The 72,089-nt window shown below is 33.9% G+C and overlaps 1 pseudogene across 1 annotated transcript; it reads right to left on the reverse strand.

Annotated features, from left to right (window-relative positions):
• Nucleotides 1-7,126: 7,126 nt before the first annotated feature.
• LOC309830541 (serine/threonine-protein phosphatase 2A 56 kDa regulatory subunit gamma isoform-like) lies at nt 7,127-29,305 on the reverse strand (annotated as a pseudogene). The gene is made up of 2 exons: nt 29,251-29,305; nt 7,127-7,771 (listed from the first exon to the last, which is right to left on the reverse strand). The product of its transcript is annotated as a serine/threonine-protein phosphatase 2A 56 kDa regulatory subunit gamma isoform-like (transcript).
• Between the last annotated feature and the right edge of the window lie 42,784 nt (nt 29,306-72,089).

A 72,089-nucleotide genomic window follows, 5' to 3' on the forward strand; every position in this document is an offset into this window, starting at 1 on the left:
ATTTTCTTAAAGTCTTATTTTATACACAGTGCTTACTTTTAAAAATTTAAGTCAATATTAGCCTATAAAATTTTAGAATGTTAATATGAAACATTCTCGGTATAGATATTGTGCTTCCTGACGGTGGTTCCTTAAATGTTATGGAGGTGATGAGCACTGCATTGACCTCACTGCTTATGGTTAGGGGTTTTACAGCCTCTAGCTCTGAGATGACAATATGGGTTATAGGTTCCTGTCCATTAAGTATATCTATCCAAGAATATAAAAGAAACCTGTTTCTCATTTGTGTAATCATTTCCCATGTCTGGAACCATGTACCATGTGGCAGACTGAAACCTGGAACTTCTGGCTCCAACATTTTGGTCTGAGGACAATTAAAGTGACTATACCAATAATCTGTTAACTACAAAGTTAAAGAAACTGTGAATTGTGAAAAAGATTGTGAAAATCCTTTTAGTGTCATTCCTGCTTCATTTGGCAAAGGCATGAACTTTCTGTAGCTCTTTGTACTCTAACTTCATGGGCTGCTAGGTGGCTGAATTAACAAGATGAAAAAACCTATGCTCTTAAGATCACTCCATTCTCCTTTCTGGGTTCTTATATTCATTCACAAATATTTAAGAAGCCAGTTTTGTGTCATATTCTGAGACTTTCATGGTTATCAAAAGCAGACAATATGACTGATTTCATGGAGCTTACCATCCAGTGGAGAAATCAAATATTAATCAGTTGATCACTGAAATAAATATAAAGTTGAAAAGACACTAGAGAGGACAGTACTATGAAAGCATATAATAGAACAAGCAGAAATCATCCAAGGCCAGGAAAAGCTTCCCTGAGAAAGTGATGTTTTAAACTGTGATGTGAGAGTAGGTAGGAATTAATATATTCAATGAAAATATAATAACAAAAGGAAAACATGTCTTGTGTGATGCTGATTTGTTTTCTTTTAAAAATTATTTGTATTAGAATAGTTTTAGATTCATAGGAAAGTGGTAAAGATAGTGCAGAGTTCTCAGATGCTCCACACCCCATTTCCTCTATTGTTAAGATATTACATCAGTGTAGTTCATTCCTCACAATTAATAAGCCTATATTGATACATGACTATAAACTAAACCCCATACTTTATTTGGATTTTATTAACATTCCCATAATGGCGATTCCTCTCCCAGATCCCTTCCAGGATATCAAATTGAATTTGGTCCCCATGTCTTCTTAGGCTGCTCTGGGCTCTGACAGTTAATCAGACTTTCCTTGTTTTTGATGACTTTGACAGTTTTTTTTTTGTTTGTTTTTTTTGTTTTTTTTTTTTTGCTGTACGCGGGCCTCTCACTGTTGTGGTCTCTCCCGTTGTGGAACACAGGCTGCAGACGCACAGGCTCATCAGCCATGGCTCACGGGCCCAGCCGCTCCGCGGCATGTGGGATCTTCCCGGACTGGGGCACGAACCCGTGTCCCCTGCATCGGCAGGCGGACTCTCAACCACTGCGCCACCAGGGAAGCCCTGATGACTTTGACAGTTTTGAGGAGTATTGCTCAGGTGTTTTGTAGAAGGTCATTCTACTGGGGTTTATCTAAGGTTTGTATCACGTTTAGACGGGGGTTATGGGTTTTGGGGAGGAAGATCACAGAGGTGAAATGCCATTGTATCCTCATCGCATCATATCAAGGGGCCGTGCTATCAACAATCCACGTGAATGTTCCCTGATGATATTCACCTTGATCACCTGGCAAAGGTAGTGTTTGCAAAGTGTCTCCACTGTAAATTTACTTTTCCTTTTTCATACTCTGCTCTTAAGAAGCAAGTTACCAAGTACAACTTACACTCACAGGATTTGGAGATAAACTCCATTTCCTTGACCAGGGAGTAGCTACTTAAATTTTTTGGAACTCTTCTGTGTGGTAGATTTGTTTTAACAAATTTTAAAATTTGTTAAATTTTAAATGGCTCACAATTTAACCATAAAAATATTGACTATACCTTTATCTGCGCAATGTGGTTTAAGGGGATTTTAAATACAGTATATTTGTCTGTACTTTTCTGTATTTCCAAAATGTGTACAATGAATGTGGTTTTATTATAAACAAATGTCATTTGAAATAAAAACCAAGATGTGAAATAGTCTAGCATATTTAAATTTGGAATCTACACATATACTACAATTAGATTTTTCTTTAAATTTTTGTATTTTGAAATATATTCTATGAAGAGTGTGTATAAATAACATTTACAGCTTAAAGAAATGAAATTTATGATAAACATCAGTGTACCCATCATCCAGCTTAAGATATAACAATACCTTAGAAGCTCCACATGCCCCTTTTGTGATTGTAGTTCTCTTTATTATAAATGGATTGTCATTCCTGATATTTGTGTCCCTCGGCCCTTTGTTTTGTTTTATAGTTTTAACAAATATTTATGTATGCTTAGACAGTTTTCATAACAATATAAATGGAAAAGTACTTGTGTCTTTTGCACAATATTATATTTGAAAGATTCAACCATAGTGTTGTATATAATTGTAGTTCATTTTCACTGCTGTATAGTGTTCCAATATATGAATTTATCAATAGTATATTTATTGTCTCTAATATCGATGGCCATTTGAATGATTTTAGGTTTATGAATATCATGAACAATGCTGCTACAAACATTCCTGTGTAATGTGTCTTGGTGCCTGTGTGTAAGAATTTCTATAAGGTATATATCTAACAGTTAAATGGATAGATTACAAAAAGCTACAGTACTAAAATATGCCAGATTATTTTCCAAATTTTTTTGCCCAATTTGTATCTCTGCCAACCGTGTATGAGTTATGATTGTGCCATAGTCTTGCCAATTCTCAATATTCTTAGAGTTTTAAAATATTGCCAGTGTTTTGTGTGTGAAATAAAAAGTGGTTTTAATTAAAAGCAGTTTTAATTTTACCTGATTAGTATTCAAAAAGAGCATGTATTTTCTTTTCTAATTGGCCATTTCTTTTCCCACTTTTGTGAAACACTTATTTTCACGCTGCTTATTTTTAATGCAGATTGCCTTATTTTCACACTGCTTATTTCACACTGAAAACACTGCTTATTTTTAATGCAGATTGCCTTTATTCATATTGATTTAGATTTCTGTGTGTATTCTGAAATCTTTTCACTGGTAAGTATTACAAATATCTCCCAATTTTGGGTTTGGCTTTACATATTTGTTATTCTATTTATCATGACTTTTAATAAACAGAGGTTTTTCTATTTATCAAATATCCCTTTTATGGTTTATATTCTTTGTTTAATCCTTTAAAAAGAGATTATCCCAACCACGTGATCCTAAAAGTGTTCTCTATACTTTCTTCTAAAAGTTTATTTTTCTTTTACGTTTATCTTTTTGTTTCATGCAGAATTGATTTTTGTTAATGATATGAAATAAGGATTTTTAAAAATAAATTTATTATAATTTATTTATTTTTGCCTGCATTGGGTCTTCGTTGCTGTGTGCCGACTTCCTCTAGTTGCGGCGAGTGGGGGCTACTCTTCCTTGCGGTGCGTGGGCTTCTCATTGCAGTGGCTTCTCTTGTTGCAGAGCACGGGCTCTACATGCACAGGCTTCAGTAGTTGTGGCTCGCGGTCTCAGTAGTTGTGGCTAATGGGCTCTAGAGCACAGGCTCAGTAGTTGTGGCGCACAGGCTTAGTTGCTCCACGGCTTGTGGGATCTTCCCGGACCAGGGCTGGAACCCATGTCCCCTGCATTGGCAGGCGGATTCTTAACCACTGCACCACCAGGGAAGCCCAGAAATAAGGATTTTTTTAAACTTGTTTTCTGTATAGTTAGTGCATTGTCCCAGCATTATTAAGTGGTCCGTAATTTATTCCCTATTCTTCAGTGTAAATTCTTTATATATTATACTTCAAGTTTATTTAGGTCTATTTCTGGGCTTTCCGTGCTGTTCTCTGGTTATTTATCTCTGCCAAGATCAGACAGATTTTCATCAGTTTGGCCTTATAATCAAGAAGAAGTTGTCTTGTATAATTGGAAGTGGTTTCATTATTCTCAGACCTTAGCCTCCTGATATCCACAGTATTGTCAACTTTCTATGTTCACAAAAACATCCCTCTTAATTGAAATTGCATTGATTTTTAAATCAATCTGAGTAGAAGTAACATTTTTAATACATTGTAACTTCCTATTTATAAAATACATATACATGGATATATAATATAATAATATAATATAAATAATATAAACAACAATAGTATATAATCATGTACATATTTGTATAGATCTCCTTTAATGTATTTAAAGTAATTTTATAGTACTTACTTAAAGGTCTTGATAACTTTTGGGAAACTTATTCCTGATAATTAATGTATATATATGTATAAAATTTATAATTAGTAATAATATTATACAACATATAATTATATTAATTATATAGTTTATTAATATATAATAATCAACATATATTATAGATAATATATAATAGAACGCTGACAATATAAATGTTAATTGTTATATATAACAGTATATATATTTATATAGGCTTCTTTTAATATATTTTAAAGTAGTTTTATAGTACTTACATAATAGCCTTGATAGCTTTTAGGAGACTTATTCCTGGTACTTCATATTATGCACTAATATTGTGACTGGTAGGTATTTTTAATAACACTTTCTAACTGTGGGTGGTATATAAAGTGTAATTAAAATTTTATATTGATCTTTTATTTAGCAACAGTGCTAAAACTCTTTGTAATCAAATAATCTTATGGATTATTTTTAATGTAAATAAGCTTATCAGCTGGGAAAAGTGGTGGTATTTTCCTTCCTTTCCAAATTTTGTACCTGATCTTTATTTTAGTTGTCTCATTTCAATTGCTGTGATGTCTAGTACAGTATTGAATAAACATTATTTTAGCTATCATTGTAATCTTGTTCTTGATTTTACATTGTTATTTTATATTATTAATATTTGTTTATAATTATATATCTAATGTATATCAAAATAATATAATTATACCAAAGTACTGGTGGCTGCAGTTTCTTTTATGTTTGATTTGTATATTAGATCAAGAAATGTCCTTTAGTGTAGCCAGAGTGAATCTGATTCAGATGGTAAGATATGTTCACATTAACTGTATTTGTTTTGTGAATATTTTTAAATATACTGTTAGTGCTAAAAATAAATACTAATATATGTATAAAAACTATATTTCCATATATATTGATTTAGTTCAATATTTAATCTAGATTAAACATACTAAGAATCTATGTTACATATATTGATTTCAAACTTTTCCTCTATGTAGAAGCTACACATTTAACTAAAGTCTGTGTTACTCAATTACTCAGTGTGTATTTGGTCCCTTGCAGATTCATGTGTATAGTGGGTAGTAGGACAGAGAAGAAAACTATTGGGGCAATGGATTCTGAAGAACATTAATATAGAGCCTAAGAATCACTAATCTTACCCACATAGGTGTCTAGGAAACTATTTCTCTCTAACTCACACATGTGGCCATCACCAAGTTCCAAAAGAAATCAACAATATTTCACTAATATACATGAGGTTGCAGATTCCTTAGGTCCTTCGCTGGGGAAAGGTCACCCATTATTGTTTCCCTTTGAAGGAGAGAATGAAAAGAGATACAGTGCAAACTAGGCTCTTTCAACCCTCCTCCTGACCTTTATCCCTGCATCCTACTTGTTTTAAAAATGTCTTTTTGATCACTCAATGGAAATTGAATTTGGAAGAAAATGTTTCCCTGTAAGTAACCATTGTTGACAGGAGTTCAAAGTGAAACCAGTGAAAGTGTTTTAAAAGGCGACATCCTATCCTATTGTCAGATTTTGCTTGGACTGTAAAATATTTGCAAGTTGAATGCAGAACAATCTTGGAATTGACAATAGTATTCATCCTGCTTTCTTTCCGCTTTATGTACAGAAAGTTATCTTGTTGTGTGTGCATGTACATGCATACGTTTGAGTGTGTATGCATGTGTGCTTTCGCCTAGCTTTTCCTTCCCTGGGGAGTGAACAGCCCTGGTAACCGCCACTGTTACTTTGTCTCTCTAGCTCCTCAATTTCTGTTGCATCACTTTCCAATCGTGTCCAGAGAGGATTGTGATATTGAAATAATAGTATTATGTAAGAATTCCCTGGCCACATTACCTACTCATTCTTATGTGAATTAAAATGACATTTTAAATGGCTGAATGTACAGACTGCACAGAATAGCTAAGAGTAGGCAAAGAAACATGTTTTTTTCAAATTCAGCTATTAAGTTGTAAGATAAAGAATTACGTGTATTTAAACAGTTTTTTCAATAAATGACCAGTGTTTATATATGTATGCCCCCCTCCATATTCTTTCCCATTCATTCAAGAAAAAACAAGATAGAACAAAACAAAAAGAGGTTGTTCTAATATTCCAAAAATATATTCTTTGAGATGTTTGTACCGCATCTATTCTGAGGAAGGACAGTGAACAAAATACTTTGTTGATCCATTCTATTCCAGTAGATTGGGACTAAAAGTAGGACAGAGTTTTGTTGAAATTCAGATTTATTTTGAGGCTAAGTCTATTTCTTTGTAAGGATAAAAATAAATCACCATAATTAAATGATTTTAATGATGAATTTTATGTTCTTTTTTGTGTCTGGGACATCCTTCTCTCTCTTTTATGGCTTAAATTCTTTCCCATTCTCATGAACCAACTTCTGCCCCATCACTTGTACAAAAACACCTCAATCAATCACCTAATAATGACTTTCTTTTCTTTAAAAATCCAGTGGCTTTCTTTCAGTGTTTGTCTACTATCTTAAAGCTCTTGGAGCCTAGGATTCCTAACTGTTTAAAAACTTAGTAGCCATTTTTAAAACAGTTTTAGTTTTATAGAAAAATCGAGGAGAAAGTACTGAGAATTCTCATATGCCCCCTCTTCCCTCCCATACATTTCCCCCATTATTATTATCTTACATTAGAGTGATATGTTTGTTCAATCAATATTTTTTAAAGTTGAAAAGTATTTTTATTGCAGATAGTTTCATACACAATGTTAGTGATATTGATTTCCATCCCCTCCCACGATGGAGCCACATTCCGATCTCATAAAAACATTCAAGTTACACGATAGACGTTTTCATGTTTCTCTCTTTTTTAGTACCTGGGGGTTTGCTTTTGCTAGGTTTTCTATTTTAACCCACGCTTCTTCTCATTCTTTCATTTTTAGCTTCTCTCTCAGTTTCTCTGCTTTAAACTGCTGGGTGCAGTCATCAAATAGTTTTTGGTTCATCTCCATGAAGAGTTTCAGCGTGTTGTATTGATATATCAAGCCACGCCTTGTCTTGTTCCAGTGGGTCTTTCAGTTGTGGTACAAGGATGGAAACATGATGGGCAGAATCTTTGCTGCATTGTCACTGATTAGACTCATGATGTACTCGTTATTCCAGCAATATGGCACTTACTCTGCCACCTGGAAGTGGGGGCTAGAGACACACTTGGCTAAACGCTTAATGATCTTCACAAACTCTTGACAGTTCAATGCCATCTAGAATCTCTTCTAATTCATTTAAGAACATTACTTCTTTTAGACTGTGAGTCTTTGGCCAGTGCTTGAGAAGTGCCATCACCACTGGTTCAGTGAGGGTGCTGTCCTTTTCTAAAAACTGAACGACACAGTGTGCCAGCTGAGGATGGTAAACGATCAGAGACTTCACTTTTTCCAAAGGTAATAACATCTTCAATAAGAAAATCTTGTGCTCTTCTTTCAGTGGTAAGGCAAATCCTTTTTTTAATATTTTATTGAAATATAGTTGATTTACAATGTTGTGTTAATTTCTGCTGTACAGCAAAGAGATTGTTATACACACACACACACACACACACACACACATATATTCTTTTTCATATTCTTTTCCATCATGGTTTATCACAGGATAATGAATATAGTATCCTGTGCTATACAGTAGGACCTTGTTGTTTGTCCATCCTATTTATACTAGTTTGTATCTGCTAATCTCAAATTCCCAGTCCTTCCTTACCCCACCCTCCATGCCCCTTGGCAACCACAAGTCGTCCTCTATGTCTGCGAGTTGTTTCTGTTTAATAGATATGTTCATTTGTTGTTTCTGTTTAATAGGTATGTCATTTGTGTTGTATTTTAGATTCCATGTATAACTGATATTATATGGTATTTGTCTTTCTCTTTCTGACTTACTTTGCTTAGTATGATAATCTCTAGGTCTACCCATGTTGATGCAAATGGCATTATTTCATTCTTTTTCATGGCTGAGTAATATTCCATTGGATATATGTGCCACATCTTTATCCATTCATCTGTTGGTGGACATTTAGGTTGTTCCATGTCTTGGCTGTTGTGAATAGTGCTGCTATGAACATAGAGGTGCATGTAACTTTTTGAATTATAGTTTTGTCTGGGTCTATGCCCAGGATTGGGATTGCTGGATTATATGGTAACTATTTTTAGTTTTACAAGGAGCCTCCATACTGTTCTCCATTGTGGCTGCACCAATTTACATTCTCACCAACAGTGTAAGAGGGTTCCCTTTTCTACACACCTTCTCCAACATTTATTACTTGTAGACTTTTTAATGGTGGCCATTCTGAGTGGTATGAGATGGTACCTCATTGTAGTTTGAGTTTGTGTTTCTCTAATAATTAGTGATGATGAGCATCTTTTCATGTGCCTATTGGCCATCTGTTTGTCTTCTTTGGAGGAATATGTATTTAGGTATTCTGCACATTTTTCAATTGGGTTGTTTCTTTTTGTTATTGAGTTGTATGAGCTTTTTGTATATTTTGAAAATTAAGCCTTTGTCAGTTTCATCATTTGCAAATATTTTCTCCCAGTTCATATGTTGTCTTTTTGTTTTGTTTTTTTTTCTTGCTGTGCAAAATCTTATGTTCAATATTGATGAACCAATATTAAAACATTATTATTAACTAAAGTCTGTGGTTTACTCTTTGTGTTCTACAGTTCTATGGGTTTTGATATATATATATAGTCATGTTTCTACCATTATAGTATTATACAGAATAGTTTGCCTAAAATATCCCTTCTATTCCACCTTTTCCTCCCTGCCCACTGTCTCTGATAACCACCATTTACTCTCTGTTGCTATGAGTTTGACTTTTTTATATTCCACACGTAAGTAAGGTCATGCAGTATTTGTCTTTCTGTGTCTGGCTTATTTCACTTAGCATAATGTCCTCAATCTCCATTCATGTTATTGCAAATGGCAGGATTTCCTTCTTTTTAAGACTGAATAATATTCCATTATAGGTATATACATATGTGTGTGTGTGTGTGTGTGTGTGTGTGTGTGTGTGTATACACATACCTCCCATTTTCTTTATCCATTCATCTGTCAAGGGACACTTAGGTTATTTCCACATCTTGGGTACTGTGAATGATGCTGCAATGAATATGTGAATGCACGTATTTCTTTGAGATAGTGATTTTATTTTTCCTTTGAATATACCCTGAGAAGTAGTATTGCTGAATCATATGGTAGTTATAGTTTTAATTTTTTGAGGAACTTCCGTACAGTTTGCCATAATGGCTGTACCAGTTTATAATCCCACCAGCAGTATATAAGGCTTCCCTTTTCTCCTCATCCTCAACATTTGCTATCTTCAACATTTTGATAAATATCCATCCCAAGAGATGTGAGGTGATATCTCGTTGTGGTTATAATTTGCATTTCCCTGATGATTAGTGATACTGAGCATCTTTTTATATACCTGTTGGCTGTCTGTATGCCCTCTTTAGAAAAATGTCTATTCAGGTCCTTTGCTCATTTTGTACTTGGGTTATTTGTTCTTTTGCCATTGAGTGTTATGAGTTCCTTTTATATCTTGGATATTAACCTCTTATTGTACATACAGTTTGTAAATATTTTCTCTCGTTCCTTTGGTTGCCTTTTCATTTTGTTGATTGTTTCCTGTGCAAAAACTTCTAGGTTTGATATAGTCCTACTTGTTTATTTTTGCTTCTGCTGCATGTGCTTTTATTGTCATTGAAAACAATCACTGCCAAGAACAATGTCAAGGAGATCTTGCCTCTTTTTTCTTCTAGGAGTTTTACAGTTTCAAGTCTTAGGCTTATATCGTGAATCCATTTTGAGTTGATTTTTTTTATATGTTATCCTTCTTTTCTTTGCTCGAAATATAAGCATTCTACTCTTTATGTATATTTTGGCAACAACTGTATTCTGTAAATTCCCCACTTGTATTTGTGGCCCTGGTTTCTATTCATTTAATACAAATTCAGTCATAATTTTTGTATATTTGTAACATTGACAATAAAATTAGGTTTAAATTAACATTGAGCCAGCTATGTTTTCACAAGGCACCACAGTGGCTGAAAGCTAATGTGTTTTCTTTTATTTCTTTTTCTGTATTAGGTAAAATGTTTTTGTGAGAAAGTGCTTTTCAGTTCATGGGTGTTTATACTACTTTCTGTTGCTCAACACACTTGTTTTAATCCTCTAGTCATGGTCTAAATGATATAATATGCCAGCCCACCGGGCACAACTAGACTTGAAAAAAACAGTTTCATGCTAGGTGTGGCTCATATGAGCCTTTACTGCTGGACCTTTACAAAATCATCCCAGAATATCTGCTTAGTCAGTAAAGATAATTTGTCCTAGCATCTCAAAATTTGAAAAGTTATCAGGAAGAAGAACATAGTGCATGAAAGTCATAATAATTTTGCCACCTGAAGGATACAGGTTAGAGGTAAACTTTATGATTTTAATAAGAACATGCAAGTTGTCCCATTTTTTCTTTTCATAGAGCAATCTCCAGCTTTCTACATTTAATTACACTTGGCTTTGGAAGACCTCATAGAACTTCCGAAATGCTGTGCATCACACCTCTGTGGAACTTGAGGAAATGATTTTATTTTCCCTTTCTAGTTTTATTCCATTGGGGTAATAAAATAAAGACTTTAAATTTGAGATTTATGACTGCCTCTTTAAGCAGTGCTGGGACTTCTGTTAATGGTCTGACTTACTAGATTGAAAACTTTATAAAGGGCTATATTTTTTAAATGCATGATTGTAAGACTGTGTTGTACAATTATGCACACATGAAAGAAAAATACAGAGCTAATAAGGATATCTGTGAAATGCATACTCCTAGAAACACCAATCCTCACAATATGGACAGAATTCTTTATTTTCCTCTAAACAGAGTTGATCACTGTTTTATAATCCTTATGGATAGCTGGCTTGTCCTAATTATCTTCTCAGTCCTGAAACATGTATTTCTCATATAGCAGGTATTCCATTTAATAACTACTGAAATAAATTTTATATAAATAGAATTTTCTCCAAATACCAGAAGACTTAGAAAAAATGGGAGAAATTATGCTGTTCCACAAAATATTTATGTAAAAGGAAACATTTGAAGGAAAGTATACTTAGTGCATTATCATGAAATGTAGAAATACAAAGTTGGAATGTTAAATTATTGCAAGGATTTGGAAGTAAGTCTGACATATTTTGTTTTAATTACGTGCCTCAATACTCACCACATAAGACCTCCCACTGTGTTGATCACATGATGGTCAACATTATTATCAAATATTTTTTATTGCTAGGCAAGATATGGAATAGAATCTTGAAATTATCTAAATAATTTAGTGTACATAGACTCTAAATTCAAATATGTCAGGCCAATCTAAATAATTCAGTGCACATAGACTCTAAATTCAAATATGTCAGGCCAAATAATACACTTTTGACATTTTATTCATTAAAGTATTTCTCAGTCTCAGCTGTACTCAATGATGAAATTAGCATAAATCATCACTTCTGACTTTTGTCTCAAGCCTTTTGAGAAAAGCAATTGAATAAAAAGGGAAATTGTTTTGCTAGATTCAAGTAAGTAATGTAAAATATTATTCTGATTCTCATACATTTTCAGACACTTATGAGAGCACGCAATGAAATAATAGATGTAAGATGCTTAGTCCTACACTGATGCAAGGCAAATATGCAATATTTGTTTGAAAACATTGTTGTCAGTTTTAAGTGGAGCTATCCTTCCTTTAGAATTCTAAATCATTCCATTAAAAATTAGAGACAATACATTGGAACACACATGAACTCCAACCTGTCTTTATAAAAACATCTCTATACTTGCCTTTTGATCTGCTGGAAAGGGTTTTCTGATATACTGTATATTGATTATACATAAAACATATTAAATATATTAATTTTCTCTTTTTAATAAAGAGGTTATTTTCTACAGTTGATTTTAAATTTTAAATTGACCAGTAAATATAAATTTAGTTAGGATTTCATCTTTGCATAGAGAAGACTAGTCTTAAAATCTTCACAACTTAAAGTATTTTACATTTGTATAGGTACCAACCAAGATATGTTGCTTTATTATTAGTAATTCAGCTTGAGATCTCATAAATTCATAATTTCAGTTGGTAGTGCCTAAGAAATATTTGTATTTTTTGTTAGTTTCAACTGATGATAGACTATAACAGAAATTAATAACATCACCAGAACTATTTACAAATATCAAAAATATTATTTAGGTATAAGAGAAATCATAGATATAGTCATGCTGCCAAATCATGTCACACAAATGCAAGGTAACGGTCAGCATATATATGTGAGGACATTCTTACAGCACTAATTCCATGTGTCTATGAGTGAAATCACTGCACACAAATATTCACATCAAAGGTATTGTTTTACTTTTGTAGCTGAGATACGTTAGTGCCGTTTTGTTTGGTGTGCTTTTCTATCTCACCTACCTGTATTATGGTTTTGGGGGAGGGAGGAGGAGATATAAATGTTTACATTTATTGTGTTGTATGATGGCATCTTGTTCTAAGTGTGCAGCTCCTCCTCTCTCTAACCCTTATGTTTGAAATGCATTGTTGAAAACAGCATTTTTCCTTCTCTTGCCTAAGAGGCTTGGGGACTAAAAACATGCAATTCCAAGTAAAGGATTAGGAGAGAAATGAAGTATTTTTGAGCTGAAGGGTATCATTAACTGAGGCACTGCTGAGATTGCAGCAGTTCAACACCACCATGTCAACCAAAAAAAAAAAAAAAGTTTAAGACACTGTAAAGGAATCAGCCATTAAAGGAAAGAGAAGCAATATCAGAAAAAATTCTGAAAAATGATATAACTATTCTGGTTGATAGTACAAATCGTGAATAAATCGTATACTGCAAGGGAAACATGAAAACAGGTTAGTATCTAGGACGTTGTATGCTGAATTCCTAGAGAAAAAAAAGGTGATAAACATATTGTCCCTTGCATTTCCTACAGCAGTAGAAAGAACTAATCTGTTGAAATTGTTGACTTCTATTGGACTCTAATAGGAATATGTTGTTTTCTGAAGGCTAGATTACTTATTTATGTTTTAGAAATGTATTCTCTGTGGGTTTAGTCAATGTCTTCTTTTTTTTTTAATCCCCAAATGATTGTACAGCAATGTCAAGCATGTCCACAGATTTGTTGGGTGACACTGAAACCAAAACTTGTTCTCAGTTAATGATTGAAGTTATTAATTACTAATTAATTATGAATTTCCAGTATTGATATTTTCAACTTTCTAAATTATCACATAACCAAAGGTATTAATTTCAACTCAGAAAGTTTGGAGAAAGAGTATAGAAAATTGATATTTTCCCTATTCAGGAAGGAGAAGGGGATAAGCAAGAGTCTCACAGGAAAGTGAGATGAAAATGCTGGAATAATTTCTATATCCAGCAATTAGTAAACACGGTTAGAATTCCCTAATTTTATTTGTAGTTGGATTAATTCCTATTATTTCATAAATGTCAGTACTTGTATGTACACCCATGTATAAAACTCAAATCCAAATGATGAACTTCCCACAGCATCTGCATAAGCATATTTTGTTGATTTCCCTCTCTTCTCCCCACCCTTAGACTCGAAACTCTTTGATGCTTCCTCTTTACCCTGTTCTTAAGCATTTGACACAGCCACCAAATGTCAATAGCTCATGTGTATATTTTGAATAAAATTAAAACAAGAGCTGAAAATGTTCCCATGACTGCCACAGCTCATTATGACAGAGTTGTGAAGATGTACCTTTTTGACATAAATAGATGAAAGTTGAGTATGTGCCAGGGCTTGGTTTGAAGCCATGCCTTCTTTCATTATTTCTTATTCTGGATAGGAAACTCCAAAAATTAAGCTTCTATAACGTGTCCTAAACTATTATCCTTCTCAAGTTATTCCAAAAATTTGAAGAGGAAGGAACACTTCGGAACTCCTTCTATGAGGCCAGCATCACCCTGATACTAAAACCAGACGAAAATATCACAAAAAGAAAGATTACAGGCCAATATCACTGATGAACATAGATGCAAAAATCCTCAACAAAATATTAGCAAACCAAGTCTAACAATACATCGAAAGAATCATATAACATGATCAAGTGGATTTAACCCAGGGATGCAAGCATGGTTCAATACCTGCAAATCAATCAGTGTAGAACATCACATTAACAAATTGAAGAATAAAAAATGTATGATCATCTCAATAGATGCAGAAAAAGCTTTTAACAAAATTCAACATTCATTTATGGTAGAAACTCTCCAGAGAGTGGGTGTAGAGGGAACATACCTCAACATAATAAAGACCACTTATAACAAACCCACAGGTAATGTCATACTCACTGGTGAAAACCTGAAAGCATCTCCTCTAAGATCAGGAACAAGATAAGGATGCCCACTCTTGCCCATCTTATTCAGTATAGTATTGGAAGTTCTAGCCACAGCAACCAGAGAAGAAAAAGAAATAAAAAGGAATCCAAATTAGAAAGGAAGAAGTAAAACTGTCACTGTTTGCAGATGACATGCTATACATAGAAAATCCTAAGACAGCATCAGGAAAATACTACAGCTCATCAATGAATTCAGTGATTTCAGGATAAAAAATTAATATACAGAAATCTGTTGAATTTCAATACACTAAAAAAAACTATCAGAAAGAGAAATTAAAGAAACAATCTCATTTATAATCACCCCAAAAAGAATAAAATGCCTAGGAATACACCTACCTAAGGAGATAAAATACCTGTACTCTGAAAACCATAAGATGCTAATGAAAGAAACTGAAGATGATATAAACTGATAGAAAGATACACCTTATTCATGGTTTGAAAGAATTAATATTGTTAAAATGACCATACTACCCAAGGCAATCTACAGATTCAATGCAATCCCTTTCAAAATACCAGTGACGTTTTTCACAGAACTAGAATAAATAATTTTAAAAGTTATACAATTTTAGAAGTTGTATAAACTAACACAACATTGTAAAGCAACTATACTCCAATAAAAATTAATTAAAAAATTTGTATAGAAACACAAAAATACCTGAATAGCCAAAACAATCTTAAGAAAGAACAGAGCTGGAGGTATCACACTTCTTACTTTCAAATGATTTAGCAAGATGATTGATAAATTAATGGCTGGATGGCTGGATGGCTGGATGGATGGAAGGAGAGAGCAAATATGGAAACATGCATTTAATTGTTGAATTTAGTGGTAGGTACTTAGATTATTGTATAATTCTTTCCAATTTTTGGCATGCTGGAAAACTTTCAAAATTGTAAAGCAAATACTAAAGGAAAACGCAAAAAGTGCTTTATATTGGCCTTATTAGTAGCAAATCCAAGACAGGGATTTTTGAGCAAGTGATATATATAAGGGAGTGCGCTTATGCAAAATCTTTGACAGAGCGAAGGAAAAATATATAGATTGATGCTAACAAACTTAAAGGTTAATGATTTTAAAGTGGCTATTTGTTTTTCCCATAGGTAATGAATTAATAAAATAAAAACTAAAATTTTCTGATGAAACGATGATTTTTATAATTCCAGTTTTTGCTTGTGAGTAATCATTCTATTCAAGAAATTGTAATTCTTCAAACTGACTCCTCCCCCCTTTTAAAGTGTTATTATATCCAAATAAGATTGGCATTAAATGTTGGCTGGAACACTCAAAGCTCACATATAGATAAAACAGTATGATTTGCCTGTTTGTAAAGCATCATATAGCACACACACATCATACAATTCAGAACTGCATGAAGTATGCCACTGTTTGAGTATAACATGGCATTTTTCGACTTGGGATTATTAGATCATCTAGTAATAGTGGTTCTTGAAAATGGAGGGTCTCAGAGGTTAAATGAATTGCATAAAACCAGTCATTAGTCGTTAAGTCAGAGTTCAAGTTCTGACTTTTGGACTACAGATCTCATCTAAATCTACTCTGCCACCCTTCATTCCCAAGTAGTTTGGATCTGGGTGGACCCTGAATTAATAAAATTCTCATTAGATCTTTCCCCCTCCCGGCTGCGAGAAATTAATTTGAGCTACTGGAATTGGCAGGGACAAATCTCTTTCCTTCCTATAAAAAGAAGATCAAGTTGATATTACATTTCTGGGCTTGAAATAAATCTAATAGTATAATAATAGTCAGATTGAAAACAAATAAATGTTATATTTAAATGATTGAATTTCACTAAGTTAGAAAGCTAAAACATAATCATTACTAAATAAATCCTACAGCTTCCCTAAGAATCTTGGATATTTAGATAAATATTAACTGTTCAGCTGGAGAGAATGTTCTTTTTTCTTCACCCATATGTATGAACTATTCAAGTTATTATCTGATAAGGTTACTTTTAAAAATCACTATACTTCTGAGGTGGTACACTTAATATTGAAAACCTAGAAAATTATTATTTGCAAAAAAATATAAAAGCTAAGTACATTTGCTGTGATTTAGGAAGTACTGTTAACTATCCCTGAATAAACTGCTTCTATAAATATGTTTTTATTTTTTGTTTGCTTATTTGTTTACAGGTTGATAAAATAAAGTTACACATGACACAAATCTGTTTATTTTGATAGCTGAATCACGACTTAACTACTTCTAAAATTATACTAACCAATGCTTGGCTATTAAGGTTGCTGTCTATTTCACAAAGTGCAGGTTTAATTCACTGTCAACAAGGTTGGTTCATTCATGTACGGCATTACATAAGATTCTAGGTTCTTTGTTAAAAAACATAAACGGGACTTACTGCCTTCTCCATTTTAGAAAATGCAACTATTTTCAACCTCCCTTTTTGAAGACTTGTTATCTTTATATTGTATTTATGTTATCAGTAGGGAAGATGTAGATAAACATTCGGCTTTGGGGTAGAATGGAAGGGGTAACAGGTGGTTCTAAAGGTTTTCTCTAGACTCAGGGATACCATAAGCTTTCAGTCTTGGTCCATTCACCTTGTAATGTGAATCCAAGAGATTATTAGGAGCACACCTATATACCAGATTCAAGATCAGTGAAACTCCAGTTAAGGAATACACACCTGACATTGCACCTGGTGGCCATGATTGTGTATTAAGTCCTGAGAACCAGCACTGATGAGACCCAGATACTTAAAGGGTGGAGAGTTGTCTGTATTTCACAGACTGTGTTAAGGGCCCATCGTGGACACCTGTTGGGCTACATGACTAAACAGGTTTAAACACTAAAGGGATTCCAGAGTCCTGTGTTGGATTTGTAAACACACACTCAACCCCATTTCTCATGTCCAAGCACATCCCAAATTCCGATTGACTTGAGCATCACGAAATGGGCTCAGGTTTCAGAAGACTCCTGTTGTGACATTTCAGGATGTGCCATGATGTTTTCTGTCTTCCATCCTGTCTTTTCAATAGCTGTCTTTGGTGCTGAGTACAGCCTATTGTGCCTTATCAATGCAATTATAAATCTGAATCCAGACCATCCTACTAAATCAAGCAGAGTTGGTGTTCAGGAGGGCTAAGATTTTTTTTCCCTATACATTAGAATTTCTTTTCCCCTATACTGATATTTTCTTACCTTAATGAACATTCTGTTCATACTATGACTCCATGTTGGATAAGCACCACTTACTCCCTTCCTCAAAACATACACATAAAATCACATACTTTTAAGCCCATGCTCTGGAGATCTGCTGTAACTTGGAGTGACTAAAGAAATAACGTACCTTGAACCACATTCAAATGCGTTTAGTCATCAAGCTATTGGAAAGAACAGTGGCTTTAAAAATTTAACAGTCCTTACAATCAGCGGAAGTGTTTTTTCGGCTACATGGCCGCATCCTACCAATTCTTATTATTTATAGGTGAGGGCAGTGAGGTGCTTTTCTAACAAGCACCTTCTGTGATTCTTATGAAGAACCTCAACATGCATGAAGTTGCTTGCTTATGTTTAGTTTTCTGGTTTACTCTTTTTGTGTGGAACACCTTAAGGATTTAGGGGGGGAAAAAAACAAGAGATGATTTCCATGTACATTCTTAATGTGACATAAGATGGCTTTTATAGATGTGAATTCAATACTCCTCTTTTAATCTTGGGATGAAATGTGGCTATGAACTGTGGTATATAAAGATAATTGCATGTACTAGAAATCTTGGAAAGAAGATCTAAGCTTCCTTTCTCATGGGAGATATTAAGGACTGTATTATCCTGTAAAATGGATAGGAAAGGGATCCCAATAATATGTTATACTTGCTCACAAAAGACGCAGCAAGATCCTCAGCATAACGTAACTGCGCAGAGACCCACAAACAGTACAGAGCAGGCCGCTGCAGTGGGCGTATAGATGCTATCCTAGAAATAAATAACAGTGGCCATTCTACTCTAGAATCTACTATCATGACTAAAATTATAAACTAGCAATGTTTAATCCAAATACTATTTAAAACTTAGAGGGAATCTTTTTCCTAAATTGTATATTTACAATGGGCAAAGTAATTCAGAATGGCTGAATATGAAGGACAAATATATTCAAATAGCATAACCAATTAATATTCAGTGTTTTTGAAATAGATTGTGGTTAACTCTTGCCTTTCTTCTTTTATAAGAGTGTTGATTTGATCATTTGCATTTAGAATCTTTTTGCATCATATCTGTATATCTCCATCTGAGAGTAAAGACATTTAGAGTGAAGAGGGTTGTTGGGAGGCAAAAGAACAATTGGTTGCCTAAAGAAAGGAAAAAGAGACTATCTAAATTCTTGGTCAAACATAAAGGGTACTCTATCCCTGACTATAGAAAATATTTGTGTTAAAATAAGTCATTTTTGAAGTTAAAGTATCCCACCTTTTCTGCATACGGTAATATATTATTTTCTATAAAATCTGTTGACTTACAGGAGATTCCCAAATACTCACAGTTGGGAATCACTAGGGAGAAAGATGTGTGGTCAGTGGCTATAATTTATTGAAAAATATATATCAATACACACACACACACTCCATATACATCCAGCCCTCCAAAGCACCCTGAGGAGTAGGCATTATTAATCTTCATTTTATAGATGAGAAATCGGGGCTCAGCATACTTAAGTAACTTGCTTGTGGTTACACAGCTAATAAATGCTAGTACTGAGTTAACAGAAAAACAGGTCTGCATGGTCCCACACTTATTCTTTTTTTCCCCGTATTTGTCATTTTATTTTACTTTATTTTCATTGAAATATAGTTGTGTTAGTTTGGGTGTACAGCAAAGTGATTCAGTTTTACATATATAAATATATATGTATTCTTTTTTTATATTCTCTTTCATTATAGGCTATTACAAGATATTGAGTAGAGTTCCCATGCTATACAGTAGGTCCTTGGTGGTTATCTATTTTATATATAGTAGTGTGTATATTTTAATCGCAAACTGCTAATTTATCTCCCCCCTCCCCACTACCCACTTGGTAACCATAAGTTTGTTTTCTATGTCTGTGAGTCTATTTCTATTTTGTAAATAAGTTAATTTGTATCATAAGTGATATCATATGATATTTGCCTTTCTCTGTCTGGCTTACTTCATACTTATTCTTCACCATTATATGCTGTTCCCAGAGACAGAAACAGATGCCAAGAGGTAGAAACAAAGGATCTGAGTCTCATTGTTGACCAAGAAATCCAGAAAACAATCCCAGGCAGTCATAGAACCGTATTACTGTTGAGGACCCAAATGATACCTTAAAATAAGACCCCTTTAAGTGGGATAACTTTAGTGAGTTTCTCTTCTTTGGAAAAAAAATAAGTAAATAAAATAATTAAAATGAGGCATGCAAGTGGGAAAAACACTTTTTCCATCAATGCCTTTCCATCAAAGATACATGTAAACAAATAATTTCAATGCAATACTTCACATAGCCGAAATCAGTATTTTGGGATACAGAGAAGAGGAAAAATCAAAAGGCTGTATGTGACTGTCAAGGAATATTTTGAAAGGAGGTACCATTTCAGATGGGTTTACAAGTAAAGGTTGGAACTTGTTATTTGTAGGAAGGGGGAAGTCATTTTCTTGCTAATGCAAGAAAAATGATGTGCTCTGTTGATATAATTAAGTACAAACGTTGTGCATAATTTGAGGACTCCTTCACCTTTACAAATCACTTAAGTGACCCTACATTTCTAGGGGCTTCCATAACTTCTGAACCATGAAACCTGAGTGATTAACAGTTTGAAAGAATTAATTTGCATTTCCAAAGCAAGACAGAGGTTTTTATTTTCAGTTGTCAACTTTCTCTATTAAAATGAACCCCAGGCTTTCAGAGATCACTTCATGGTTTTGCCCTTTTTCCTGCTGATCCATGTTGCCTTATACTGAATTTAAGGAGACTCAAGGTGGCTTAATTAAATTTGCTGAAGCTCTTTGCAAAGCCACATTGGGGGCAATTTAATTTTTTTTTCTGTTTAGCTGGTTAAGAAAAGAAATTCAGGCACAACTGTATAAAATACTGTTTTAATTAGATCCAAAGAGAAATGTGGCCTTGGATTCTTATTAAAGTTCCTTAATTATGAAAATTAATTTTAAAAGACATAGTAACTTTGTTTTACAAAAGTGAACATGTTTGTGAAGTTACTTTGCACTGTCCATGAGAAAAAAGGTAATGAGTCAAATTTTGTTCCTTTCATTATTTTTGTCAGTAAACAAAGTCTCAAATCAAGACAGGGTAATTTTCAGGAACTCCTGAAAAAAAATAAAGTAAAAAAATAAAAAAGAATCAGACATAAATTCACATCTCAAAGTGTTAAAATTTTCCAAAGCAAGAAAGGGGAGCCACCCACGATGTATCCAAATGAATTTCTGAAGAAATACTTGAGCATATTTTTAGGCAATTAATATATATAGTTTGGCCTCTCTTTTCTAAAATATATTTCTTTTTAATAAAGTAAAAATCTCAGTAACAAAAATCAACAATAAATAAATTCAGTGCTAAATATTATAAACATCTCTCACATCTCTTCAGATGTCTAAGTAAATTATCATTGAAATTGTCTTTTCTCAGTGAGATTGGTGAATGATTTCTGTGCTTTGGCAACTTGTACTTTCTCATCCCAACACACAGCAAAGAAATATAGATCCACATGCCTGATAAGTTGCAAAACTCTAACTAGTTTTATGGTTTCCATATATAAAATTGACTTAACATTAAAATAATGAATTTAGAACATCTTCACCATATCAGTGCACTGTGATGTAACCAAAATATTGCCTGTGATACTCCTGTGTGCACCATAGCCAGCTTAATTGTTTGAACAAAGTCAGTAACTTGTCATTGGTTTAAACATCCAATGTAATACAGTATACGATCAGTATATAATACAGTATTATATACTGTATTATATACTGATTGTATATAATACAATTGTATTATTGTATACAGTAATATACAGTATACAATCAGTATATTACAGATTGTATACAGTAATATACAGTATACAATCAGTATATTACAGAACTAGAAACACATTCAAATGGAGATAGAGAGAGGGATAGATTTCAGAAAAATGTTTACACACTTACTTATACTAACATATTGTCTCTCTGCTCTCTTTCACAGACATACATACATTACAAGTACATACATACCCTACTCTGTTTTCACTTTGCATACTCCAATTTGCATTATGTGAATAGTGCTACAGTTTGAAGATTAGTTATACTTATTAAATTCACTGGATAGATAGATATATAGATAGAGGTATAGATATAAGTATAGATAGAGATGTAGACATAGATGTAGATGTATACATAAATATTGATTTTTTTGATTAGCTACTTGAATTTATCCATATAGATACAGTTTGAGATAATGGATTTCTATATTATTTCTCAGATGTGAATTTTTCATACTTTCCAATAATTTTGTCCACTGTTTACTATTTATGGTTATAATAAAATCTTGTCAAAATAAAGCATAAATAAAATATGTTTCATTTCAAATTTCTATTAATTTTTCAAAATCAAGATTTGGCATTTAACAGACTACTTGGTGGAAAGAACATAGGCTTTGGAGCCATATCTAGACTGAATATATGCTTCGTCACTTAGAGCCCATGTAATGTAGAGAAAGTTGCTTAACAACTCTGGGATACAACATCCATATCTATAAAAAAGAGGATAACTCATACTTATCTCACACTCTATAAATATGTTATTGTTTGACTCAGAACCACTTATTCTCATGTTCTTATGTTTAATTCTTATGTTGAATATAAACATTTATTATTGTAGACATATATTTATATTTTTCTATCTCTCAAATTCTTTTTCAGTTCATTCAATGCTAAATTTCATTAGTGAATGATGAAGCCATCATATTAAAACAGAGAGAAATATAAAAACACTGAACTGTATGAGTTTTAAGTATTATTTTGATGTTTATATTTGTTTTACTGTTGGGGAGTGGGAAATTATCTAATGAATATAGTCTGAGGAGAGATTGATAGCACATCATGGTAACACACATTTAAGTTTCTACCTCATCTTGTTTTCAGTATTAAAAAGGAGCAATGACCAAAAACAATTCCTAAAAATGGTTTTCTTAATTGTTCACTGTTCATCATATCTATAAAATCTCCTCTAGGATTGAATTTGTTACTTTGCCTTTGTGGATTAAATTTGCTTTGCTATATCTCCAATTTTTCATCTTGTCTTTTAAACAGTTTGCTATCAAATTGTGGCCTAAGCTCACAGGGCATTATCTTCATGAGGAGAGTTCACCTCTGTAACACTGGAAAGTTGTGGAACTGAATTCAGGCAAGATGAGAAAGAGGCTTCAGGATTGTGTATTAAATTCTAATGTATTTTCATAAAATAACTTGCCAAGTGTTCATAATTAGGATATCCTCTCATTGTTATTGGGTACTTTATAAGAGACTATCTGGTATCAAGCTCAATGAAAACAATCATAACAATTTCTTTTCTGAAGTATATATATAGGTTAAAAATAATGTATTTTTTCTTATACATTAAAGTTGCATAAGTCACTTAATCCAAGAGTTCCTTTCACACATTTTATGTAATTTTCTTATACTCAGACTTTTCCACTCATGTCAAGTTAAAGTTTCAAGTTGAACATATACACTGTTGACCTGAAACAAATAGACTGCCAGTTATTTCTCCAGCAAAGATGAGTTTGTTTGGGATTAGCAGAGAGTCGCAATTCAGGGTCTGCAACCATGGTGAGCCACTTGTGTGTCCCTGCAGGGGAAGGGAAGGAGGTCATTTTACAGAGGGGAAAAGGAAGTTGGAGGGCTATGGTAAACAGAGTCCATAGCTTTTCATTGGCTGAATCCTTGCCAGGAAAAAAGGGTAGTCTTTCTTCATGTTGGGCTTGGCTGTTGTCACAGGATATGAGAGTTCCTCTTTCTGGTCTCCCAACACCATTTAATTGAGGTTTCTGTTTATTAATTTTTACAATACTTTCCATAAGCCAAAAGGACCATGTTTAAGTAATAGTTTTCTAAGAAATAAGAATAAACATCTTAAGCTAAGCTGGAAAAGTAATTAAAATTGAAACCAACACAACCTTTTTTCTCATTCTAAGAAATTTCCACTCAAAACTAGGCATGTCATTTTAAGGCAAAGCTATGTTGATATATATAGAATATTTTGAACAATAGTTTGTAGTCATTTTGCCAGAATGGCAGTAATGCCATTGATCTGGTGAAAGAATTTTGTCTCATTTTTATAAATTTTTATCATTTATTTGCTTAATGTAGTGATAATCTGATGATATGAATGTAGCCAATTAAAAATCATCCATTTTTTTTAGATTTACCTTCATAAAAAATGCAGAATATGTTTTGCCATTTGCAAAAACTTCACTAGTATTTTGTGAGTGAAGTTAGCAAGAGGCAGAATTCTTTTTTGCTGAGTTATAATTGCATATAAAATAAATATAAATATGAAAAAAGTAAGAGAATTCCAGAAATGCTGGAACTCTTGGAATATTCTTGGGTGTAAGCTTGTACAAACAATGCTGCTGTGTTTGAGGGGATAAGGATTGCTTTAAAGCCATTCCTTATTCAATTCCAGAAAGATAATATCTAGGGGAGTATATATGTTTTCACTTAATCTCCTTATGCTAAGTGTGTAAAAGAAGAAATAGTCAGTGTGGGCTGTTATGTGCTCAACACTCACAATGAATTAGTTTAAGATGCATTTTGAACTTTAAGAAATAAAAACGATAGCTACAACTCTATATTAATATACTTTTTAACCATTTAAGTGGCATGCATTTTCAGTGCTAAACAGAAGGCCGTAAAAATCAACACTAGTATATTATTTATGCTTAGGTATTAATTGCTTGGGGATATAAAATGTCATTATTATTTTTATACCAGCTAACTGAAGTGGAAAAATGAGATAATTCTCACAAGCAGAATTCACATTTGCTTCAATTATGTGGATACTTCGGATGAAAAAAACTTTTATGTTATAATTACTACATCTTTCAACTTTATTTCATGTCTTGTCACAACTTTAATATGTCAGTTCCGGTTCTACCAATGCTAGGTTTTTTTTTTTTTCTAAGCACAATATGTTGTACTTTGCCGAGTATGTTCTAAAATTAAGTATGGAAATCTTAGGTATCAAAAGGCATTGGAAGAAATAGGATAACAGTTTCAAAGTTATCACAAGAAGGTGTAAATCTGTGGTGACATATACAAATAAGCATCTTAAGGATAGTCTTTTTAAAATGGACTCTTTTAAAGGTCCTTGTTTTAAAGTATCTAATGCAACCAGATCGAATTTTGGAAGTAAGCATCATCAGTTACTTGGTAGAACATGTGGTTTAAAGATTTCTTACCCAAGGCACAATATTGCACAGCTTTACAAGGGCATAAATATAATTTAACACACAGTGATCTAAACCTTAACTTGATTTATGACTGCTGACAGCATCTAAGCACAAGTAATAAAGGCAACAAACTTTCCTCAGTCGTTGGAATGCTTAGTGTTAATTTTGTGTGCACGTAATTGGTTTTTTTTACCTTGTACCATAAAGGTTTTCCTCCATTATTTTCAGTTTTCTCTATATCACATTTCAAGGGCATTAGTATTTGAGGCACATTTTTGCTAATCCCCTTTTCCATGCTTGGCCCTATCTAGGACACAGGACACATTTTCTCCCAAATCTTGGGAGACTAGTTTACATTGAAGTCAAAGTGTTCTTATATAAACTAAGATAAACGAGTTAGCATTAACTGTTCTATTTTCACTTAGAACTTTAAAAATTGAGAGACTGGTTAAAAACAAAATTGTTATAAATGACTGTGATTTGGAGGAGAAAAATATATATATTAGAATGTTCAGTATTCATTCAATAAGTATGCCTCAATTAATGACTGCAGTACACAATAAATGTTAGTATATCAATCAGGTCACCAAAGAGAATTGCATTATTAACATTCATTAACTTTGTAACAGATAACTTAATTGTACAAATAACCCAAAGCTATGTAATTAGGATGTGATTATATTCACATTTCTTTATGACAAAATGAACTTATAGTTCAAGTAACTGGTGCAAGTAAAAAGGAAAATGTGAAATGAGGTTATAAATCAACTATTAAATACTTATTCTCCTTTGCTACTGACTAGGTACAAAAGGATGTTTTAATTCTCTGTGTTTTAATAACAATTTTCTATTAAGTAATTTTGTAGAATTGAGGTCAATAATAGTCCCTCTTTTCACATTATAGTCAAAATGTTCCCTCTTTTCTCATTATTTGGGAAAGGCGGGACTGTTTTCTTGTTGCTTTAATTATGTTTATATTATGTGTATATTCATGGGCTAAAATAAGGAAAATTTAAACATTAGGATGTACTGCCTTTTTTTCAATCTTATTATAAATCTTCATTTCTTGCAGGGAGGGAGAAGTAGTCATTTATGGGTTAATTAGTCCTAACTCCATCCTTGGACAAAGAGATGTTGAGAATGCAAGCATCTGATAAAGACTGATGAAAGCTTAACTCTTGGTTTCAGGTGAAGTACTCGTGCTCATCTAGTATTTATATCTGTACTTCAGCATTCTGGAACAGGACATCCATATCAAAAAAAAAATAGTTTACTGGAAATACAATAACTAGTACACTCCTTTTTATTGTGGCAGATAATTTTCTTTCCACTCAAAATTATGCACAATTTAGAATTTTCTATGCTTTAGATTGAATAAAGAACTAGTTTGACAAATAAATTGAAATCATATGAATATCTTAACCCCGATTTATTAACTATGGTACAATTGGAAGTAATGAATAAAACTCTCTGACTCCTAAATCATTGAATGAGAGAAGCAAAATTTAGTAGTACAGTCTATTCTAACATCATTTATTTTTGTGTTGTCCCCCATTACCTGTCTTTTTGTAATCCACAGCGTTGCTTGACATAGGTGAACTCACTCTCTTTCTGATATTTATTTGAGCATATTTTAAATTTCAAAGCCACCTGGCGAGTCAGCTCAACTTTCATGACTGTCCCCTTCCAGCAAGATCTCCCAGGTTCACCTTATTAAGAAGAGAGAACGTGTACCGCAGGTCTCCAATATGCCTGGCCCTAGGCTACCATTCATCAGTTCTGCTGCTTTTTAAACACAGTTTTCCATATTTGTGGTTTTTCCATGTCATGCTTATTAATTTTCAACAAAGAGATGAATGTTTGGAATGGCTACCAAGATACGTTTGTTTTAACACTCCCTGGTAGTTCTAGAGACAAAAATTCCAAAGGTTTGAAATCTAATTTTAGCCCTAATATTAGATTAGCAGTCTTAGGGTACTTTACTATTATAACAGCCCTAAAAACATTTTATTTTAGAATTTTAAATTTTTTAATGAAAAATGATATATGTATACAGAAAAATGCACATACTATAAGTATACAAATTAAATTTTTGCAAAATTAACACACCAATGCAACCAGATAGAAATAAGAATTAAATCATTACCAACACCCAGAAGTCCCCTTCCACTCACTGCTGACTCAAGGAGAGCTATTTTCATGACTTCCAGCAGCATAAATGTTTTTTACCTACTTTTTTAATATAAATTGTATCATAGATACTTTTCTCAGTGACTTCTTTTACTTCATGCTCTGTGATGCTCATCTAAATTTTTTCATGAAGTTGTAATCTTTCATTCTCTTTGCTAAATAGTATGTCATTTTGTGAGTAAACCATGATTTCTGTAGCACTGTATTTATCCAATTTTCAGATATTATGAATTATACATTTATAAGCATATACATTTCTCTTGGGTACATACCTAGGAATGGAATTGTATCATATGGTATTCATATATTTAGTTGTTTTTTTAAAATAGCTTTACAGTATTCCAAAAAGTGTGAGCATTATATGGAAGTTCTTGTTACTCCAGATGTGTGGCAACACTTAGTATTTTCTGTCCTATGACAAATGAAGTTGAGCACCTTTTCATTTTAGTGTCCCCTGAAATTTGAATAAATCAACATATATACACTACCGAAGGTAAAATAGTTGGCTGCTGGGAAGTGGCAGCATAGCACAGGGAGATCAGCTTTGTGCTTTGCAATGACCTAGAGGTGTCGGATAGGAAGGAGGGAAGGGAGGCTCAAGTGGGAGGGGATATGGGGACACGTACATGCATATGGCTGGTTCGCTTTGTTGTGCAACAGAAAGTAAAACAGTATTGTGAAGCAATTATACTCCAATAAAGATCCAGTTAAAAAAATCTTAAGTTATTTGGGTGCTTCAGAATGGAGAAATGGTATGAGTAGTCCATTAATTTCATAGTGATTATATTTGTTTCATTTTGGGATTTTCTGCTTCTAGTTTGTATTTGTTGAGGACAACAAATAACCCACCAGTTTTTCATTACGTTAAGCTCCTGGGAAAGGAAAACCATTATTGCTTCTTTTTCTTCTATTTCTTAATTTCCAAATTACTTTTTTTGCATTCATGGGAAATAGAGCCCAACTATATTCTGGATGAGTTTTATCATAACATACAATTTCACCTCAACCCATAACAAAAGAAACATGCACTGAGAGCTAAGTTACTGAATATGGCAGGGCTACTTATAGTAGCTTTTAAAAATACCTCTTCCATCATTCATATTTCTACAACCATTATCTGATCTCAGTTCCCATTAATTTTCATATTGTTTTAATAGAACACTTTACTACCTCAAACCTTCTTTCCAGTTTCTCCAGCTGCTAATCTGTTTGTTGCTTTGCTTCCAAATGGTTGTAGTGCTTTGTTGATTTAGTTTGCACCATTTGAGTCTGAGAGATGTGTTATAAGTATGTGCATGAACAAGTTTATGTGCGTGAACAAGTTAATCCTACTTTCCATGCACACTTTGTGGTTGCTTTGTTAGAAGTAGTTTGGGGATGGTGGAATTTGTGGGACTTGCTTTTTTATAGAAAGTATAAAAATCACCAGAATCAACCCCATTGGTTTTGACTAATTTCCCTTTACACAAGCTCCTGCTGTCCAACCCGACTATGAGTTTTGCCACTTCTGCCAGAAGTATGACTTCTTCTCTGTTTAGGAGCAATTCTTTCATACAAGGAGTAGTATTTTTTCAGGAGTAGTAGAAAGGGATTCATTCTAACTTGCTTTTGTTACTGAGAGACCATCTGTGACAATTGAGGACAGGGATAGAGGAAAACAGCACCCTCTCTTTGTCCCCCCATTCCCCACTTGCTTACAAATAGTTGAGACTATCTATATGCACCATCCTGACCCTGTCAGACTTTCATATTGGCTCATATGAGCAGCACAGGTTTGGCTTCCTGAAAAACAGTTCTGAACATGTTAGCGACCTCAGAAAACTTCAAGATTTATCTCGATTTCTCAGACTGCTTTAAAGAATACTCCCTCTTTAAAGTCCATTTCAATCTCACCTGCAGTTATTCCTTCTCTCATGCTAAGCTCCAGCCAGATAAACCCTCTCGCCATCCCTTGAGGATCCTTTCTGTTTCTGCATCTCCAAATCTTTGCCTCTAATCTGATTTTGGCTTTAAGTATCTTTCCCTCACCATCTTCACTTATCCAAATTCTATGTCTCTTTCAACTTCAGAGGAACTGACATCTTCCTGTTCAAGTGTGTGTTGGTCTCCCCTGCTTCAAAGCTTATCTTCTTTCAATTTGTTGAGTATATTTTTTTTCCACCCCACCATACTTTCTGTGTTCTCATAGAAGATTTGGTTATACAAGTCTTGACCACAAGCACATTCCTTCCATAATTTCTAACAGCATAGTTTCTTGCATGTTGTGGAATTCAACAAATATCACAGTATATTGTTTAAGATCTTCTTTTTTCACATTATGCTGTCTCTGAAATATGGATCATTATTTTTCAGCCAATGACATCTTGCAGTCACAGTGGCTAAGGAATAAGTGTGAGCCAGTTGTCCTTGCTTATGCGTGCGAGAACTCCATCAAAGCTGGTCATGTTTTTGTCACTTCAATCAAGTTGTGTGCATTGTTGTCACTTTAAGTGTTGATTTTAATTGCCATTTAAATCTTCCAAAGATTACAAATTGCTTTAGCACTGAAACAAGAAGTTATTGTGTTCAAAGAAAGGGAAAGAAAGAAAGCAGTGGGGCATCACATTGGTAATAGCGAAACAAATAGTCTTCACGGGGGAAAATGACAGCTATTCCATATTGTCCTGCAAAGCTACCTCCAGCTGCTTTATGGCCACTGAGAAAGGAAAATACCCACGAGCAGATAATGTTTAACTATCATACACATGGGAAATGATCACCAGTCCCATGCCAAGGAATGCAAACTGAATACAGTTAAAAATTACAAAGTTCCTTTGAATAGATGAAAGAAACCTTAATGTAATGAAAGGATTGTGTAACCAATTAATTTATTACATGGGCTTATTGTTAATGTATGCCAGATTTGAATTCACAAGGTTTTTTTTTCTTAATTAGTGATTCATAAAGTAATGGCATATCTTATAATTGATGGCTTATTAAAATCAAAGGTGAAGGAATGTATGCTAAAAGATTGAATGAAAACATGCAAGGATAAATGGTAAAATCTCATCTTGGTACTATAATTCTGAAATTATGTTCCTAATACTGCAAGTCTTCAGTCCAGGACATAATTTGGGCTATACTTTCTCTGATTAGAAAAAATATAGGAAAATCAACATTTATTCGGACTAAATAACTCTTTTTGAAATGTAGTTTGTTCAGTAACACACACATACCCGCTGTGTGTGTACATATACATGAAATATGATTGTGGGTATATTTTGTCAATAATTGGTTGTGCTATTACTTTACAACATGAAATAGAGATGAGCCATTTTTTTTCCTTAATGTGAACATTTAGAAATCAGGAGATGTTCCTCTATAGATGATATACCTATTTTCATAGTGGCCCAATACATATAAAACATACTGCCCGAACTCCCCAATTCAATGCACTCTACCTGATAACTACAAAACATGCTGATAACTCTATCACAACTAAAATACTCTTCATGAAGAGATGAATGATAGAAAATGAAACTTACAAGTACATGCCTAGTTGACATATTTATAATAAAAATATATTTGTCGAGGGGTATCTTTGTTTAAAAACTTGAACTAGACTTAGTTTTCCCCTAAAGCTGCAGCCCTACTGAGAGTTGCTTGAATGTTTTTCCACTCCCACTTGAATTTTAGAAATGTAACATTCTCCTTTCCCCCTGTTTAGTGCTAACATTTATCTGTTTTCCCTCTGAACTTAGTATTAACTCCAAACTTGTGGGGAGGGACGAATCATGTATCACTTTATACATACAACCAAAACCAAAATCACTCTTGAGATAACCTCTTTACAATTTATTAAAGTTATTTTAGTGACTGAGGTAAGAAAGAAAATGCTAAAATGTGAAGAGTTTCAAAAAAGAAAAACACAGTTAAATTCTCTGCATTTGAAATTTAAGAGAAATTTCAGGTAGGAGGCAGAGAGAGGAAAGAGAAAAGAGAGATTGACAGGACACTTGGTTTGTGCCTTAAAGACATTTAACAACAGAGGTGTCTAATAAAAAATTGGTTATGCTTCTGCAGAACATCCCTCTCACCATCAGTGTTCACTCTTCCTTCCCCAGGCTCCATTCTTCCTCCCCTCCCTTAAGCCACTCTCCATCTCAGCTACCTCAGTGATCCCCAGGAAATGCCATTTTCTACAGAGAAAGCTGAAGGGTTGTGTGTGTTTGGAAATGGAGGAACGTGGCTAGGATTCATATCTGGGTCTAAGGTGAAGAACTTTACATACGAGAGAACAGACAATCCATAAGCTAAACTGATTCCGTAGCAGTAGAAGAAAAGCTCCAGAATTCATCATGAGAATGTAAGCCTGTCTGCAGAAATCTTAGGGTAGGCGCTGAACTTCTGTTTTGTGTAGGATTCGAATGGTTCATGATGGTTGAGGTTAATAGATTGGAACTGAACTTACTTGAGTGTTAAAGGCAAAGAAAGAAAGCTCAAAAGACATCTTGGTTATATTTACATGACAGGGGCAAGAAATCAGGCTGAACTGGCGTAGCTGTACCACCGATTTGTCTTTGTCTGTATCAATTACCTTAGACAGAAGATTATCCGTGTAGAGATCAATTAAGCCAATCACATAAACTGACCAAAATTCTCATTACTTCTTTTGATAACTTGCAATACAAGATGGGTATTTTTCAATAACTGAAAATAGCTAAAATTATAACTCTTTGTCTGTTTCTGAAAATTTCGACCCCAACTGTCTCTGCCTTGCTTTTTAGCTGGCTTGGGTGGTACCTGGTTTAGGTTAATAAATATGCAATTTTCACATTAAAATTAGATACCAATTAAATCCAAACCTTCCCCATTTCTAATCATGAATTCTCTGTTTTCAATCCTGTCACTTCCTGCTTTGCTCAAAACTTCACATAATTAAGGAATAAAATTTATTTTATAATTTTTCTGTAGTCTTGAGTTTTAAGTATAGGGAAGAGAAAAAAACTTTACTTGGCCCTAATAAAACATGTGTCAATGTAAATGCATTTTTAGGGCACAGCGAAAAACATCCAATGAGATTGACATATTAAAATGAATGAATTCTCTCCAAGGTGGTAGTTTATTCAAAATATCTTAATTGACTTAAGATTGACTGACAGGATGGAGGAGCATCTGCTTGCTGGTGACTGAGGTTAATTTTAGAGTTCCATTATTCATGTAATCTCTCAGCATCATATAACTTTGTCATAATTCTTGTGTTTGACTTCATATATGAAATTAGTGTCCTTGTTGGTAGTGAAGCACAGATGATAAATTTTCTATTGTCCCCATAGTCCTTTGACTAATTTAGACTTAATATGCAGTAACTTATTTCCTAGTTTTTGAAAAATTGAATTAATTGCATGATTGGCCTTTTTCAGAATTCAGTGCTATTTTAAGTAACTTGTTTCTGATTTTAATACCAAATTCTTATTCAAAATTAAAAAGACCACTATTTAAAGGAAACTATTAATGTTATGTGGAATGAAATTTAGTGCCATAGGTTTCCTTAAGGAGCCAATTTACATATTCTGGTTTCTGTTAATACTACGCAGTCAGACTTAAATATGCTTGCATATTTCTTTCCAAAAATAATTCTGACTCCTGACAAGTGGCCATAAATTAACCTATTATCATTTACTCTTGTGTGTTTATTATACGTATATATGTATATATATACTGTGTGTGTTTATGATATGTGTGCATGTATGCGTACTCTGCAGTCATCCCTGTAAGCATGCTGAGGTTCTATGTTTTTCATTTTTTCTGCCGTGTGTAAGTTAGGATAATTATAGCTTTATCAAAGGGAGAATCATATGAGAACTAGCAATACAGTGACCACAATATGTAAATATGGTATGTGTTGGCATTTTATATTAGACCAGACTTTGAACTGAGCTATTCCTCCCAGGGAAACAAAAAAGCATAAAATAGTTTTTCCTTCTTTGGAGGACATAACAGGTAATTACTTAAATTAGCAGCAAATGCAATATTTTAATAGCTCTGATGTGTCTTCTTCATGATACCTTATCAGCATGTTGTTGCAATTTAGCCTTGAAAAATAAGTAGTAATGAAACTCGTGATTGGAAAGAGACAAGGTATTATTAAGAAGATACTGAAATGGGGTATGTAATTATGACCAGGTAATGTTACTGTGATGTGAATATAAGAGTAAAAAAAATAACAGTCTGGAAACTAAATACATACTAAGAAAACCACTCTGTGTTAGCATGTTGATTTAAAAGGTGATAATGTACATGTTTGCATATATAGTGCTAGAAAAAATAAGATAAAAACATAATACTTAGAAATAGTGCATTTAGTTTCACTTTTTAAATTAATTAATTTATTAATTAATTACTTTATTTTTGTTGTGTTGGGTCTTCGTTGCTGCACGCGGGCTTTCTTTCATTGAATCGAGGTGGGGCTACTCTTCGTTGCGGTGTGCTGGCTTCTCACTGCAGTGGCTTCTCTTGTTGAGATGCACGGGCTCTAGGCGCGCGCGGTCTCAGTAATTGTGGCTCGTGGGCTCTAGAGCACAGGCTCTGTAGTTGTGAGCACAGGCTTAGTTGCTGCGCCGCATGTGGGATCCCCCCGGACCGGGGCTCGATCCCATGTCCCCTGCATTGGCAGGCGGACTCCCAACCACTGCGCCACCAGGGAAGCCCCTAGTTTCCCTTTTAAATTTGAAAAATTGTCATCATTTTGATATAATTTGACAGAGAGAGTTTTAACTGCTCTTTAGTTTGTCTTCTTTAAATAATTACTATAATGGAGAAATATTATAAGGTGTATACACAAAAAATAAGATCATAAAGCCAATAAGGTAAAAATCATAATATTCTCATTTCTAATGTGTTTTATGTGTGCAGATTGGGTATACAGAATCTAAGATATATAAAGGAATATTGGCTCTTAGCATAACATGTAAAATATTTTACAGTAGTTTCACTTACACATGTAGACATCTTTAAAAACTAATTATTTAACTTTTGATTGATTTTAACTAAGAAACCAGGATTACCTCTTTTAAATATGTGAATATCCCCCTAAAAATATATGAATAAATTAATTAATTACCTTTAATAAAGATATTTCAGTATGTTTATTACAATTTAGAAACTTAAATGTATGGTACTCTAACTTATTAATAAATTAATCTTTCTGATCATTTTAATATTTCTTGATTAGCAATAATATATATTTTAATGTAATAAATTATAGCTAGGATTTAGATAATATACAAAACAGAAATCAGAAAATTGACATTTTCAGTAATATACATTGATAGAGAATGTTTTCATTGTTATTAAAGAAAAAGGAAAAACGTTTTCATTAACTCAAGCATATTAATGAGAGATTAAATTTATTTCTGTAATGCTGTCAGCAGTTACTAGGTTTTTAACATGTTTTTATTGAAGTAAAATACATATAACATAAAATTTAACATTCTAATGTGTACAATTCAATGGCATTTGTTATTTTCACAATACTGTGCAACTACCTCCTCTATCTGATTTCAAAACATTTTTATCATCCCCAGAGAAAATCCTACAGCCATTAAGAAGTTTTACCCCATTCCTCCCTCCCCATAGCAGACTGACAACTACCAATCTGTCTTCTGTCTCTGTGGATTTACCAATTATGAATATTTCATATAGCACTTTGGTGGTTCCTCAAAAAGTTAAATATAGAATCACCATATGACTCAGTAATTCCACTCCTAGTATATATTGAAAACAGATAGTCAAGCAAATACTTGCATAGACATGGTTCATAGCAGCACTTTTTACAGCAACTAAAAGGTGGAAACAACCTAAATGTTCATCAGTGATTGAATGTATAAACCAATTGTGGGATGTACATACAATGGAATATTATTCTGCCTTAAAGATGAATGACATATTGATATATGCCACAACATAGATGAAACACTGAAAATATTATGAAAACACCATGCCACTTGAAAGAATCTGCTATAAAAGCTCACATATCACATAGCTTTTAAAAAAAAACTATGGTAAGAACAGTTAACATGAGATCCAACAATACATTTTTAAGTGTACAATACAGTATTATTAATTATAGGCATAGTGTTGTACAGCACATTTCTAGAACTTAATCATATTGTGTAACTGAAGGTGTCAAAATATGTCAAACTGTACATGTTAAATAAGTGTTATTTATTGTATGTCAATTATACAAATATGTGTGTAAGCATATATATATTTGTATGTCATTATTGGCATATAATAATCAACAAATATGTATTACACAAGGGGAAAAATAAAAAGATTCTCATGAAAATATAAACTGAATATGTGTCAAAGATTTTATTCAACTCATTAATTAATGAGGAAATTATTAAAATGTTAAAGTGGCTTCAAAATGCATTTGAGGAGCTGAATATTTATAAACAATAAATGTTGTTTGCTGAGTCAGATTCCAAACTGGTTAATGTTCTGCACAGTCATAACAGTAAAATGTGGATATTTAGAGACAAAAATATTTGCATTTCCACTAGACAAAAATCTGTAACTTCACATTAGCCTTTACAGAGCTATGAAGTAGCCTAGTCAACAGTAAGTGAATCAGAGGCACAGCCCAGAACAGCACCTAAAGAACCTCCAGTAATCTTTTGTCTATTTCCAAGTTTCTCGTAATTTTTCTACAAATAGATTTCTCTCTGTCTAATGTTTATATTGTAAAATGCTTCAATTCATAATACGAAGTATTTGCTATAAACAAAAAATAGAATTTTGAATAAGTTCAACAGAATTCTCAACAGTTGTTATTGTGTTTTTCTAAAATGTTGTCTAGTTCATATCTCAGGGAATAATACATTTGCCCTAAGGCATAAAACAAGAAAAATATGTTAATAGTCTTGATCAAAAACCCTAAGGTAGGGGCTTCCCTGGTGGCGCAGTGGTTGAGAGTCCGCCTGCCAATGCAGGGGACACGGGTTCGTGCCCCGGTCCGGGAAGATCCCGCATGCCGCGGAGCGGCTGGGCCCGTGAGCCATGGCCGCTGAGCCTGCGCGTCCGGAGCCTGTGCTCCGCAACGGGAGAGACCACAACAGTGAGAGGCCCGCGTACTGCAAAAAAAAAACAAAAAAACCCATAAAAACCCTAAGATATAATGTAAATACATTGATAGGACCTATTAAATAATACCTTGTTTATTTATATTTAGATGAGAAAATTCTTTGCTTTTATTTTCTTATATTATAAATCTTTATGTTCATTTGCTTTCTGCTAATCACCTAAAGTTTAAAAATTAGCTCATTTCCCATCCGATATATATGTCAGTTACATTTTTCCGTATCAATGTAATACAGTCTATATCCTGCTGAAACTCATTTAGTATAATTGTGTATGCTTCACTTGTCTAGAATTCATCTGTGTATAGCATTTCAAAGAAAATAGTTATGTGGTAAATTACTTTTTATCCTCAGATGAAATCAGTTTTTATAATAAGTGAAAATTTCATTTCTTCCAATTGTCATATGCTTTATTACTTCAAAAAATACAATTATGCATGAATGAAGAGGGAATTTAAATTAATTTGTGTATTAAAGTTAAGTCAAAGTCCTGACCTCACACTATCTTTGAATACTTCCTGAAGTTCCACAATATGTTAATTCACTTAACAAATATTTACTTATGTAATGTGAGCTATGTGCCAGGCATTGTTCTAGGCTGAGAACATAAAAGACCAAAGCTCCTTAGAAACTACATTCCAGTGCATGGAGACATATATACCAATAAACTAGTAAGTAAACAGTATATCAGATGGTCCTAAGTATAAGAAGAGGAAACAAAAGTGGGGAAATATTAAGGATGCAGATTAGATAGTTGTAATTTTATTTATATATGTATTTATTCATTTTAATCTGAAATGCTTTATTAATTTTTAAATTTGTCTTTTAATTGAAGTAGAGTTGATTTACAATACTATTTTAGTTTCAGGTATATAACATAATGATTAATGTTTTTATAGATTATACCCCATTTAAATTTATTATAAACTAATGGCTATATTTCCCTGTCCTGTACAATATATCCTAGTAGCTTATTTATTTTATGCATAGTCGTTTGTACCTATTAATCCCCTACTTTGCTATTACCCCTTCCACCTTTCCACCTCCCCACTGATGACCACTAGTTTGTTCTCTACATCTGTGAGTCTCTTTCTGTTTTGTTATATTCATTTATGTCTTTAAAAATTGTACATATAAGTGATAACATACAGTATTTGTCCTTCTCTGTCTGACTTATTTCACTAAGCATAATCCCCTCTAGATCCATCCATGTTGTTGCAAATTGCAGAATTTCTTTCTTTTATGGCTGAGTAATATTCTTTATTCATTTATCTGTTGATTAACACTTGGGTTGCTTCCGTATCTTGGCTGTTGTAAATAATGCTGCTGTGAATATTGGAACATTGGGTCCATGAATCTTTTCAAAGTAGTGTTTTCATTTTCTTCAGCTATACACTCAGGAGTGGAATTGCTGGATCATATGGTAGCTCTATTTTTAGGTTGTCAAGGTAGGTATCACTGAGGAAGTATGATATTGTGATTTATAATAAGTATGTAGTTGGTCTTCCTCCCCATTTCTGACACAGAGATCCTAAAATACTTAGCATTTCCTGAGGGCTGAGAGTCATAATATTTTTTATCTCCCTCCTGTCTTTTGTGTTATTTTCATATATTTTACTTCTACATTTATAGCAATCCCAAGCCACTTATTTTTGTGCTTCTATTGTCTTTTGAAAATATAGTAACCAATTGAAAATAATCTAAATTTAGCAACATATTTAACTTTACAATATCTTCATTTCTTTCTGAGACCTTTTATATAGTTTTTTTTTAACATCTTTATTGGAGTATAATTGCTTTACAACAGTGTGTTAGTTTCTGCTGTATAACAAAGTGAATCAGCTATACATAAACATATATCCCCATATCTCCTCCCTGTTGCATCTCCCTCCCACCCTCCCTATCCCACCCCTCTAGGTGGACACAAAGCACCGAGCTGATCTCCCTGTGCTATGTGGCTACTTCCCACTAGCTATCTATTTTATATTTGGTAGTGTATCTATGTCCATGCCCCTCTGTCACTTCGTCCCAGCTTACCCTTCCCCCTCCCCGTGTCCTCACGTCCGTTCTCTATGTCTGCGTCTTTATTTCTGTCCTGCCCCTAGGTTTTCAGAACCTTTTTTTTTTTTTTTAGATTCCATATATATGTCTTAGCATACAGTATTTGTTTTTCTCTTTCTGACTTACTGCACTCTGTATGACAGCCTCTAGGTCCATCCACCTTACTACAAATAACTCAATTTCATTTCTTTTTATGGCTGAGTTTATATAGTTTTACTTTAGCCTGAATGGCCAATAACTACATTTCTTGATCTCTTGGCAATGAACCTGTTTGGCTATTGCTCTTCTGAATGTGTGCTTATTTCATCTTATTTTCAGTACGTTAAAGCTGTTCCATTTTTTTTCTGGTTTCCATTATTTCTGATAACATGTTAGCTGACACTTTTATTATTAGTCCTTTTCATATAATAGCTCCCACTGCTGAGATGCTTTCTAGATATTTATATTTACTTTAATTAGAATTATAGAATGTGCTGTCCTTAAGCTTATTTTTCTATTTATTTATCTTATATGGTTTTGTTAAACTCTTGGAACTATATGTTGCTTTTAAACAACTTTGAAATAATTTTAGCCAATATTTCTTCAAGTATTTGTCTGTCCCTTCCCCACTTTCAGCTCATTTTCTCTAATGCATATGTAATTTAGACTATCTTATACGCTTACAGATTGTTGAAGTTTTATTTTTTCTCAGTTGTTTTTTTCCTTGGGGAGGGTTGTTTGCTTGCAGAATTGCTCTCTAGTTTTCTGAACTTTTATTCTGCATTGACTAATCAGTTGACTGTTCCATGCAATGTTATTTTTGATTACAGATATTTTATTTTTATGTCTAATATTTGCAACTACTTCTATTTTTCATAGTTCTCTTGATATCCCCATTTCTTCTTTTATTATGTCCATCATTTTCTATAGTTTTAAGGATATATTTTTGATGGTTATTTAAAATCTTTGTCTTCTGATATAAGAATCATCTCTGGTTCTCTATCTGCATTGTTTGTTTCACATCTGATTATCTTTTTATCACATAATGGAGATTGTAGATGTTACCTGGCAAAGAACCTGGATATTTTTGTCTTCCTCTGAAGAGCGTTGATTTCTCTTCTAGCAGGAATTCCCTTACTGACAGATAACCTTGATAATGTAGAAGCTTAGTTTTATGCTTGGTTCAGCTGGCATATTTCATTTTTTTTTTTCAAATTATCAGTGCTGTGAAGTGATCGTTAATCCTAAGGCATGGCTCTTTGATGATTTTGATAGGGATCCCAAGGTATTTATCTAGCCCCTCAATTATTTAGACTTGAACTTCAAATTGTAACTTTTATAGAATGGAGAAGCTGTTGAAATCTCTGCTCAGTCCTTTTAGCCTATTACTTTTCTCAGAACTTCTTGGATTCAGGTCCTTCATGTGTGCAATTTAGGTGTCAGTCAAGACTTTGAGTCAATCTTGTACATAGGATCTTTGGGCCTTCCCACTGTGGCATCTTCTATTTTGGGATTTCTTTCCTAAATTTTAGCCACTCTGCTTCACCTAAATCTTTATTTCTATTTTTCAAGCTAATAATATTCTCACTTTCTGCATAAACGATATTACTTGAGAACCATACTGACCAGTGAGTATTTCCAGGGGGAAATTAGATTAAAATTGACTATTTAAACACTGCGAATTCTGTCCTTCAAGGGCCTTCAGTTTCTACCTGTATGCTCTCTAGTACTTTCAGACAGTTGATTTTTTTTAGACTTTTTAATTGTATTTGTTAGAATAATAGTCTGCTACAAACTACTCAGTCATTACCAGAAGCAAGAATATAATGTACATATTTGAAATAAGGAGATACATTATATGTGTTTAAGCTTGTATCGTTCTCATTGAATTACTAGCAGTTTATTATCCTGTTGGGTAAAGTTTTCACATTTGATCGATCGATGAATTGTTTTAGAAGTGTGAGAACTGGGCAAGGAATTTTATTTTAATCATGTCTTTTCTAAATTTTGGAATGCTGTGTATAGAAAATACAAGATAATGATTTTCTCCTCATCCAATCACAATATCATTTTCACATAATGGCTTATGCAAGTCTTATAAAAAGTCACAAGGGATTTATACAAACATTTAGGGCTATTGCACATAAACTGTTGGGTGAATTCATTTTGCAAGTGTAATTATTATGATGAAAAATATAATTGAAAGGCTTCCCTGGTGGCGCAGTGGTTGAGAGTCCGCCTGCCAATGCAGGGGACGCGGGTTCGTGCCCCGGTCCGGGAAGATCCCACATGCCGCGGAGCGGCTGGGCCCGTGAGCCATGGCCGCTGGGCCTGTGTGTCCGGAGCCTGTGCTCCGCAACGGGAGAGACCACAACAGTGAGAGGCCCGCGTACCGCAAAAAAAAAAAAAAAAAAAAATATATATATATATATATATATATATAATTGAAGATTTTAGTCACATCCTTGAAAGGAGAGAATTTTATTAAAAATAGATACTTATCTACATTTTAAAAAATCAAGTTCATTTTAAGTTTTTGTTAGCAGAAATTGGAAAAAATGGCATTTTATCTTTTACAACTACCCTTTCACAGTCTAATATCAACAGCAAGTAGTTTGGTAGTTCTCAAAATATAGTCTAATTGTGAGAGCTGGTTAAAAATGCAAATATGTAGAGTCTAGGATTTTGCATTTATAAGTTCTTCAGGTGATCCTCCTATACAGAATTTGAAAACAACTGGTTTAATAATAGATGATTATCCAGATTAGTGACAAAATTCTGATTAATTTTCAAATTACTTCCTTTCTCAAGGAGCTTCCAAAATTTCTCATATCTTATTTATAAAATATGGAAATAATAGCACATGAGCCAACCTTATAAATAGGAATTAAAAACAGTGGGCTCCTGTGGAGCTAATAAAAATGGCTTAAAAAGCAGGGCAAAAATAAGAGTGTCTTGCTTTACGTTAAATGTTGTTCTTCATGAATACAGCACAATGAAAACCATATAATATAGTATAAACAATATAATAAAAGTATTCAAAATAAACTTAGTTCAGCAAGGAGAACCTGGCATGTGGCACAGATTAAAAGAAAGCTAGGGGGCTTCCCTGGTGGCGCAGTGGTTGAGAGTCTGCCTGCCGATGCAGGGGACACGGGTTCGTGCCCCGGTCCGGGAAGATCCCCCATGCCGCGGAGCGGCTGGACCCGTGAGCCACAGGCTCCACAACGGGAGAGGCCACAGCAGTGGGAGGCCCGCGTACCGCAAAAAAAAAAAAAAAAAAAAGAATAGGAGCAAATTTTCACAGCTGTCCTTCACTCGGTTTTTGTTTTTTTTTTTCCTTGAGGACCCTTTAAATCAATGATTGCCCCCTGGTCCTCTGGATGCTCACGGAATAGGCACCGGATAAATGATTTCTGAATGAATCAGTCCTTTTGATGTATTTAAAGAACCTTTTATTATTGGGATTTGTATTGCCTTGAAAGGTGCTCCTAAAATTTTCTTTTGACTCACTTAAGTTTGAATTGCCCCTGACCTGCCACATTGTGTGCTTTTAGGTTCTCTTCAGGAAAGGTACCCATGATGGTTTAAAAAAAATACGTACTGGGGTGGGATAGGGAGGGTGGGAGGGAGGGAGATGCAAGAGAGAAGACGTATGGGAACATATGTATGTGTATAACTGATTCACTTTGTTATAAAGCAGAAACTAACACACCATTGTAAAGCAATTATACCCCAATGAAGATGTTAAAAAAAAAAAATACGTACTGCACTCACCCGTCTCCGCCTTCAGCTGTCATAATGGATTCTTTGAACTTGACTAGTTATCTGCCCCTACGTGGATTCCATTTTACTGTCTCATCTTTGACGAGAAATGATACAAAAAAGTAATCATTCTTTTAAGTTAGTACTTACCAGTACAGATCAAAATAGGATAAATTAGGTCATTGACTAGAGAAAGTAGAAGAGCCTCTTGGATGCAATAAGACTTTAAGTCCTTTTGAAGTGCTCCCTGCATTTTCCCAGAGTTTTTCAATACTTTTTATCATCTAGGTGAATGCTATTTTGCATGCTTGATGTGCAAGTTTATCTGCATACACGTGCTCCTTAGATTAATGAAGTTTCAGTCCTTTTGCTTTCTAACTCCAAGCGTTTCTGTGTGTTCTTGAACCATTCACTCACTTTCCTGATTCCCTTGCTATCTTAAACATTCAATTATTTTCTCTGGTCTCATCTTTTTAAAAAAAATTCTTTTTTCAGTCTTCTCATTCAGCCATTTAAAAGTGCTCAGATCTCACAGATTGTGAGAAAGACACATTGTCCTATCTGTGTTTTCCGCCTCAAATGGAAAAAAAAAATCTCTACAGCAGTTTATATGCACTCTCTTGTACTCTTTAGCAACTACTGAGTCTTTAATTCTCTAGCATTTATATCACCATTATTCTACTGAAGCTACTCTTTAAAAAGTTCCATTTACTTACTAGCAACCAGATTCCTTAGTGTTCCTGTTCATTGATGTCCCTGGACAGTTGGACACTATGGAACCCCAGCTTCCTAGAAACCCTTCTCCACTTACTTCCATAACATTCTAACGTGGGACTATTCTGACTTCCTCAACTGCCCTGTTTATCACCTCTGGTTCCACCCTTTCAACCAACTTTTTAATGGGTTCTGACTTTGACATTCTTATTACTCCTTGCCTATACTCTTTTCCATGTCTTGACAACTATGCACTTTGGCTTTACTAACCACCCATACGTAATGACTCTAAAATCTACCTCCTTCCTTGATTTTGCCCCTGAGCAGCAGTCTTTCCTTACTGAGCTTACTGCCATATAGTTTTACCAGGATCTTCCAAAAATATTTCAAACGCATTTCCAAAATTAAACTCATTCTCTTCATTCCTCAAACTGATCCTCTCCCATGTATTTATCAGTGTCAGTGATACCAACATACTTCTTTTTATAGTTTCAGTCCTTCTCTTAAGCTTGCTTTAAACAATTCTATATTTAAGATCTGTCAACTTTACCCATTTTTTGATGCCCTTTATGTTTCCACTTCCACTAACCCTTTCCAACACTCACCTCTTATAGACTCTGGTAGTCACCCATTATTGGTAGGTTCATCTGTTTGTAAGCACGTGGTAAGCTTAGGAGAATTTAGCTCTAACCCTAGTTAAGAGCACTTGCTGCCCTTATTCGGATGGTGGCTGGTATTTGCCATCAGAGTTTCAAGGTCTTTATGGAGATGCACAGCATAGGAATTTATGTTATTGCTTTTCGTTGAAAATAAAAGAAACATACAAAAAGCACAGAATGTCTAAGTGTGATGACTCTAAACATGTTGTTCGACTTCAGTCCTATCTCTAACTTGCTTCAGCCTCTGTGCTCATCTTTGCGCCCTGTACACACGCTTCTTAATTTACCACCAATTCTGCGTCAGTGCAACCAGAGAAAACTTGACATGGACTCCAGCCACACCCCCAACTTACTGTGTTGGCTCCGGCCAGGCTGTGTGTGGAATAGCTTTGCACAGACAAGGTCTGAGGGATGAGGACATGGCCTTGTGTGGAGAGAGGCCAAAGTCAGAGACAGAAGAACAGTTTAGGGTCTCAGATTCAAGGAGAAAGTGCGAATCCACAGACACTGGAAGAAGTCAGAACTTGAAGGGATTTGAACGAGCTTGAAAAATAAGTGGGTGTCTGCATAAATGGAAAATATTGAGGAGTTAGGACAAGCAAAAATGCAAAAATGCTCATCTAGATATGGGACTAGGAGATAAGCTGGCTGAGAGGTGATCAGGGGAAGAAAGATAAAAGTTGGCCCTGGGTTTTTCTACCCTTTGTGTTTTTAATTGATGTACTAGATTAATATTATGTTTCCTGGGACCTAAATTGGAGTTATTATCAGTGAACTAGTGAACCCAGTTTAAGCTATCCAGTCTTGAAAACTTTGTTCTTAGATACTAAAGTTGAATTAATATCCTTAGACTCATTCTTATTCCAATATAATTATTTGTTTTTGAGAGCCCCCTTCATTAAATTGTTTCTGTAAGGTCTATTTTCTATGTCCACGAGTCTGACCAATAGCTTTAAAACTTCAAATACCACTTCCCTATAGTGTAAGAAGCTTTAGCATGAAACTCCATGGCTCTGTGAACTCTAAAATTACATGCATTTCTGAATGACTGTGCAAATGTGCATGTTCCTGGGTGTCTGCTTAAATATTTTAGCAGACCCTTAAAGACACAGGAGATCTGAAAAAGCTGTTGTCCCGGAGGTTTATCAGTGTGAGCAGGATGCTGGAAACCTCTTAAAATATAAATCTGATCGTGCCCTGCTCCTCTGTTTTATAACAGTTTGGGTTTCCCTTGGCGCTTGAATGAAGACCAGATCTAAGGAATGTGACCTGTAATACTTGAGGGGTATGTCAATTTTGAAATCTCTAGACTAGGTTTGCATTGCTTTTTTTCCTGGACATGTGGCTCGAGAATATATTACTTCATTTCAATTCCTTTAGCAAACTCTGCTCCCTCTCATCTCAGGGTCTTGCATATTTTTGGGGGGAAGGAACTGTCCCCATCATAATTTCCCAACCTGCTTCCACCAGCCCTTTCCCCCAATTACTTTCTATCTCACTTCTCATCTCAGCTTAAACACTGTTTTCTTGTTAAGTCTTTCCTGACCGTTCTGACAAAATTGGGTTTTACTTATTCATATGTTCATAATTGCCCTCTACTTTTATGTCATGACGTTTATCACAGCTTATAATTATAAATTTGAGTCAAAATTTTATTAATATTTATCTTTTGTGTGTGTAAGCTCAGAGTGTAGGGAAATGATGGTTAATTTTCATTGTATTATTTGTAGCACCCAGGATGGAGTTTGGTACTCAGTACATGTGCAGTACAGATTTGTTGAATGAATACATGCTTTGATTTACTATCTTGGAGCTCGTCGTTTGAGTGCGTAGTTACATTCATACACCCCACAGCATCCTTCACAGAATTTTAGTACATAGTAAATCCTAATTAAATAATTGTTGACTGAATGACAAGATGCTTTCCTAACAGAGAAATGCTGCTTTCCTGCAGTTACCTTAATCATGTGTTCTTCTTTTTATTTCCCATATGTAAAAATGCTAAATGGTGTAATTTCTAGGTCAATTGCTTAAAAAGATATTTCCAAAGTGATGAACTCTAATGATCATGTTTAAGTCTTCATGAATTTCACACATTTTCCATACCTCCCTACAGCATTTGTATACATGAATACATGGAGAACTTATCATTTGATTTTTCATATTCCGTAGCTAATGTGAGTTGCTATGCAAATTAGACCATATAACTTTCTGCACATTTTAAAGAATTATATGCATGTGCCTCACTGTGTGTTAACTGATATATGGAAGCAGTAAGTACTGACAGAGCACTTAATTGCTTAAACCATCATCCTGGCACAGTGAACCTTTCATAATTCTTGATAATATGTTTCTGATTATTTGTTGCCTGAGTGCCATATCGTAAGAACGTATGTGAATGTAACGGTCTATGTATAGTTAGGTCATATGCCATTTTATATAAGTGAGCTATAAACCAATTCGATTACACTGGAGTTAAATTTTGAAAAGGTGATTCATAAATAGAAATGAATGTTTTCACAGTTATGCTTCTCTAACATTGTGAAGGCATAACATTGTTATACTTCTCTATTACTGTTTACAGTAATAGATGCCTTTACTGATAAGGCTAAACTTGTCCAGAATATTCACAACATTGTAATATTTGAACAATATTTTTTGTCTCATAGAAATGACTTTGAGAGGTGTTGTTAGCTAGACAGTGCAATGCATACTGATAAATTAGAGAAAGTATAAGAAATGAAAGCCCACAGGAGACGTTTTATCTGTTTTAAAAATCATTTTGTAGTTTGACAATGCCTAGTAGCTAAACTCAGTGTCCCAGGATCTATTGAACTGATAGAAAGTGGAGCTTAGCAGTTGCACTATCATAATAAGACAGTTGTCAGCATGCTAGAATCTCATTTTGACTGTGGTTTGATGGAAGTTGCCCTCAAAGGTGTGTAGTAGCTCTATTGAAGACACCCACATATGCAATACCACGTAATTGAGCTAAGAATCAAGTAGTATAAAGTAAAGTTCCTGGACTTTCAAAAGTAAATACACTCTCATTGATTACCTCTCACCCAGCGTCCCTGTGGCAATGGAGCTGAAGCACTTGTGCTTCAATTAGGACTTAGTGGCAATTCACAGCAAAGATGAGAGATTGAACGTGAATATTGAAAACTAGAAGCTAATTATGCTTTTTCAGAATAAAATGGTATCTAAATGTATGGAGAGTCTATTATGAGTCATAAATTGTGCTGTAGATTTTACATGGACTATTTGAACTCTTCACAGCAAACCTATGGAATAGGCACTATTATTATCACTTCTGTATTACTATCGAAATTAATAAAATGAGGCTAAACTGGCCTTCTGCCACAGAGTTTACATGACAGAACTTTGGAGCCCAGTCTCAGAATTAAAAGGCCAGGCTTCTAATCACCACACAGGCAAATGAGATAAAACCCAAATGGCTGTTTATGAAGATGGCTGCCGCAGGCTATTTGGGAAAGATATTTTTGGAACCACATTGTCTAAACTACGCAAGGTTTTTAGTTTGTTTGTTTGTTTTCAATAAGTAGTGGACCCAGAGCTATTGAAGTTGAGATTTGGAGAATTAAGATAGTATAGGGGCTGGTAGATATTCTTAGCATTCTTATCCTTCTTTCATTCCCATTCTCTCTCTTACCATTCTATACATACAAAAATGAATGAACCAAACCTATAAATCCCATAAAAGCTATCCTTAATCTGTCCCTTTTTTAGTGTGTTTATAAAAAAAGGCCAATAGCTTTCAAGCAAATATGATATGGACTGAAGCAGAGAGCTCTGCACAATTTTTAGGATGTGGCTTGGCAAAATCTGTTCATTTTTTCTCAGGAGCAGGAAATACATGCAATGAAGCAGATTCATCCAGTGCATAAGCAATTCATAGAGTACATGTTTTTCTGGGAAATTGACTGATATTGCTGTATCATCAATATTCTTTTATATAATATTGTCAGCTATTTTTATCCTATTGTCCAGAATCATAAGTAGAAAAAGTGCCTGCATTTTTGATGCTATAACTTAAAAGTATTCCAAGTGTAACTTTTAAGTTTTATTAAAAATGAAAATAGTACTAAAATTTTCCTTACCTATTTTAAAATTTTCACATTTAGAAGAATCTATTATATTTTAAATTTTACTTACTGCAGCCTAAAAGCTGCAACTCTTTAGCGCCATAAGCAAGAATTGTTACAATACATGCTTCAGGTTTTTAGGTTTTTCCACCAGGGCTTGGGGTATATAAACACTAAGAAGTATGTGAAATAATGAATTATATCTTACATCGAGTATATTTGTGCCACCATCCTATACTCATAAAGAATATTGCAGTGTTTCCTCTTGCTCTTGGACTTAGCCTAGTGAAATTACATTCTGGACAGATACTACATACTTACTGACAATAGTGGGGGATATGAAGCCTGTTGCTTCATATACCCCATGAAGATTCAATCAAAGCCAAAAGGAAACAAAAATAGCTTGAATAAACAAATGGCAATTTACTCCAAAATGTATTATACATTTGCACATGAAATTTTCCCCAAGTCTCCATTAAGTAAAAATATTGGAGAAAGTAATATAGTTCATGGGGTTAATTCAAAAGCGGGTGGGTAATTGAATGAAAGATAGTCAAACAACTGATTTGAAGAGGCCGTTATAAACCACTTAATGCAGATTTGAAGAGAAACAAATAGTAGGGAAATCTTCCATTTAAAATGAATAATCTTAAAAGTATACAATTATATGTTAATTTCAAATATATATATATTGTATTTATAATTCACAAAAATCTTAGACGTTTCTGTGTGTGTATCTTACAGTGAACTTCTGGGAATCTTAAAAATTCAAATCTGGATGATGAAAATTAGATCAAATCAATATTTAGCAATATTCAACCAATTTGTAATAAGCTTGGTAATTTGTAAGTATAGTAAACATATGTATCCCAAGTAAAGACAGGTGAAAAGCACTACTCTTAATATAAATTACATTATATTTGGAATTGTAACTCCATTTCTAGTTCCCTCTTACCTAATATCATGCTAATAAGCTTCTGTGGTGTAGATACTGGTTTTAAGTTTCCTCTTAGGATTTGAACTGTCAGTAAAACTTTAACAGAAACAACTCTAAACTACTTAAACTACTCAAGGCTAATTATTAAAAGGTGTAATGTGCAGCATGTGACTATAGTTAATAATACTCTTCTGTATATTTGAAAGTTGTTTAAAAGTTCTCATCATAAGAAAAAACATCTGTATGTATAGTGACAGATGTTACCTACACTTATTGTGATCATTTCACAATGTATACAAATATTATGTTGAACAACTGAAATTAATATAATTTATATTCAATTATATCTTAATAAAAAATGTATAAAGGAGAGCAATCAATACTTGGAAGTTTGTTTTCAACATCTTAGATATTCCACCTCTTTAACACAAATAGGACATTATGTAAAAAAGCTTTACCTTAATAATATAGTTCCTAGTTTGCCAATATGAATGTTAGCTAGATTTGTCTGAGTCATAGTAATTCTCAAAAGAATATAATTCTCAGAAAACTAATTCCACTGAGGAAAGTAAGTTTAATTTTTCAAACGTGGAGAGAAAACTAAGACCAGAAAAGAAATATCCAGTTTATTATTTCTAAAATGATTGTAGATTAGCCTCATTGATTCCATAAATTTCTGTTGAATGCCCAATAAATACAAATACACACACACATTGATTTATTTAAAGTAATATGCAATGTCTATTTCAGTTGTTTTAAAAAATGATTGAGCAGTGAGCAATCGAAGTCAGATATGAGAAAAGATAATGCTGGTTCTTTAAGTATTTCATGGTTACTGAAAGAAAAAAAAGAGTTTTTCTGGTTCTGAAGGGTAAAAATAAGTATCTGGAATAAGATATACTACAAACAAACCCTCTAATTCCTGTTTCATTGATATATTGGGGCAAAGGTTTCCAAATGACAAACTTGTAATAATACTTCTGTTTTACCACACTGATGAAAAAATATCAGTAACATTAACAATGATTTAAATAGAATAACCATCTGAATAGTTTAAGAACACTGAGTGAAATCTTAGATTTCAAAACAGGTTCCTTTCACAAGCAAAAATTTGCACGCTCACATTCAAATGCACATTTCGAAACCATCTCCTAAATTATTTCTCATTCTCTCTGAGTTCTTCTTTAAAAGTAGAATCAAATTTAGCAATATGTGTTAAATTCTGTAAATAGGATTAGCTAAATTCACCCTAGTTTGTCTGAATTGTTTTGAAACACAAAACACCATTTTGAATAGCCACAACCTCTTTTCATCACGTTCCATGTTCAGCTTCCTATTTTTGCTCTTTGCTGTGGCCTTGAGCACAGTGTTCTTTTTTGCTTCACTTTTCTTCACTTATATGATGAACACAATCATGTAGTATTTGAGAATGTAGATCTACCCCTGTGGCTGTGTTGTCTCTGTAACTGTTCTATGTCTTCTTATTACTGTGTCAGTTTTCTTAGATTGTAAAGTTTTGAATTTTACAATTAGAAGATTTTTGTTTTATTATGAAAAAATTTTCTCTGATACCATTTACCCTAACCTGAGTTACCTATCTGTGTATTATATAATCTGTTTATCGGGTCTATATCCCTCTATTTAAAAAGTGTCAGGGGGCAGAAAATGTAGATGCCAATTTTAATTGTTAGCTTAAAACACTTTTTCAAACATCCTCTTTGCCGAATATATGACTTGAATACCTCTTTTATTCCTCTGTGCTTCTGTTCATTTTGGTAGCAGCTGAATGGAGGTAAATGATCTGCATAAGTCACAAACTATATAATAGGATCATGCATATCTTATTTTTTATTTTAGCCAAGTTCTAAGTAATTGCCACCCACAGCCGGTATTTAATAAAAGTTACCAACAGATGGAACCACTGAGGGCCAGGCAAAATTTAACTCCACCTGATAAGTATATCTTCAAGATTAATAACATCTCAAAGCTAAAGGGATCCCCAATCTTTATAATCATTTTCAAATTAAAATTTTACATAATTAGATTTCAAAGGAATTATCAGGCATTGCCTATAAAACAGAACTTGCTAATCATTCCTGTACATTTTGTACTGACTTGCCCACTATTAGCCTGAGCTATATTTACATTTTAAAGAATTAAGGAAAAAGTAGACATTGTGTTTGTAGTTTCTTTTTTCATGTTATTATGTTCAAACTAGGAATACATTTTTCTCAATTTTTTGATACTCTCCCCTGCCCCATCGCATGACCTAGACATGAAAAGCTCTATAATCTCCTTCACTAATTTAGAGAAAACCATAATTCAGTTGTTACAAGTATAATTCATGCCAGAGCACTGAGAATCACTAAGCAACTAATTCAAGAATTTAATGATTTAGGGACTTCCCTGGCAGTCCAGTGGTTGAGACTTCGCCTTCCAGTGCAGGAGTGCGGGTTGATCCCTGGTTGGAGAGATAAGATCCCACATGCCTCATGGCCAAAAAAACAAAACATAAAGCGGAAGCAACGTTGTAACAAATTCAATAAAGATTTTTTTTAATGGTTTACATAAAAAAAAAAATCTTAAAAAAAAAGAATTAATGATTTATCTTTTCCTAAAATTTTAAACTTTAGAGGAACAAGATGAATTTTCTGGTCTACTATGGCTTTCTGTGTTTTTCATTTGCATCCATATTATGATGTAATTTGGATTCTAGATATTGAGGAACGTGCTTTGGAAACTGTGTTGGGGTGAAAGTATCAACAATAGTTTAAAGTATATGTAAGTGAAATTCCTCCACTTTTTTAGTCACTAGAGAGTGAAACAATGTTTCATAAAATGATTTCTTTGCATTTGAGAGAAAGAAAATTTAAGGAGGTAGGATTATGCGTTGATAACTGATATTAGTGTATGCTAACAATGTTGAATCCATAATTTGATATTGATAATTCTACATATTTCTTCCTGAACTACACCATTAGCATGGTGTGTGTAAATGCTTACTGTAAGTATAATGACTATAGTTTACCATTAAAAAGTAGTGTTCTTTGTGGAGAACAAATGCGCTTAGTCGGTTTCCAGAAGCTATAAATTCTATAAGAAATGTTTAATCTAATCCTTGATCATAATGATTTTATTCTCTAAATGAGGAAATGAGACATATATGAAACAGTCGATAAACAGTTGGATATGCTAAATGCTACAAAGCAATTAAGTAAGAACAGAGTGATATGAGATCAGGTTGTTATTGCACAGGTTTGTATATGTGTCAAAGGAACAAGGCATGTGCCTTTTAAGTCTGACAGCTGGCTATCTCTCTTGGACTCACAGGGTGTAATTACCTTAAAAACCAGAGGCTGCAAGAGAAATAAAGCATCTTCAGTAAGCATAAGTTTGGGAAACAGTGGCTTAAATAATGTTATGTGTCTTTAGCAAGACTTTTCTTTTTCAAAATAGGCTAATGTACATTGGGATATTTGAAAGTAGACATTGTCTATAGTAGTAGGCATAGTACTTTTTAAACCTTTGTTTTCACCTGATATTCCACAGAATTCATTTTAAAAATGCTCTTAGTGAATTTCCCATGGTTCGTGTTGGCACTCAATCTTGATGCTTAGGAACTGAATTTCATCATTAAGCAGAAATTGGAACCATCTTTTAGTAATAGATTTGCATTAACCAATCTCCTAAAACTGAGCTATGAAATCAGAATGTCAGCAATTTAATTAAGAATGAGAAGTATAACTGCCAGAGAAACCAAATACAATCTTCTGAGTAGTGTTTTCTCCCCCATAGGAACACAGCATGGGAAAATAAGTTATAATTAGGAGACTGGTTGGTGAACATGAAAACAAAACACAACAAGGTAAGAAGATGTACGTTTCAAATGTGTAACGTCCTTGCACTAAAGTAACCTAATGTTGTCATCACCCTTAAAAGGATATGCCCGTCATTAACACCATACAAGTTACGTCCTTGGTCCATGGGGTACTTCCCTGCGGACACTGTTCTAATTGCATTGCCAAACTTTTATCAGTCACTAACCTTTCTCCTTTGTGGATAGCAACTTTCCTCCCTTTCAATGGAGCATTCTGTGATTAGCTACTTTAGTTAATCTATTTGATTAGATAACTTTCTAGTCTTGTTGATTTGTGAACTTATTCATTTACTTTGTCCCTTTAAGGTGATTCTGTCTATATATGCTCTGATAAGTGAAGATATAGTAAGTTAGTTTTAGAATACATTGAGTTAGTGGTACTGGAAAGTCTGATTCTGATTTTCCAGGAAGAAAATGGAGAGATGAGACTCAAGAGCCAGACAGAATTTAGAAACATATATTTCGGAGTCTTTTGTGTAGATGTGGATGGGATTGTCTGTTTGTTTAGGATAAACAAAAAAATGCACAAAGAATAGAATATTGGAAAATACTTACATTTAGTAAGTGGGGTATCCAAAAATAGATAGAATATGGAGAGCCATAATCATGTAGCACAGTACTAGTTAAGGATGTATATCTATATCTGTATTTATACATTTATGTCTGTGTATCTATGTCCCTATCTATCTATCTATTTATCATCTATAATATCTATCTATTCCCCCCTCCCTGCCCCCCCTCCCCCACCCCCGCTCCTTTCTCACCAACTTCTTTTAGGTCTGGGATAATACAGAATGTCACCTTAGAGCATCAGATTGGACTAAGGAGAACATAACTAGTTGAGTGGGATGAGGAGACACTTTCTTCTGCTTAGTGATTGGAAGTAGGACTAAATCCAGAAAACCCAAGTAAGCTCTCAGGGTTTGGCTCCTTTTAGTTTAGCAAATCCAAATTCAGCAATCAGTCATGACACTGGATCTTTGCTGGTCTAACAAAGCTTTCCCTTCCTCATACCAACATCCCTTGGGGCAAATAGGTGAAGGAAGGAGAGGCTGAAATCTGCACAGAAGCCAAGGAGCCTCCAGGATATAGGACTGAGGTTGCCCCTTTCCTTTTGTGATTCAATAATTTAGAGCTTGGTATGTTTCTGACAGAGGACAGCTAGAAAAAAAAAGGGATCTTGTGTTTTCCAAGGAAGCCCACCATAAGGGGATCCAGATTTAAATTTGATCTAAGGACCTAGAGTTTGATGGGCTTCCCCCAGACTCAGCTTTGTTTGTACTTTGGGAACGATGGATGAGCAGTGTGGGTGTTCTAAGGAGGCTCAAACTGGCAGTAAAAGGATTAGGATAGAACGAGCACCGAGCCTGCAGCATGATGGCTGACGTTTGAAAGCAACACTATACCCAAACTCCTAGGGTGCAGGAGAAATCTTTGGGGAGGACAGCAGGACTTCGGAGAGAGACTCTCAATTACACACAAATGAGAATTAAGCAATGACTTGGAGAAATGAGAGAATTTTTTCTATATCTGTTCTGTAAGTTGTGGAAGAGATTCATATATGTTATAGCAGTGCTATGCTGTGAAAGCAAGAGAGGAGAGCACTTAAGGAAGGCATGCTCACCAGACAGTTTTTGTAGAACAGTCAAGAAAATGAGACCTGAAGAAAATATCAGTCATTTGAGCATTTAGAAGTCAGTAGTATTTTAAGAGACATATTAGAACAACAGAGTATGTACCTAGATGGTTAGAGATTAAGCAATTAGGATTCTGGGAAAAGAAGGAATTTTATCAAGCAGAGACCACTCCTGGGGAGGTTTTTTGGGCTTAATGGGATAATATTTTAAAATCATTATTGCCTTTAAAAAGACAGAGTAGGCAATGAGAAATAATATGAATTTTTCTAATAAATTTTATTTGCTAAATAGAAATGTTAAAAGAACAAACATGCATGAAAATGGCTGATGAAACCAGCTACTAAAAAGGCAAGATGGAATGAAATCAAGTTGACATTCTAAGAATTTCTAGATAGAAATGAAAGTCCAGTTGAATTTGGAAAGAAGCATTTTTAATTGGAAGCTTTGCAGTACATGGAAATAACATGGGCTTCAAAATCAGGTTTATGTGAATACTGTTCTGGTAGGTTTTTATAATATACTGGGAATTTCACAGGGAACAGTTGGACTCCTAGGACCAAGATAAGAGGAGCGTAATGTAAATTCCATCTAACTGATGGCAGAATATCCTGATTTTTACTTTTCTAGTAGCTATGAGAATGATGGAGCAAAATGACTCTATATTTTAAAAAGTAAGTACATACATACATACATACATAAGAAATAAATCAAAACGTAAGAAAATACTAAATTTATATTCAAGAACTTCTAAGTAAAATTTTGAATTTTGCATGCTAGGTTTGCTCAAAGTGTAGAAAACCTTTCCATCATCTCATTACTGAATTACTAGACTTTATAACTTAGTAATTTTAATCATTACAAGATTGAAAAGTACTCTAAGTAAGCATTTCACACAACCCCCTATTATAGAACAAAAAGTGAAGTCTTAAAACATTGAGTGGCTTCCTCTAGTTTATTCATTTTCAAAGAATTTTTGGCAAATTCAGAATTGGAATCCAATACCCTGACTTCCAGTGCAGTGTGTTTTACTGAAGCGAGCTTCAGGTGTTTTAATGGGTGTAATTGTTTTTCTTTAGCGCATAATATTAAATTATTATTTTCTATAATTTTTTGGGAGCAACATACATTACACATGAAGGAAAATCATTATGGTCTATTTTTGTGAATTTACTGGTTTATTTGTGCTGATTTTGATATTCCCATATCTGAAACAAAATTTTTTCAGAATGCATAATGACATGCAAAGCATGGTGATTTTTTTTCTCGACTGGTTTTCATACATGATTAGAGTATCTTTTCAAACTTCTGGAACTACATTTGAATCCTGTCAGAAATAAATGAACAACCTCAATGAATACTTTAGTCTCCTTTGAGCTCTTTGAATTAGATTATCCCTCTCTGCAACTTTCAGTTCAGATGGAAAAAACCAGGGAGATGCAGCTAGATTGTTAATAGTAGAAGTGGTCTGATTCAGGTACAGCTGTACAAACATTCCTCTCATTATAGTTTTCAAATGGACTTTGCAAGATATATGGTAATTTTTTTAGCTATATATGTGGGCAAGTTTGCAATTAATACCAATAAAGGAAATAGTCCATTTAAAGTCAGTCTTTCAGAATGCACAATTCTATATTTATGACCTTGATTTCATAATGTAACGTAAAGTGGAGTTATTCTGCAGTAGTTTTATTTATATGTTTCTTTTTGGTATAAATATAAGAAAGAAATTTTTCACTTGAAATGTTGACTGTGGTATATACAGAATATCAAATCATTTTGGTGAATATCTCACTAGAGAATTAAAACAATACTACCCATTTGTTTATTAATCTGAAACATGATTATTGAATCACTTTACAGATTCTGACTATATCAGGAACTTCTGACTGTTTCAACATACAAACTGGTATTGATCACTAAAAAGTTGTCCAAAGCTGTATTTAAACTACTAAAATTGGGGAATTGTGAAACCCAGTTTTTGAGTTCACATAGTTATGTTTATCAGTTTTCATTTTGTACATGTATATTTTCTCCGTTGATTGTTTCTTTGTAGAGTTTACATCAAATAAGGCCATAAATTAAATATCACATTACGATAGCCTCTGAATAAGTGCACATCCATTTCTCTTTATATGTGCATCTCATTTGATTTTAAGGAGTGTGTGTGCATGTGTGTGTGTTTGTGTTTGTGTGTGTGTGTGTGTGTGTGTGTATGTGCATGAGAGAGGAGAGAGAGAGAGAATCTTCATAGGTACCTACCCCAGCTTGTATAAAATAGACTATCCAAGATATAAAAATGATTCTGACACAACATTTACTGTAATTTACAGCTAATTTTACCTATTTAAAATGTTTTTATGATGGTATACTAAAAGTGGGGGGCTGTGGAATAGATTGACTTGGTGTTAAGGAACCAATCAGAACAAAATTTCCTTTGTTCAAACACTTACAGGAGCAATTAAAATCGAAGGAATCACTGAGCACCTACTATGTTCCAATCTCCTTACCAGATATTGTGCATATATTATATCATTTAATCTTTACAACTATATTTAGTTGGCTTTATTTCCACACTTTAAGGAGGAGGAACTGAGAATTAGGCAAATAGACCAACTAAGTTGCTTTGTGATGCCAAAATGAGTGATGAAACCTAGGATCCAAGACCATGTTTGTTTGACTAATAGATCAACTGTCATTCCACTTTATTTAACTGATTGTATATTCTGACACTTAATGGTTCAGTGGGGAGAAGCTATTTCCTTTACTCTTCTTAAAAAATGTTTCTATGTTGTAATGATTGCTTCGTTTCTGTAAACGCCATAAAACTGCATAAAACCTGAAGCATTAAGATTAGGTATACTGTTTTGGTTTGGTGAGCAAAAGGATTAGATATATAAGTGAATTCCAAAATGGATGAATATGAATAGAAATAGAAAAACAAGGAGAGCAAGGTAATTGAGAATAGGAAAGAAGCAAGTATCAAGGCAAAGAGAAAAGTAAAAGCAACAATGTTTATTTACAGGTGGCTCTTGTAGAAGGGTCTGGAAGCGTGGGGCTGCATGCTACTCTCTTCATCCATGCAGTTGCTTTTTCTGAGAGGGCTCTGCAAATCTGAGCGCTTTGTGTCAGGTTACATCAACTGTGCAAACCTCCTTGTTTGAACTGAATAAATGTAAAGAGATCTGACTTTTGAACACAGACAATAAAAGAAGAAAAACCTTATTAAATCCTGTACAGCAGTGCAAAACTCGAGGCTTTATTAAAGCTTCCTTACTCAAGGAACTATGCAGTACTTCCACTGGGAAACAAAATATCGGACGAAATCACAAGGAAGAAAAGCTGTCATTGTCAACAGAGACTTTAATTTCAAGTATATTAATAAGTGCACCATGAGCTCCCAAGAAAGAAAAGGTGCCAGGCAGTCACCTGAAGGCTGTTCTTCTTCTCATACTTGAGGCTCCTGAGCCACTTTTCAAGTGGTTTGGAAATTTGCCTTGTTGATGACAGTTATCGCTCACCTTCCTAAAATTGGTCTTTAAAATGACTTTGTACTTTAATGCAGACAGAAAAGTCCTTCACTCTGGTGATCAGTTCCAAAACCTCAGAAACAGTGCAATCAATCACATGTAGTGCCTGATGGATGTGTCAGGTGATAAGCGTAGCTATAGCTGTTTCAAGGCCACTGACTCGGAATCTGCAATCTGACTCAATTTCTTTAAAGCCTATGGCTTTGGGGTAAACCAAGGGTCAGCAAAAGTGTCCTCTTGTGCACTGATCATTTGAAACACCAGAATATCAAGTTAAGAAGATCGAATATTGATTTAGAAAGCACTTTCAGGTTATTAATGATTTCGATAATTCTGATTAATGAAAAAATTAAATTTCATTTGATGATAGCATTTTAGCTGTGTTCATTACCTTTCTCAAATACTTTTATAATGATAAATTGGCAACTTCCATAAAATCAACAAATTCCTTGAAAAACATAGCCCAAATTGTCAAGTACTCTAGTAATCTTTTTAAATATATACTTTAAATTAAAAAAATATATATGTTTAAGGCATAAAAGATGATGATATGATATACATAGATAGTGAAGTGATCACTGTCAAGCTGACTAACAGATCATCTTCTGACATGGTTACCATTTCTTTTTGTGATGAATGCATCTGAAATCTACTCTCTTAGCATATTCCCAGTACTCAACACAGTTTTATGAGTGTGTTGATAACTCACACACTTATCATGCCTGTCTATGAGATCTCCAGACTTATTCACCTTACATGACTTCAAGTTTGACCAGCATCACCCATCCCACCCTCCCTGCCCCCACCCCCTGCAACCCCAGCTCCTGATAACCACCATTCTACTCTCTGCATCTATGAGGTGGGTTTTTTTTTTAAGATCACACATATAAATGAGATCATACAGTATTTATCTTTCTCTGTCTGGCTTATTTCACTTAGCAAAATGTCCTCTGTGTTCATCCATATTGTTGCAAATGGCAGGATTTTCTCATTTCTCAAGGCTGAATAATATTTTAGGATTGCACTCTCTCTATATATATATATGTATATATATAAAATCATATCTTCATTCATCTGCGGGAGGACACTTGGGTTGTTTCTATATCTTTATATCTTGGCTATTGTGAATAATGCTGCAGTGAACATGGGAGTACATATACTGCTTTGAGATAATTTCATGATTGTGGAAAGAGTTTATTACACAGCATTTCTTAGAAGAACATTGTATTTGATCTTGACAGATAGTTTACTACACTGAATTCTGTATTATTTCTATGAACAATGTCAGAAAAAAACTATTTACATTGTCCTAGGCTTGTGTTTAGAGCCAAATGTAGCCAAGACTAAAGAACAACAAAATTCAAAATGAAATGAACAAAAGAAAAAGAAACAACAAAAAATATATATGAAAGCAATGTTTAAGTTTGAAAAATCTGAATAACAGAAATATCAAAGCTATTTATTACTTGAATCATCTGTTAAATTTTTCATTGTTTTTATAGATACCTCTGATATTTTAAATCACATAATATACACAATTACTTATTTTTATTGCTTGATTTTTTCTGTCTTTAACTTAGCTTTTATCATTTTATTGAAAAATGTTTATTTTATGCCTGGTGTGCATCAGACACTCTGAAATATTACATTTTAGCTTCTGAGGCCAAATGACCAAATATTAGATTCTGTGCATATAAAATATTCCTGTAGAGAGATCAGTTAGAACTTAAAATTACAGACATATTTTGACAACAAAAGAATCTAGTCATTAAGCACTGACAACCCCTATTGTTATTCTAAATCCAGGTGAGTCAATAAGAAGTTTTACATCCTGCTTAGAGAAAGAGCAGTAACCTTTAAATCAGTGCTCCACATGAAGGAGTAATTAGGTGCTCACTTTTGGAGAGGTCGAACCATCACCGATTGTAGAAATGCCTGCCTCTGAAGCTGTATTCATTAACGTAGTAATGAGCTGTTGAAATAGCAATGCAGAGCAAATCTAAAATGCAGGGAGACTAATTGGCTTATGGATACTTTCAGCTACCCTGCTGTTAGAGACACAGACACTTCTTTATATGCAGTGGACATTTTGAATTCCATTATTGGTGAAACATGATGCTGTGTTCACAGGTCTCAGACTCATGAATTTCTGAAACCTTGAATTGTGGCTCTCTGGATGTTTTTCAGAAATTTAACCAAAATGCCCCATGAAACTTCCTTAGTGTTAGCCAGGGACGTCTTTTTGCTGAACAAAGCGGGATCTTGGGTCTCACATTTACAGAAGACACTGCTCACAGAATGATCTCATCTGTTTTGTCCTCAGCTGTGAAGTTGGTTAACAGAGCCTACCTCAGCTCTGTTACACTGCACAACCCCAGGTCATTACAACACTGACAAGCCATCTTGTAAATATAAGTCATCTACTAAGAATTAAAAAAAAAAAAAATCGGTAACATTTCTGCATTATTCACGGATAAAAGAAGACACCTTAAAGAACACACAACTCTGATGGTGGCTGAATGCCAAACCCTTTACATTATTATTATGACATGAATTGATAACTAGTGACAGCAGCTTTGTTCCTGCATTCTGTCTTGAAATATCTCATCTGGTCACATAGACATAAATTCCATTTGATGCTTAAATTTTAATAATAATTTATTTCCCTGCAGTTGGACAATTAGAAATAAGCTTGCTAGGAGCTAGATCTTTATATGAAAGGCCTGAAGTCTACTTCGCCTTCCTACGTCCTTCCCTTTCGAATCTAGAGCTCTTAGGTGCCAGTTACCTCTCCATCTAAAAATCAGGTAATTGCTCCCTATCATTTATCTCCTATTCTTTCCCCCACTCCAATTTCCTACTTTTGAATCACTTTCTTTCCCTTATTAGTATGTAGATTGATTTCACATTTGCTAATCCATAGCTTATGATACACACTGCGCTGTAGGCTGTAAACCAGTTACATAGATCTTGGTCATAGTGCTTGAGAAGCTCATAGCCTTGTTTCCTATGTGCAAGCATGACATAATCCCGTGGTTATTCTGCAAGAGACTCTAAATTTGCACAGAGGAGGTCATTTATGTACATTCTGGTGTAATGGATTAATGCTCTTCTGCGCTCCCAAGAAGGATGACTTCCTACACAAGTGTTCTCATCTCCAGCTTAACCCTGATAACATGGTCTTCCTGGGTTTTTCATATATGATTCATTTGGCCACTATGCAACACCTAGATAGGTCATTATGGCCTGTGTGTAATGGGAATATTGAATGCAACTAAAAATGATTAAATAACAACATTATGTTGCAGGCCACCATTAAACCTTGATGTAGCCTCATTATTAGCATGTTTCCTGTCACTTTTGCTTTGTATTTTATAGCAATAGCCTGCCAGGGCTTATTTTGCTTATTAATTATGCTATTTGCTGATTTGATGAATGATGAAATAGACTGAAGATTAGAATAGAAAGAAAACTAAATAATTGGAGAACCAACCACAGAATTGTACCTTTTGAATTTCGCTAATTAGCACAACTCTTTGCAGTCATTTGTTTCCTATGGTTCAAAGTCAGGTTTGTCATAGTACTTTTAAGAAGTAGATCTTAGTTACAGATCTAGAAGGGAGGAAAAATTAGGAATAATTTCTATGTAGAATTCATATTCTTGACTTTTTTCATGTCGAATAAGTTAAATTCTTGTTTTGTTGAGTTACTTGTTTTAGTGAAAACACTGGCATTTTGGTTAGATGTTTATCATTTCTTTTTTCAATTCTTTTATGTCTATATTTATAATGTTTCTGTCTATTAAGTCTCTGATACTGAGACCCTGTGTTGTTTAAAAATGATTTTCATAAATTGGGAGAGGGTGGTGGTGGTGGGATGAATTGGGAGATTGGGATTGACATAGGTACATGAATATGTATAAAGTAGATAACTAATAACCTGCTGTATAAAAAAGTAATTAAATTAAATTTAAATTTTTTTCATAAATCAGTGGGACTCTTCCTTTATGAAGTAACAATGTATATGCAAGGTACAAGTCAGAGAAAAAGAATCATATTAGCTGAGAAAGAGAAAGGGGAATTATACTTAGTATTTATTGTGCTACTTCAGCCCAAAGTATAAGTTCAAAGAGACCTAGATGATGGTATTCTCTTGCCTAAAACATCTAATTTAAAGAATGCTGACCTTACCTATGACTTTCCTATCTACCCACCCCCATAAAAGAAGAGCCTGGCAAACACTGGCATCAGGCTTGTTGCATACTATGTTTTCTCTGATTAAGAACCATTTTTCTTTGGAGTATAACTTTAGATAGGTCAGTAATAAAACAACAACAAGGATATTTTTGATTTACTGTTGTGGCCTAGAGCCCACTAATTACAAAACACATTATTTCCTTCCCTAAATTATCAATAATAAGCTTAGATTCATTTGTAATTTGAGCTACAAAAAGAGTTATATACCGGCCCAAGAAAGTATTTTAAAGATAGGTTTACATAACAGTGGGGTAAAATTAACTTCCCTGCAAAAGAATAACAAGGTTCAATTGACATGGAATGCATTAAAAACTCTGCTTCCTGGCTTTCTCATGGTAGCAGTTTGCCAGAAATCCATGTTGAAAAATATTGTCATCTGCCTAGCTTCTGTTCCTAGAAAGGGTGTATGGCTATGATGTAAAGATTTTTATACTATAAGCTTTTAGCAAGAAAAAGGTGTAAGGTGATTAACATCTTCTCTTTACTTCTGGGCTAGAATCTCAAAGCTTAGCTGCACTGCCCTGCATTTCTCTTGAGTTACCCCAAGTCTGTAACTCTATAAATCTATAAAGTCTGTAAATCCGTCATCACTGAGGAACTGGATTACCAGCACACGGAGATGATCAATGCATTTATGATTTTAAGGTAGTAGAGATATGGTTTGTAGAGGTTCCATTTTGATTTTTGAAAGCACATTTTCAACAATTTCTGTAGCTCCTTTCAAAGACATATTGTGGCCTAATTGAAGTTGCATCTTTTACAGGAGAGTGCAGCAATTAGTTAGTTCCCAATAAATACCTGTTGAATGGCTAGATAAAGTCTTCCTCATAAACAGCTAAGTTGACAGAACCATTGATACCATTTACACAGGACACAAAGTTCAGCCTTCTCCTTGTTGTTTCATGAAGTATGTTCTTTTACATTAAGTGAGAACCACCATTCCATAACAGTGTTAATTGAATATGACATCATCTTGAAAATTATAATTAATATCTATTTGAGAAGATTCCAAACATCAAATAGAAAACAAAAGACATGTGACAGGCACTATTATATATAACTCTATTAACTATGATTATCAATTTGAATAAGTCAAGTGGAAAACAAATATTTGAATCATGAGACTAGAAAGAACACAGTCTTTTATTTAAGTACCTGTTTGAGCTCTTTCTTAGAAAGACAGCTCTACTTTCTGATCTCTGACTACTTGATTGAGCTTACTCATGGAAATACAGCAGACTCTCCCTTAAGGGAAGTCAGGGGAATGCTGTTCTCTCATGTATAAATGAATATTGCACCTACATTTATCATGTATTAGTAAAAGCATCTCTCTCAGTAAAATATCAATTCATTTTCTTCCACCGCTTATACTGTGACTCCTGTATTTCATTTCTACTAAAATACACTTCTGTCAGTGATGCGATTAAGTTCATCTGTTTATAATTTTATCTGTTTATATTATTTCAGTTAAAATAATCACTGTGTTGACAATTGAGATGTTGAATCAGAGATTGTGTCTGGGTTTTCTTGATATTCATATCAGCACCCTTAGTACAATTCCGGTTGCTTCCCTTAAAAGGAAAATATTAGTTATGCTTTATAGCTTTCATATTGGACTGTGATGTCTAATCCAGCATACCAAGTGGCAAGCTCAGTTAAACCTCCTTAATCCTGCTTTTATCATATCACCCAAAGCAAGATTATTGAGTGGACTTAATAGGTTAGTGCAACATAAGGTCTCTCTTTGCTTTCTAGTTTCTGAATAGAGATGATTTGTACAGAATAATTATAAAACAGAATAGAGTCTGTCATATTAATGGAATACCTGTGTAACACACAAAACAGGAAGTAGTTTTAAACCTTTCCAAGGAGACTGGAAGCTTGGTAGAATTAGTGGTTCTACAAACCAAGAAGATAAATTCTTCTTTGTCTTGAAGAATCTTCTTTGTCTTACCCAATCTCTTCTATAGCTTGGGACCTCTGTGTTCTTTGCGAATGGCTTCTGGAGCTCAAGAAGGTGGGCTGTGATCAGAGGAATGGGGAATAAAGAATAAAAGTCCCAGCAGTACATCCTCTCATGAATATTTTCTTTCAGGTTCCACTCTAGAAGTATCAGGATATTTTTAAAAAATCATTATTCATGGCAGGATTTATTTTAATATAATAGCAAGAGTAGTATACATATATAAATAAATCCCACAGCTACTCTTATGACATTTATGAAAACTTCTTACGGAAATTGTCAGTAGTTAAAATATGTAGATCAATACTTAATATGTGCTGGGCAGTGCTCTAAGCCATTTACAAACATCAAACAGGGAGTATATGTGATAATTCATTAAGGATGGTCTATATTAGATAGCGTTTATAATATTATAACAATATTATAATGTAAATAATGGTGAAAATGATGATGGTGATGAAAATGGTGGTAATTATAAAAATACTTATCTTTTTTTAAATAAAAAAATGTTTGTTAAGTCCACTTGCCTTGTTTAAACCTAATTATTTAGATGTAATCTTAATGCAGTGAATCTCAACCCTGTCTGCCTGTTAGAATCACACAGCAGTTTTCTTTTGCTTTGTGTTTTACTTTTAAAAAATTTTTTGTAAATAATTTTATATTTTACAGAAAAGTAGCAAAGATAGTGCAGGAAATTACCAGATTCCCTTCACTGAGATTTTTGTAATGTTAACATATTATATAATCATGGCAAACATCAAAATTAATAATTCAATTTAGCACAATACCATTAACTAAACTACAGACTTTATTTAGATTTTACCAATTGTCCCACTATTGTCTTTTTCTGTTTCAGGATCCAATCTAGGTATTTGATTGGTATTTCTCCTTAGTCTCCTCTAATCAGTGGCAATTTATCAGTATCTCTTCTTTCATAACCTTTATACTTTGAAGAGTATGGTCAGGTATTTTATAGAATGTTCCAAATCATTCTGGAATGGGTTTTCTGTTGTGTCATGATTCACTTAAAAGTATGAATTTTTGAGAAAAACACCACGGGTGAAGTGCCCTTCTCTTGGTATTTTAACAGCAGGTCATGGTACCAACTAGACTTCTTACTAGGGAGGTTAATCCTGATCACGTAGTTAGGGTGGTGTCCCACTGTAAAGTCACTGCTTTTCCCTTTCCATTCTCTGCTTGTGAGAAGGGAGTTCAGCCTACACTCAAAGCAGGGGGTGAGGGAAATTAAATTATTTCGTAAAACTGTGGATATATGTTAAAACTACCACTGTAATTAATATCTCTCATTTTCAGCATTTATTATGTTCCTAGAGTTGTACTGAAAACTTTACCTGTATTTTAGAATTTAAGTTAATTTTCACAACAGACATTATGTCTCCTTAAAATTGCTCTAGTTTGCTTAGAATGTTTTGATATTCCTAAAAGTTATGAACCTTATTTTTTCCAGCAGTTATTTCTGCACATCACATATTTTACCCATACCTGACTGCATGTCCTTACCTGTCCCCAGCTCCATGTCTAGCCAAAACTTAAAAAACCCAGTCTACTTAGATCCATTATAAATCTTGATGCAAATCATGGAAAGATTTCAAAGCCCTACCGTAAACAAAACAAAAACAAATAAAAACCATCTTCACTTCCCTGGACTTTACAGTTCCCTCTGTCTCTGTCTCCTGTCTCACTTTATGGCAAACCTTTTCCTAATAACTGTTCATACTCCCCCTCTCTACTCCCTTACCGTTCTGTCTTATACATACTTATACATACTTCACTTCAAGTTCTGTCTCCACTATGTCACAAATTGCCTCTTATTCTTTATTCTCTGTTTGCAAAGCCACAGGCCAAGCTTCATCAATTTACCCAACGTCTAGGAGCATTTTATAGCTTATTAATTATCCTCTCCTTAACAATTTCTTTTTTCCTTTTCACTTGGTTTACACAGTCTTTACTTTCTTCATCTTTTTCCACCCATCACACTGCCCACTCTTTAAAACCCTTTGTAACTGGTCATTTTTCTTCTTCCAAGTTCTAAAAATTAGTAAACAATCTTTTTAAAAATAAATAAATTAATTTTATTTGGTTGGGTCTTCGTCGCTGCTCATGGGCTTTCTGTAGTTGTGGCGAGCGGTGACTGCTCTGCGTTGCGGTGCACGGGCTTCTCATTGTGGTGGCTTCTCTTGTTGCGTACCACGGGCTGTAGGCATGCAGGCTTCAGTAGTTGTGCCTCATAGGCTCTAGAGCACAGGCTCAGTGGTTACGGCGCTCGGGCTTAGTTGCTCCCTAGCATATGGGATCTTTCTGGATCAGGGATCGAACCTGTGTGCCCTGCATTGGCAGGCGGATTCTTAACCACTGCGCCACCAGGGAAATCCCAGTAAACAACCTTGACTCCTCTAACAGGTTGTTATTTTCATTCAGGTCAACATCACAAATGTAACATATCTTGGACAAAAACTTTGAATTTCTTCTAATCTGCTCTTCATCTAGGGTCCTGATCTCAATGAACGGCATCATTGTTCACTTGCTTGCTCAGATTATAAGATTAACTGGCATACCTGACTCTTCTCTTCTCTAGTAACCAATATCCAATGCATCACAAATCCTGTTGGCTCAACCTTGAAAATATTTTCTGCATATGACTACCTGTCACTTCTACTGCCACCGCACGGGTTGAATCCACAAATATACCCTTACGAGGCAAATAATTTTTTCTTTGCAGTCTCCTAACTAAGCAGTCCCCAACTTTCTGGCGCCAGGGACCGGTTTCGTGGAAGACATGATTCAGGCAGTAATGCAAGCGATGGGGAACAGCCGATGAAGCTTTGCTCACTCGCCCGCCACTCCCCTCCTGCTGTGTGGTCCAGTTCCTAACAGGCTGTGGACCAGAACCGGCCCATGGCCTGGGGGTTGGGGACCCCTATCCTAACTGATTTCCCTACTTCCAAACTTATTCCACAGTAGTCTCCTCCCCATAAGGTAGCCAGTGTGATTATGTAAAAATAGAAATAATATTTTTTCACTGCTGTTATCAAAGTTCTCCAAATTTCTCTTAAACAAAAAATAAAATTCAGATTCTTATCATGGTCTGAAAACCTTATGAGATCTGACCTCTGGCTGCTTTGCCAAGTACATTTCTACATTTCATTTCTCCCTTATCTAGTCATTGCCCTCACTGCTCTTATTTGAATATGAGTTCTTGCTCCAGCCCAGGACTTGGCACCTCCTTGATCCACCTGTAGATAACACTCTTTCGTAGATATTATCATGGCTTCCTCTTATACTCCTTTTATTCTATTTTGTTCAAGAATTATAACTTCAGAAGGGGCTTTCTTCACCACTCTATCTAAAAGAGCACACGTCTAACTCTATATTCCCTTAGTCTACTGAATTTTTCTTCATTGCCCTACTATTATCTCACATTAAGTTATTCAGTTTTTGTTGCTGTTGTTTTTTATCCTCATAAGAATGTAAACTCCATCACAGGAGTGATTGTGTCTGTTTTATTCTCTGCTGTATGCTCAGAGTCTGGGAGAGGGTCTGGCACACAGTGAGTACTCAATGACTATTTTCTGCATGATTTTTTTTAAATAAAAATTTTAAATGATGTAAATAATAAAATAAAATAAAAATTATCATAAAATAATAAATAAAAGAAGCAAACAAAATTAACTTTGTTGTTAGACCTATAATTACCTTCTACCCCTACTTTACTTCTCAAGTTTTCCCTTTTTCACTTCTATCATATCTGATTTAGTTCCCATCTTCAGTCTTCTTGCTATACTGCCAGCATCTGTGGTGCTCCAGCTAGAAAGATTTGCCTTACTCACAAGGTTCTTTTGGAGACAAAATCTCGCTTCTGAAATCTGGCCTCCACTGGACTCATGAGGCATTGGTTTCTATTCAATAAATAAGCTGTAATATTACCTCTCAAGGCTATTATAATAATTAAATGAAACAAGGCACTTGAAAGTACTCTCTAAACTAAAAAATCCCTAGGAGATATTATTTATTATTTATTAGTTGTATGCTTTATTATTTTCTACCAGCAGCCACAAACCTATGTCCTTAGTGAGATAAATCTGCACAGCAAAAATCTAAATCTCTAATTAATTATGTCCATTAAGATACATGTAAATGAAGCATGTTGCATAGTGTTTTGGATAGCTGGTAGTTCCTTTTCATACCTTTTCCACTTCATACTTGTTGACTTTCTCATCTTTTTCTTGAGAACTATTGTGCAGTAGGAGCTAGAAATAACTCTGAAATTTTTCCCTTTGGAATTTTGTATAGAACTGATGCTCATCAATTCATTTATTTTTAAACTTCCACCATAAGTTTACCTGATTCATCCATCTACATAAACGTAACTATAATTTATTTGATCTTATTTAGAAATGCATCTTCCCCTCAAAAAACATTTTCTGTTTGCAATTTTTAATTTCTCTTAATAAAATAGTAATAATTATCTAGAATTTGTAATCTCTAATACTATTTGACCATGTCTATAATGGTTTCTATTATAGAAACTGGCTTAGCATAATAAATGCTACATAATTTCTCATATCAAGTTTTACACATTTATTTTACTACTTTAATAAGTCATGCCCACCACCAATGACAGTAGTACTAAATCAAATACAAAGATCTTTTGGTATGCTGTGATATTTTACTTTAACATTTTATAATGGAACATATTCTGTAAGTTAAGTTCATTTTCCATTACTGCCAAAAGCAGACTTTTTTATCCTTTTACCACTATCTCAAGTATTCTGTTTACAAATGTCATTTCAGATAAAGTTATCGGATTAAACTAAAAGCTTTTGAACAGCAAAGGAAACCATTGACAAATTGGAAAGACAACCTACTGAAAGGGAGAAAATATTTGCAAATGATATGACCAATAAGGGATTAATGTCCAAAATATAAAAACAGCTCAAACAACTCAATACCTATAAAACAAACAATCTGGTTAAAAACCAGTCAGAAGACCTGAATAGAAAATTTTCCAAAGAAGACATACAGATGGCTAACAGCTACCTGAAAAGATGCTCAACATTGCTAATCATTAGGAAAATGCAAATCAAAACTAAAATGAGATATCACTTACACTTGACAGAAAAGCTGTCATGAAGAAGTCTAAAAATTACAAATGTTGGTGAGGTGAGGTTGTGAAAAAAAGGGAACCCCTGTACACTGTTGGTGGGAATGTAAATTGGTGCAGTCACTATGGAAAACATTATGAAGTTTCCTCAACAAACTGAAAATAGAATTACCATATGATAAAGCAATTCCACTCCTGGTTATATATCCAAAACATGAAAATACTAATTCAAAAAGATACCTGAACCCGAATGTTCATAGCAGCATTATTTACAATAGCCATGATATGGAAGCAACTTGTGTCCATCGATGTATATATTTACAATGGAATATTAATTGCTCAGCCTTAAAAAGAATGAAATTCTGCTATTTGCAACAATGTGGATGGACCTAAAGGGTATCATTCTTAGTGAAGTAAGTCAGACAGAGGAAAACAAATAGTGTATGTTATCACATATGTGGAATCAAAAAAATAAAAGAATCGAATGTACATAACAAAACAAAAAGACTCACAGATATAAAAAAACAAACTGGTTACCAGTGGGGAGAGGGAATTGAAGAGGGACAAATAGGGGTATGTGATTAAGGGATCCAAACTACTATGTATAAAATAGATAAACAACAAGGCTATATTGTACAGCATAGGGAAATATAGACATTATTTTGTAATAACTTTAAATGGAATATAAACTATAAAAATATTGAATCACTATGTTATACACCTGAAATTAATATAATATTGCAAATCAACTATACTTAAATTTTTAAAAAGTAAAACAAAAGTTGCTTTTAAGTCGGTCATCAATTTTACTACAAGATGAAAGGAATCATTATCCTTTAATGGCATGGTTATGCACAGAATCTTGTTGGAGCTCTTATTCTACAAGGGAAGTTCTCTGGATTTTGCTTCTGTTCTTCAACTGGATGTACTATCTAAGACCTAATAAGGTTCCATCTCTAGATCATCAATATGCAGCTATATTGTCAGTTATTTCAATCCTTCTGGTCTCAGGCAAATTAGAATGTCTCCAAGATTCAAATATTTTAAAGTTTTGTTTTGTTTTGGTATTTTAAAAATTACCAGGCAGTGTTGCATGGTAATGTTTTTCCTATAACATTAACTCACTGCATCTCTGAATCTTTTTCTAAATTATTTTTGACAAAAGGATAAAAGGCAAAGGAAGCCAGATAGCAGAGGTATTTCTTTATGAGAAGTGCATATTTCAGATCATGTTGACCTCTTTGTGTTGCCTATTTGGAGCTGTGCTGACATTGCCATAGTATTTGTGCTGCTAAGTGTGAAGATAGAATCAGCCAAACCCTCAGATGATTTGTCCTTTGGGTGATAATGACATTGAATCTCACAGTGATTCTAAATTTTCCATGGTCACTTCACACCCCCAGGCTTTTCAGCCACAGCAGTTGAAATAAAACCTTTAGAGTCTTAGTTATCCTTTTAGGACTTTGAGATATACTTTATGGAAAATATTCACATTTTCTGACCCAAAAATATATGTTCAGATTTTAATAAAAATGAGAGTCATGTACAGTTGGAACTTGCCTTAATCGACCTCAATGCAGTGGATTCACTGGATCAACAAGTGAACTCCATTTCTTCTGTAAAGCATGTGGAATGATGCTCTTGGTGCTCTGTGTTCTCACTCCTCGTGCTCCACTCTCTAATATGTTGGTGGCCTCCACTGTCATCAGTCGAACTGTATGTTTGAGAGTTAGTCATATTTGTTCCCAAACTGATTAATGCCTGCTGTCCTTGTTATTGCAGTTACGTAACTTAATTAAATCTTACATGAACCAAATAAAAAGAAAGAGAATAAATGTTTCTATAAAAAATACCAAATCTTTTGGAATTCTTGAAAAGTCATGGCACTGAATTTAAAACCAGTTGTGCCATACAACTATTAAAGGATAAAAATGCGCACACACGATACTCTAAAGAATGCTGAATTGGAAACTGTAGATGTTGAATTATAGATGATTTATGCTAGAAAGATGAGTCAGAACTGTAATCAGCAGTAGTATTACAAAGAAAAATTCTCCCATATTGCATAAAACACTGTTATTTTGTTGAATAAATGCACAGACAAATGTTTTAAGTTAAAATATTTGAGGTCTCTGGATATTTTTCATGATTCTCATCTTTAACTGAATTTTGATAAACTATCGGTTATTAGCAGTCCAAGATATTTTAGGTAATATGTCATTATTGTGAACAAGAGGGTGGAACCATGACAATAAGAAGAGACTGAGACTACACAGTGCAAGTATTGGGTTGGTCAAAGAGTTTGTTCAGGTTTTTCCGTAACATCTTATGGAAGAAGCCAAATGAACTTTAGGGCCAACCCAATACAACTATATTAAATGAAACTATTTCTTTTAAGATAATAAAAGTATAGAATTGGGAAAAATTTTTTTGTCAATATTAACTCAATTGAGTGCCTACTTAAAGTGGAAATTGCCCTTTTGAGACTGCACCATCCTTCCAAATTCGTGCAAAGATAAGGTCTGGAGCATTCTGGAAATGGAACCACAAACATCATATCTTTGATAATACCATCCTGTTGCTTTTATTTCTTACCCAGTTTATATATTTATATTTATATATGTATATATATATGCAAAATATACATATACATGTATGTGTTTTATATATATTTTCTTCATTCTACTAGAGCAGAGGCATTAGTCTGGCATTTTTTAATGAACTCAATATTTAAATAGAAATTAAATGTAATTGAAACTCTGTAAGATACCCAGAGAAGCATTATTTCAATAGGATTCAAGAATACTTACAAAAATCTTAAGTACATTCAATAAAATAACCAGTTTTTTAATTATAGTTTATAAAAACACTCATGAAAATAATAAAACATACATCACGTCAAGAAAAAGGAGGTCAGCAAGGTTATGAGTAATTTATTTAAAATAACATACAAATTCACAAAATATTAAAATCAATGCACCATGAAAATGTTTACTAATTAAAATGA

This window comes from Grampus griseus, assembly GCF_964374135.1.
Source record: "Grampus griseus genome assembly, chromosome: 12".
Taxonomy (NCBI): Eukaryota; Metazoa; Chordata; class Mammalia; order Artiodactyla; family Delphinidae; genus Grampus; species Grampus griseus.